This window comes from Rhinolophus sinicus, linkage group LG03 (assembly GCF_036562045.2).
Source record: "Rhinolophus sinicus isolate RSC01 linkage group LG03, ASM3656204v1, whole genome shotgun sequence".
NCBI lineage: Eukaryota > Metazoa > Chordata > Mammalia > Chiroptera > Rhinolophidae > Rhinolophus > Rhinolophus sinicus.
Genome location: NC_133753.1, coordinates 195397576 through 195458523, shown reverse-complemented (window position 1 = coordinate 195458523; position 60948 = coordinate 195397576). Strand labels below are relative to the sequence as shown.

General features: G+C 50.7%; 1 protein-coding gene across 4 annotated transcripts; it reads left to right on the top strand.

The window, feature by feature from the left end:
• Positions 1-517: 517 nt before the first annotated feature.
• TENT4A (terminal nucleotidyltransferase 4A) lies at positions 518-39335 on the top strand. 4 transcript variants are annotated; one of them, XM_074329104.1, is made up of 13 exons: positions 518-1348; positions 21895-22018; positions 23256-23302; positions 24296-24416; positions 25845-25952; positions 27022-27150; positions 29458-29671; positions 31570-31696; positions 32723-32823; positions 33498-33670; positions 34100-34279; positions 35466-35630; positions 37116-39335. In XM_074329104.1, exons 1-13 carry the CDS (start codon positions 636-638, stop codon positions 37305-37307), a joined length of 2394 nt encoding a protein of 797 aa, XP_074185205.1. In that variant the 5' UTR covers positions 518-635; the 3' UTR covers positions 37308-39335. The 4 variants fall into 4 exon arrangements, with proteins under 4 accessions (XP_074185205.1, XP_074185203.1, XP_074185207.1 ...); XM_074329102.1 differs by having other exon boundaries at positions 37113-39335; XM_074329106.1 differs by having other exon boundaries at positions 520-1348; positions 34124-34279.
• Positions 39336-60948: the final 21613 nt, after the last annotated feature.

Here is a 60948-nt window from a genome sequence, read left to right as displayed (position 1 = left end):
GAGCCCCAGGGCGCAGGCGCGGTAACCAAGGTGGCGGAGTCTAGTGAGGATTTGAAATCGGCTGCGCGTGCGCACTGGAGCCCGGCCCTGGCGAGAGAGGCCGCGCTTCCTCCGCACCTGCCCCGCCCCCTCCCCGCCCCTCATTGGAGCGGAGGCGGCGGCGCCCCCCTCCTTCCCCCTCGCCCTGTCGCCGCCGAGAGTGTCTTTTCGCCGCCGCCGCCGCTGCAGGAGCACGGAGCCAGCGGCGGGAGCGTGACTGAGGGCCCGGCGCACGGCGGCGGCCCTCCTGCGGGTCCCGGGCCGCGCGGCGCCTGGGCCCGCCCCCTCGGCCCGGCCGCCCGCCCTTCTTCCATGGCCTCTCCCGGCGGCCCGTGTGGAACGCCGCCGCGGTGCCCGCGCCCGCCCCGCACCGCCTGAAGCAGCCCAACAGGCCGGAGCCGAGCCGCGGCCTGCAGGGCCGCCCCGCGCCGCGCCGGGACCCCGACGGGAGCTGCCGCCGCCAGCCGGCCGCAGCCGCAGCGCAGGCCCGTCCGCCCGGCCGTCCGTCGGTCCGTGCGCGGCGCGGCCGGGCTCGGGGCGCGGCGGAGGCGGGGCCGCGGGGGGGCGGGCGCGCGGGCCCGCGGGGCGGCGCGTGGATGGATCCGCGCGTGGCCTGGATCCAGCCCGAGCAGAAGGGGCCGGCCAATGCCCTGTGGATGCAGATCTGGGAGACCTCGCAGGGCGTGGGCCGCGGCGGCTCGGGCTTCGCGTCCTACTTCTGCCTCAACTCGCCGGCTCTGGACACGGCGGCTGCGGCGGGGGCGGCAGGGCTGGGCGGCGGCGGCCTGGCAGGGCCCGCGCTGCCCGCCGCGTCGCCCCCGCCGCCCGCACCGGGCCCGGCCGCGTTGCCGCCCGCGCTGCTGACAGCGCTCGGGCCTGCGGCCGAGGGTGCCCGGCGCCTGCACAAGTCGCCGTCGCTGTCGTCGTCGTCGTCGTCCTCGTCCAACGCCGAGTCGGGTACCGAGAGCCCCGGCTGCTCGTCGTCGTCCTCGAGCAGCGCCTCTCTCGGCCGGGCGGGCGGCGGCCGCGGCGGCGCCTTCTTCCACTTCACCGACGGTCCGCCCAGCGCCCCCGGCTCGGCCAACGGGCACCCCGGGCCGCGCGGCCCCGCGCCCGCCGGCTCCCCGCCGCAGCACCAGTTCCACCCGGGGCGCCGGAAACGAGAGAACAAGGCCAGCACCTACGGCCTCAACTACCTGCTGTCAGGCAGCCGCGCGGCCGCGCTGAGCGGAGGGGGCGGCCCCGGGCCCCAGGCGCCGCGGCCCGGCACGCCGTGGAAGAGTCGCGCGTACAGCCCGGGCATCCAGGGGTGAGTGCGCGCGGGCGGCGGCGGGGGGGGGGGGTCCTGCGCGCGGCGCCCCGGGTGGGGTCTCCCGCCCCACCGGGTGCGCGGACACGCCGTGGACGTCGCGGGCGCTCAAACGTCCCTGTCTGGGCTCCCCTTTAATTTCAAGGATGGATGCTGGAGGCCAAGGTCCGACTCCACTGAAAGATTTTTATTTAAAAACTCCTTTTATAAACGAGTGGTCTAACAGTGCGGGAAGGGGGCCGCTGAATCCGGCTTGTGCAGATGTTTCCCTTTTCTGCCTCTTGAGACTGGAAAGGGAGATCTGATACTTTCCCTCTTTTCCTCCCCCAAGACATGTTAGGGACCCATTGTCAAAGTGGGGTGCGGATCGTGCGGATAGGCGTGGCGTTTTTTGTAATTAAGTTGCAGACGATTTAGTATTGCCAGTAATTTGAATCAAATTGAGGGTAAATGTTAACTTTTTATTTTTGGCAGAGTCTTTTTAAAAGATGATTAGTTTTTTGATTGTGATACATTTTAACCAACAGTTAATTTAGAAGTGACTTTTTTGGGAGAGGGCTTGTATGTTACAATTAATTTGGTGCTGAAATTAACATAAAAAGCATCAACTGCAGTTTTTTTAAAAAAAGAATAGCATGCAAAGAAAAAAAATGTTTGCGGCACATACTTATTTCTTTGGAAGATGCCATCTTTATTTTAAGTATTTTCACACCAGCCTAGAGGATATTAAAGGTTTTGTTTAAGTTTAGTGCAATTACAGATGGCCAGGACTGGTTAAAAATCGTGTTTGTGTTTGGGGTGGGGAATGGAGCTGTCCCAGGTAAAATTGCTCAGGTGTGACTGTTACCCAGTCCTTTTGCTTTTCTGAGCGTCTAGAAATAAAGTGTTTGTACACAGGTTTCATTTCAGTATCTCATAAAATTTTCTTGCACAATTACTTGCTCATTTAAAAGGCACCTAAGGATTTCCCAGGGTATTAGGGTTGTTACAAACATTAACGTTCTTCTAATTTCCTAATTGTTAGATATTGGTATTACTTCTTAAAGGAACTTTCTTTCTTATAGGTCTGCTTATTCTCATTTGAATTATGTTGGAAAACAAGTTGATACCACTTTAGAGCATGTGTCATAGACATTAATAGCTGCGTATTCTGCAACGTGCTTCACCTGGTCTGGTTTGGAAGGATTATTAACTTAGATTCCCTGAAGCCTGAGCACCATATCAGACCGAGTAGGAGCCCCGTCTCCTCTTCCCTCCCTCCTTCCAGCTCTTACTTGTAGAACTTTCTGAGAAGAGGTGGTGGGAGCAGTTTCATAATGTGTGACATTATACCTAAGAGCTCTTAGGGGGCGACCTTCAGGTTTCCAGCCAGTCGTGTAACTGGAAGTGGCTCTGTGTCTTAGCACTTGGAAGATAGGAAGGTATGTCGTCCTCACTTACAGAGCGTTTTGGGGCCCAGACGGTCTGGAGCCCCGCTTCTTCCTTTCATGAGCCTCTAGCAGTGGCAGACGTTCCCTTGTGCAAATCAGCCAGGCTCTGGGTGCTGTTTCCTCACCTGCAGCTATAGTCAGCCTCAGTACATCCCTGACTGTTGCTTTTCTTAGTAAATGAGCCCACTGCATGCCAGGCACTTCGCTTGGATGTGGGCAGGGGTTGGCATGGGAGACCCAACCTCAGGATCCTGATACCCAGACCTGAGCCTCCTTGGAGAGTGACACCCCTCCCCCCCCAGCACACGTGAGCACTGTCTGTCCAGGGCCCATCACTCGCTTCCATGTGTGTCTAGTCTTTCATCACTGTCTTGTGTAATCTCTCTCTACCTCATCCTCTCACCCTCACGTAGACTGATGTTACCTCTAGTGGAGATTGCTCAGGAGCTCCAGGTGCTGGGCCTTTCCCGATGCGGTGATCTACCAGCAGGTTTGATCAGGTCCCACCCCATTGGAGCCCTGTAATGGGACCCCACAGCCCCCCTTAGGTTAAAGACTAAAGCCTGAAATTCTCAGCAGGCCTCTAGGGCACTGCTGTGGCTTGGAGGTCTGCTCGCCCTCTCTGCCAGGGTCCCACACTGACACCGCTGCCTGCCTGTTAGAACTCAGCTCAGAGGCCACGTGGTGTGGGGCTAAGAGTGGGCAGGGAAACAGCCAGGAGGTCTGCATTTTAACCCACCTACTGTGTTTCCCTGAAAGTAAGACCTAGCTGGAAAATAAGCCCTCGCATGATTTTTCAGGATGACCCCCTGAACATAAGCCCTAATGGGTCTTTTGGAGCAAACCTTAATGTAAGACCCGGTCTTATTTTCGGGGGAACACGGTAGTGGGGGCCTCAACAGTAATGCTCATGGTAACGCTTTGTTTCTCTTGCTGGCCCCCCATCCTTGCCTGCTTCTGTGGGGGTGTACACGCCCCCCGTCCTGCCCTCAGCGTGTCACTTCCTGTCCTCTCTACCTAGAGGAGGAGCCTGGCGTGGTTGCCCTCGGCCCTGTGCCTGGAAGGGCGGGTGCGTGGTTGGCTGCTCCCAGCCCTTGCACGGAGCAGAAGGAGTAAAGTGGAGTGCTGGCGCTGCCCTGGGTCAGGGAAGGAAGGTGGCCCGATGAGCATGAACACGGGGCCCGCTGGGCTCATGGCAGCTAACCCTTTGGCTCTTTGGAACCTGCCCCTGGCTGCCCGCTTAGCCGGAGGGATGGAGGAAGGCCACTGAGAACTCTTCCGCTTGGGGCTTCGAAAGGGAAAGAGCGGAGGTAAGAGAGCCCCTGGTCTGGCCAGTCGGAAAGGACCTGGAGGGTGAGCAGCTGCTCAGACTGTCCATGGTCACGGTGATCGAGACAGACGCCCGACCACCTGCCCCAGTGCGAGTGTGCCTCCCGGGGGAGGTGGCGCGGGGCATCTCGGACAGTTTGGGGTTTGCACTGCAAGGTCGGTGTCTTCTCCTGAGAGTTCCGTGCTGCCCTGGTTTTCTGCGGCTGTGTAACAAATGGCAGCACAGTCAGCGCCGTCCAACAGCCCTTGCTTACTGTCTTACAGTGTCTGTGGGTCAGAAGTCGGGGAGGCCGGGTCGAAGTCAGGGTGCTGGCTCTGTGCTCTGCTCGGGGCTGGGCTCAGGCTCCTCTGCAGGCGCACGCCTGTGATGGGCAGAATTCAGCTCCTTGCAGTGAGTCGTGGGACTGAGCGCTCATTCTTTGCTGGCTGGCCGCTGGGGCCTCTCAGCTGCTTTAGGCCACTGCATTCCTTGGCTTGGGGCCCCTCCGTCTGCAAAGCTGCAGAGCTGCCTGCATCTTCCTGACATGTCTCCGCTGGCTGGAAGAAGCCCTCTGCTTTCAGGGCTTGTGGAATTGGGTTCCTCCCCCCCCAGTACCTCTCCCTTAAGGGCGTGGAATACTACAGCGGGATCACAGGGTGCTGCCGGGCTCCTCGTCACCGGTGCCAGGGATTAGGTGGAGAATCTTGGGCTTCCTGGCATCTGCATGCAGATGTCCTGCTGCAGGGAGAGCCCGTGCCGTGGGCAGATGGGTGACGCGGACGTTGGTGGTATTCTTTCCCAACTTCTGTGCCGCGACCGGGCTCCGGCCTGTTGTGATAACTCTTGCAGACTGCTGGTCCTGTCCCCTACATGTTTGTCACCAGTGAACTTGGGCAACCAAAGCGACCATAGCTGTGAATGCCTGCCTGTGCCTCTCTCATGTGGACTAAAATGTGCCGTCTAAGAAAAGTTTTGCAGAAAGCCATGTGAATGAATGCATGAGGGTAACCATGATGAACAAGTCCTGTGCGTGAGCTCGCTTACGGCGCCAGCTGCAGTGTCAGTCCTGTGCTAGGTGGAAGGGTGGCTGGTGACTCACCCAAGTCACTTCTGGGATCCAGTTCTAAGTACACAGCAGTCCGGGCTCGCTTTGCAGAAGACCCCACCTCAGGTGTCCTGCAGTCCAGGGTAATGGGAGTGGGGGCTGCTCCCAGTGGTTCCCCCTTGGTCCTTTTCTGTGGATACTGCTGCTCTTACAGAACTGACCACTGTTCCCCTGCGTCCCCTCAGGGGCCGTGTTTCAGCCTGCGTTTTCAGAGCCACGCACATGCTAGCTGCTACCTCTGAGTACCTGTGGGATAGATGAATGGATGAAGGGTAGAAGGAAAGGAGGGAAGGAGGGGCGGAGGGAGGGAGGGAGGGAGGGAGGGAGGGAGAAAGGAAGAAAGGAAAGGAAGGAAGGAAGGGGATCTGCCAGCTTAGATGAGCAAGTGAGGGGGCAATTCTGCATAGTTTAAATAAATCACATGCTAAAGATAGCTTGTTGTCTGTCTTAGAATTTCTAAAGATTTGATTGCCATCTCTGAAGTTATTCAAATACAGAAAAGTTCAGTCTTTCACAATTTATCTGCCCGTCTTCCTGAAGAGTGTGGTTAAGGCAGTTTTATGCCTTGCAATATCAAAGGCAAAAACAAAATATTCAAAAAATTCTGTCCTGTATTTGAAAGGCATTCCCACTTAGTTTTAACTGGTCTCTTTTATAGTAAAAAGTAATACTTAACATAAAAAGTTAGAAAGCCTGGGCACCTGCTCAGTGTCCTGTGACTGGCTCACTCGTGTCCTGGGCTTCGGAGGTGTGCGCTGGCATCCAGGAGGAGGCAGCAGCTGCTAAACTTGGTCCTGGACTGGGGGGGTCTGTGCAGAGATTTGTCCATCTCCACACTGACAGGTGGGCTAGATGAGATCAGCGCCGGCCTTCCCATTGCAGGGGGTGCCTTTGATTATCAGCAGCATGCCATTTTATTGTGGGTTTCTGTTCTTTCTAGTTCCCAAATAAGCCATTCTGCACAACCATTTGGAAGAAGGCTCTTCTGTGGCTTTTGATTGGAGTTTATTTCTTAAGTGATAACTTGTGGATGTAGATGGTTTATATCTTTCCATGTTTGAAAGAGATTTCAGACGATCGTCATATTTCTGGAATCCTGGGATCTGAAGGAATGGCTAGGATGCAGGGCTCTAAGGCAACGGAAAAGCAGGCTTTCTGCTTTGAGCCTTTGGCGTCTGTTCCCCAGCTTTTGGAGGCATGCATGGGGCCTGCGCTTGCTCCTCCAGCCTGCAGCGTGCTCTCACAGAGCCTGGGTCACGGTCTGGGTTTGGCGGGTTTCATCGTGGGTGCTGACTTCTGAGCCTCAGTTTCCCCACCTGTGAAGCAGGGCCTGTCATGTCCCCTTGCAGGGACATATTCAATAAAGGAAACTTGGAGCCATGTGTGAATTGTCACGTGAGGGATTAGAAAGGCCTTTGCTTTCCTTTTCTCCTCTCTGAGGAAATTGAAACCAAAAATTATGTGGTTCTTGTTGCCAACTAGACAGCAGAAGCCTTTGCCTGGTTTTTGAAAACACAGACAACTTTCCCTCTCAGGCCGAAACTTTCCTCCTAGAGAAACTGCTGAAGACCCAAAGGCCGCGGGCACTGGGGAGGCCGGCGCCGTGATGCTGCAGAAACACTCTCTCCCTTTGAATCAGGACATTCTTTGCTATTTTTAAAACCTTAAACGATGCCCAAGTAATGTGTTCTCCAGTTTTTAAATACGAACTGTACCTCCCCAGAGCTTTAAGGGGACTCCTGATGTGTTTTATCAGGTGTGTGTGTGCTGCTGTATGAGCTTGTTTCAAGTTGGTCGGGATGTTTTCGTTGCTCTGTGCACGTAATAGAAGTGCATGTTGTGTGATTTCTCTGAACTCTTTGCAGCTTCTAGCACGTTCTGTGTGCAGTGGAGAATACAGAGGTGGGTACCCAGGCCCATTAGGCTGAGATAGAGCAGCGCTGTCCAGTACGTGTCCTGTGAAGGCGGCAGAGTTCTGGTTCTGTGTGGTCCTGTAACGGGAGCCACTGGCCACATGTGCCACTGAAATGTGACTAATGCAACTGAGGAACTGAATTTCAGTTGCACTGAATTAAAATGAAAATTCAAATAGCGTTGTGTTTGGGCAGCATTGAACTGAAATAACTTTAGACTCTTCATTCAGAACACAACGTTTGATTAACTGTTGCCTGAATAAATCCAGACTCAAAACAGGAGCAAAAGCTGTGCTACTGAGCAAGTCACCACTGGAAAGCTCTAGAAACAGTGTTTCTGAGTTCGTAGTGTAAATCCTTTTCAAAGGGCTGCTGTTTCAGTCACCCGTGAAGCACAAGCTGGGTTCACAGCCGTGTGCAGCCTGGCACGTGTCCGGCTCGGCGTGTCGTGTGCGGGTGCTGGTGCCAGGTGCCGGCAGTTCTGTGCGCCTGCCTAGTGACATCGTCTGGCAGTGCCCTGGCCACGCAGCAGCAGCTCAGCGTGCGTGGGGCTCTGTGGGGCCCGCCTCTGCCTGCGGATCCTCTCTGGGTTGTCAGCAGGCTCACGAGGTGGGTAATGTTACTCCTGTCTCGTAGACAGAAAACCAACGCCGAGACAGGCTGGTGTGATTCGGGAAAAGATGCTGCACTTGGAAATGTCAGTCCGGCACTCGTGTTCGGGAGCTCCACGCAGCGTTAAGTGAAGGAGGCATCCCCAAGATACGGGGAGGGAAGACAGCAACTGCTTCGCCCTGGAAACCTGGTTTAAACGTGTCAGTGGAGACCCAGTGCAGTGGTGGTGGGGAGGGGTGGCGGTGCCAGCTCCTCCTTGCAGGACTCGGACAGTCAAGTGCTGAATGAAGAAGATAGGGGAACACGCGGGAGGATTCCAGGGGCAGGAAGCCGTCCTGCTACTGGGGTACACTGAACCTGCTGCTTTCCAAGGCCTTCCAGAACTGGCCTGGAGGGGCACTGCGGTGGAGGGAGCAGGACTCCTGCCATCGGAATGATTCTTAGAGGTTGGAGTATTCCCAAAATGGAGCATTTGCTGAGCTGCTGTTTTGTCTGAAGATAGAGAGTTGAAAGACCAAAAGTAGGACCCGGGAGGGCTCCCACCTGCCTCCTTGGTTCAGCGGCTGCTTTGGACCTGCCTTCTCTTCTCCCAGGTCTTCTTCTGGAGAGTAACTCATTTTACAGAGAGACAAGTTAAGCCTGAGCAGCTGTAAGCATCTGGCCTGAGGTGCAACCAGTAAATAAAAGACCTGGGCCAGAAGGGTGGGAGGCCTGGTACGAGAAAGCCCACGCACTTCACCAGTGCTCCCCGGGCACTTGGTCGGAGCGCGGAGCAGGGACATGGTGAGTTGGCACAGAGGGTGCAGCACAGGGAAGAGCGTCTTGGTTATAGGCGATTCTCTAACTGTAAGCAAACTGGTGTATGAGAATTGAAGGACAACTGTGAAATGATGGCCAAAAATACCCGCAAGGACAACCTGGCATGGCCTGTGACACGCAAAGAAATACTCAAGTATTGGTATAAGTTGTGGGAAAAGGCAGATGAGTCTGTCTGCAGAGCTGGTGGTTCTGGCAAAGACTGACTCACGAGAGACTGATGTACGCACCTAAGTACAGTCGTGATGGGTAGAAAGAAGAACGGAGAACCAAGACCAGATTCCGAGGAATGGGAGCTTGTGAGATTGTCACAGGGCAACGGTGGGCGTGAACTGAAGCTTGAACATTGTTAAGAGTGAAGGAGGCCCTTTAGGATGGGCTTTTAGGGGGAACTAAAAGGGCAGTGGTTGGGAAGAGGCCCACTGCTCGCTTGAAGCTTCTCTCAGCAGGCAGGTGCTCCAGCTTTGCCGTTCCTGCCATCAAACGAGTGGTCTTCAGCGCTTGTCAGTAATGATCGGGCGTCACTGGCCCGACTGAGCCCCCACCCTTTCATGCAGCGCCTCCTGCGGCCCTCCCAGGACAGGGAGAAGCTGTTGTCCTCTCACCAGGCCCAAGGGGAAGTGAGCCTTGGTGACGTGGCCAGCCCCGGCTCATGTGGCCGGTAGGTGCAGAGCCGGCGCTGGCGGCCAGGTGGTCTGGTCCACAGACCATCTCTTTAACCACTGGACCTGTAGCGCAAAGAGGGCAGTATCCAAATGGCTGTGACAATAGGACGACAGCGATTACGTTGAGTTCCAGTTCCCTAGGCCCATGTGTGACGGACACACAGACTGATCAACAGAAGTACTTCCCTGACAATTCATGTTCGCTTTAAATACAGTTTACTAAATTATTAATTGTGCCTGAAAGTGAAAGTCATGTTCAACTTTAGATAGAAATACTACTTTCTAAGAAACGCTGCTGAGACGAAGAATCTAAAAAGGATCATAAAAATCTTAAGTAGCTAAGTGCAAAAAAAATAAAAAACTCAGTAAAAGTTCTAATGAAACCATAGTGATCTGCTTGCTGCTATGTAGGGTAGAGATGTTAGCCTTTGCTATGGACTGAATTGTCTCCCCCCAAATTCCTATGTTGAAGTGCCAACCCCAGTGTGATGGCATTAGGGCTCGGCCTTTGGGAGGTGAGTGGGGGTGTTAGTGCCTTCTGCGCGCTTCCAAGCGCTCTTTCTACCAGGTGAGGACAGGTGAGAAGACGGCGTGTGCAAACCAGGGGGCGCCCTCACCACACCCGCCCTCCCGGGGCCCTGGTCCTGGACTTCAGGCTCCAGAGCTGTGAGAGATACGTGTGTGCAGCTGTGGAAGGCGCCCGCATGTGGCGTCCTGTTCCAGCCGCCCAGGCCGACTAAGACGGCCCTCCACGTATCTTGCCATCTCCTGATCAGGGTTATCTCGTCTGTCAGCATGACGTAAGCATTTTTGCTGCATTCTGTAATTGCAATCACCAGCGTATAGTGGGCTCTGACTCAGTGCCAGGCCCTGTCTGACCACTTGGTCCGGACTCATTACATGCTCATGACAGTGCCGTGTGGGGGTGCGGGGACCATTGTCGTCCTCCCTCGTGTTTCACATGAGGAAATGGAGGCACAGAGCAGCTGAGGTCCTACCGGATCTCGGAGCTGGGAAGCAGGGGCAGCCCTGAGCCCACAGGAAACCACAGTTTGCTGTTGGTTAGTCTTGGCTTGTGTTTCCATAGACTTCCTGCTCAGCAGCGGGGCTGCCGGGGACCCCTTCAGATCTGCACGTTCTGTGTGTGCCGCCATCCCTGCCGGCTTCATCCAGGCTGTGTGTCACCCAGCAGGGCCCACAGGCGAGGGCCGTCTTTGTTCCTTCTGTGCTGCACTCGGCAGACAGTGCTCCCCTGGCTCTCCCGCAGCCCCGGCCGTGGTCCTCACACGGGACCCTCCATCTGGCTCCAGCCCTTCCGCTCATCGTGTCTTTGTTGTGTGTGTTGTGGCCACGTTTCTAAAGGAGAGTTACTTGGTGCCGTAGTCCCTGAAGCCTGCTGCGTGCCTGAGGCACAGGGTTCTCTGCCTCAGCGCCTCCACACCACACGTCCTGGGTGTCTGGCTGTGAATGGAGAAACCTGAGGCACGTCCGCTTCCGCCTGAGGAGACCCGGCTGCTCAGGTCCACAGGCCACCGGCACTGGACACACTGGGGGGCAGTGATCTGCAAGGTATCCCTCCCCCAGGGGTGCTCCACGCCCGCTTTCTTGCTCTGAGGGGCTTTGGGGCGACTTGTCCCATCAGGACACAGCTCCAGCACTGGGGAGAGGCTGTGCAAGTCTCACGCTGCTGCTCAGTGGTCACGTCCGTCAGCTGGAGGGGAAGAGCAACTTCAGGTGCTGGAGGTGAAGTGGGTGCAGGTGGGGTCGGGCCAGAGGTCTGCGGAGCTGACGGCACACGAGGCGCCAGGGTGCTGTGAGCAGAGACCTGCAGGAGGTGCTGCCTGGGCTCCAGGCAGCTGTGACCTGCCAGCCGGGGACGTGATAGTGGTGCTTATCTGCTCGTGCTCCATGCGCCGGCACAGAGCAAGCAGCCGGGAAATGGCAGCTAATCCTGAGAACATTGATACGATAGTATCACTAATGAGTTTGAAGGCTTTTTAAGTCTCCCTGCAGCTTCCGAATTCTCAGCGCCGCCCTCGGCAGCAGTGCCCAGGAGGCGAGCTGGCACAGGAGGAAGCCTGTTGGCTGCACCTGGTCTGGCATGGCGGGAGAGCTGGGGGACTTCGGAGGACAGTCCCTTCCTCACACACATCTCTAGGTTTAGTGTCCCGCCTCTGCAGAGGAGCTTCTTCAGGAGCCCTGTCTTTTATGTTGCAGTGTGGGGTAGCTTCCTGAACCAGTGACCTGGGGTGGCTCTAGAACCAGAGCTTTAGCGCAGAGGGGCCTTTTAGCCTGGCTGGCCCTCGGAGCTGAGCAGTCACAGGAGTCATTCCAGGATCTCCAGGAGGCCAGGAGGGCGGCCCACTGGGGGCTGCGACAGACAGAGGCAGCAGGGAAAGCCCTTTCTCCTGGTTTGGCCTTGCTGTGAAGGTGAAGGCTGAAGGAGGCCAGCTTCGTGAAGAAGACGTCAGGCCAGCCCCTGAGGTCTGCCCTGGGACCTTCGGAGCTGAAGGCAGTGTCAGTCAGCAAAGCTGAGGTAACTTGGTTTTTTCGTTGTGATTATAAAGGCTGTAACATACTTAGGGAAGAAATCTGGAAAATACAGAGAAGAAACTACCCATAATTTTTCTCCTAACATTTGAGCATATTTCGTTCTGTTATTTTTAATGCTGCTTTAAATATGTTGCAAAAGGATCATTTTGCATTTGTTTGTTTGAATCTAGTTCTAGATAAGTGGTTCCTCCTGTCATTGGAAAGCTCTTCAAAACAGTGTTTAAATGTGTGGATGTACATGATTTCCTAATAATCAGAGAGCTTCACTCCTATAAAGGGACCACAGTGAGCTTCCGCATGTTTCTGTATGTCGGGTCACCTAAGTGTGGCTTCCCAGCTCTGGGGCTGAACACCAAGTTTGAGGGCGCACAGCTCCGGGTTTGAGTTCTGGTCGTGTGGTCCTGGCCAGTTACCATCTGTCTAGTGAACACTTACCATGTTTCCCTGAAAACAAGACCTAGCCGGACAATCAGCTCTACTGCGTCTTTTGGAGCAAAAATTAATATAAGATTGGGTCTTATTTTACTACAATGTAAGACTGAGTCTTTATACTATAAGACCGGGTCTTATATTAATTTTTGCTCCAAAAGATGCATTAGAGCTGATTGTCTGGCTAGGTCTTATTTTTGGGGAAGTAGTAGTAGGCAGTAGGCAAGGCTGGGGACCCTGGACTTTCCTCTGAGCACCTAGAAGTGGCCTGCAGTGGCCTGTAATTGTGCAGTGGCGGCCAGGCAGACCTGGGTGGTGGGCGGCTTGAGCCAGCCCAGGAGGGAGCCGGCGCCCAAGGCTCAGCAGAGGGTCTTCTTGTGCCCGGCAGCTCACCCAGCTGAGAGCTCCACTGCTTTGTGGGTTCCTGAGGGCCCCACTGTCAGGAGATGGAGGCCTGTGGGTCATTTGTGCCCCATGATGGGTTGCGGATGTGCTAAGCAAGTGGGGTGCTTCTGCTGTTTATTCCAGCAGGTGCTTGTGGCGGGGGGTGGTTCTTGGGGTTCTAATGCAGAATGGCATGGTAATGATTCTGGAACAGCCGCGTGTCACTCAGTTTGTGAAATGCTGGGGGCGGGGGGGACTTCATCCTGGTCTGTGGGAAGCTCAGGTGCCTCACCAGAGTTCTTTCTATGAAAACCATCTTGGCACATCTTTTCTTCTCTAGTAGTGGGTTCAGAAGAAATGCATTCAATTAAATACTGTTGCCATGGCTTAATCATAAGCTTCTGGTATCTGAGCTTTCTGTTCTGAGGGGGAGAGAAGATTGTTGGGGTTCTCCGGTCTCTGGTGGCCCCAGGGCCTTAGCATGTCATTTGCAGCGAGCTTGGGTTTGCTCTGTGGAAGAGTGTCATTTCCCCTGTCGTCTCAGTCTAGGTTCTGAAAGGCCCTGGGCCGTCTCCCTGCACCAGGAGTCAAAGTGATTGATCCCTAAGGAGGGGCCTTGAAGCGAGGGAAGAGGAAGGTCACTTTTGCCGAGAGCTGAATTTGTATGGACCGTAGTTACTGCAGTGATGATTGCAAAGCCGCAGCGCCTTCCTCCCTGGCTGTTCTGTGAATGCTCCTTGGTCTGAGCCTTTGGACCTTGGGTTGGCCTTGGTCTGTCCCACAGCAGCAGTGCCCTTCTCGCCCAGTTCCTGCCTGCTTCTCCTCCAAGGAGGTGCCCCCCACTCCTGTCAGTTGCTCAGCTGTCAGGCGCCTCTCCCCCCCCCCCCCCTTGCAGCGGCTTCTTTCAAGGGCCTCACTCTTCATTGACACTTGTGGAATCATGTGCACATGTAGCTTTGTTCAAAGCTCCTCTGAAGAAAGACAGGTGCCCAGGTAGGTCTCTGCCAGGTGTAGTGAGAAGCTGAGGAGCAGACTAGAGCAGGCTGAGGGGAGCCCTGGCTTGGCAGCCCCCACATTAACAACAGAAAGGAACACTCTGGAAACATGAGGTCTCGACTTTGCAGTTTCAGTTAGTTTCCTTTTGCTTTCGAACTTAGGTGAAAAATCTGACAAACCTTTGAAGTCCTGATGCACGGTTTCCTGAAAAATTGAAGCAGTTGTCAATTGTCTTGTAACGTAATTAAACATAAATAAGAATGATTTATAATCAGCTCAGTAACTGTATCAGCAAATAAGTACTTTAAAGAGGGAGAAGTGACTGGCTCGTCACCTCACGGGTGTCAGCACTTGTCCCTGCTCAGTAGCAGCCCACCTGTCTGGTACTGAGGAGGGACGGCTGCCAGCTCAGACCCGGCCCTGTGTCTGCTCCAGACCAGCGAGGGGGCTCTGGTCCAGCATGCTTCAAACTAGAGTCTAGTCGGGAACTCCAAATATTTTCACTAAGGCGTCGTTTTTGGCAAAAAAGCAGACAGTGAACTTTGTGGAGCTGAGGGGAGGGATTTCTAATTTCCGAGAAATCACTGGCTTTTTAAAGCTTTGGAAGGTTTTAAGAAGATTTGGAGAGAGGGGGAGAGGGAGAGAATAACTTAACAGTTGAAGACAGTTTCTGGTGTTTTCTGTTTCATTTTACATCGTAACGGAAAAACTTGGTTTTCCCCAAGCATTTGGAATTGACTGCATTTATGGGGGGTGAAAGGTAAACGCCACACCTGGTTAATGTGGGGACAGGACTGTGGGGCCCAGTGTGGGGGGTTCTGGGATTTCAGTGAGGAGGGAGGCTGGGCCATGTTAACACTAAGAGTGCAGCTCAGTTGTGTTTAGTGGGTTCAGGTGGTGAGACTCTTGCAAGCACCAGGGAGGAGGCTGCATTCACTCCCCTGGCTTCTCTTTACCATTAAGAAAACGACTACAGTCGCAGCTCTGATCGCCTCTGCTCTGAAGCACCCACAAGACTTACAGTCTAGGGGAGCAGGCCGGCCTGCAGCCAGAGCCTGCTGCGTGTGTCCTTCGCCCCGTTTCTTCCTGCTGTCCTTTTTTAAACATGCCGTGGTCTGTGCTTCGGGCCCCTTGTTTGTGTCCGTTACCTGCTGCAGCTCACCTGCCTGTCCATGGCCAAGTGGGAAGAGGCCACCTTGGAACAACACCCACATTGTGCTGGGGCTGCGAGCAGGGGAAGGAGCCCGCTCTGCCTCCTGGGCCTGGACACCCCGTCTCCCGTGGGGGAGGCGCTGACACGGAAGGCTGGGGCCGCCTCTCTCCCCGCGCCCCTCCAGACCAGCCAGGCCTCCCTGGCTTGGATTCCAATTTAGACAGTTGGGAACCTTGTACCCCACCAGCTCAGTTTCTAAAATAAGACATAATCCCCTGAAGTGGTCGTCTGTGCTCGTCAGTAGCTTCGTTAGCTGTGAAATTAGATAATTTAGTTCTCTAACCAAATGATCCATCTTTCACTCTTTAAAATAGCTCATTGAGGTGGGTTTTATAAATATTTGCAGCAGCCATATGCCGGATACTAAGGTGCTAAAACATCACTGATTCTGATACTTAGTACTAAAAGCAGAAATTGGGAAATGTATAAAAAATCGAGAAGTCAGTCATTACCTTTTGAATGTGTGTGGACTCTTAGAACAATTGTAGACAAGAAATGCCGTCTCGTTTTTCAAAGAACTTTATTTCCTAATATTTATTTTAAAAGTACATTAGAAAATAATGCTTCAGAAGTCTGTTCTCTGGCAGTTTCATGATAAAAACTAAAATTCACTGAACTCTGGTCTCACCATTTCTATCTTTCTCAAAATAACCAGAAAATGAATCAGTCAAGCCTTTCTCCAGGCTGGCAATGTACCGTGTTTCCCTGAAAATAAGACCTAACTGGAAAATAAGCCCTCGCATGATTTTTCGGGATGACATCCCCTGTACATAAGCCCTAATGCGTCTTTTGGAGCAAAACTTAATATAAGACCCGGTCTTATTTCCGGGGAAACACGGTATCAATCTGAGATTTCCCTGTTGAATCTCTGAGGTGCACCTGACCTGACCTGCTCTGAAAGGGCCAGCAGCCATCGCTAGTCCTCTCAGTTAAGCCGTGGGAAGCGAGCTGCATTCATACATCCCAGGCTTGCAGTGCTGCTTTTAAGCGCATGACAGCAGATCCCTCCCCCACCCCCTGTGTGCCTGCCCACGTTAATGACACAACCAAGACGAGAGAGGCTAAAGCTGCCACCACAGCAGCAGAAGTTCCACTCCCCTGCGTTTACCTCTGGACCCCACTCGCAGCTTAGGCTGAGGTCTGGCTGTAGGGAGCTTTGCAGGGTTCACTGGCGCCCAGTAGCTGCAGAGAGCAGGGCAGGCCTAGTCCCACTGGGCCTCACGGCCGCTCCTCTTCCTCCTCAACATCTCTGTTCCCATATGTGGGTGGGTCTGAGGTGCCATTGGTTGCAAAACTGGCAAATTTGAAATAGTTGTTTTTGTGGGTCAGAAATATAAATTTCATATTGATAACTTCCTGTAGATAACTGACCTTAAAAAGATGCACCAATGTGAAATGTACCATGAAGAAAGAAAAACGTTTAATTTTAAACTGATCTGACGCTCAGCCATTGATTGAAAAATGCATCCTGATTTCAGATATGTTAAAATGTTCAGGAAAAGGCGCATTTTAATGGTCATGGAGGAGGAACATGCTTTGCTCAGTCCCACAATTCCCTCAGTTACTTGGAAAATGCCCTAGTCAGGCACCTTTGTTGCTAACATCTTGTTAAGCTATTAAACCATAGTTTTGTAATTGTAGCAGTAAGTATGTGTTTAAATTTTACCAAGAAGTGTAATGCTTAGTTTTGACAGACATTGGGCTTATTTGTCCACATTTAGCCCTAATATTTAAAAATATTTATTGTAGAGAAAGTTTGGACAGAAGAGTGTGCACCTACTAGAAAGCGTGTTTCGTCACTTGACTTGGTCTCCCCCTGGATGGTGCGGGGTGGGGGGGCTCAAGTTGGGCCTGGCGCCCTGGGGCAGCCACTTCTTACTTCCTGGGCTTTTGTGCCTCCAAGGATGAAAGGAAGGAGTGACGGTCTGGGAGAGGAGATGGAGCCCATTCCTTGAGTTCTGGAAAACCTCCAGAACCGTGTTGTAGAAACGTGACGCATGTGTGCGTCAACCTTCTGGTAAGTTCGGTGTTGCTCAGCTGTCTTGGGTTTAGTTAAGGAAGAAGCAGCCAGAACTGCACTGTCGCAGAGAAGAAGCAGCCAGAACTGCCACTCGCCACGTGTGACTGTTTAGATTTAAATTAAGGAGATGAAACACCGAGGTCCTCAGTTGCACTGGCCACCTTTCAGGGTCTCTAGCTGCACTCATCGCAGAAGTCCTCTTTGTGGCGCCCGGCTGTGTTCACTTGGGCCTCGTCTGTCCCTTCCCTGTGGCAGCATGGGCCTGTCGTGCGTCCCTCGTCGTGGTGGTGGTCGGGCCCGGCCTGGTTAGCCCACACCACGCGCGGGTGGTGCTGTGTAAGCTCGCTGCCTTCTGTGAGCTGGGATGGCTCCTGGCATCGGTTACAGGCCTGACTGCTGGCGTCTTCTGTTTGCTTTCTCTTTAATTAGGGAATCTAGAGTCATTGTTAAGATTAAAAATGCACACAAGCAAAAAGAATATAAAAAACACAAGTAATCTCATCATCCGGAACTACAATGGACTGTTTTGTGTTGTATATAACGTTTTGCTGTTACCAAATGTTACATGCAAGCAGTGGTGTAATGAACATTTTCAAGGGTGGACTTCTGTGTACAGTCTTGTTCTTCGTCTAGAAAGTGTACTTATCTTTTTTCCTTTTCATTTTAAAATCTGAATGATGAGTACATTCTTGTAAAACAAATTCAAGCAGGTCCCAGTGTGTGGAGTGGACAGCAGGGCTCCCTTGCCCAGCTGATCCCAGTGTCGGGGCTGGGAAGCCTGTTGTGATCGTGGCTTCCTGCTGGTTTGGACAGGTCGCGTCTGCACAGCCGTTTAGACCTTCCGTGTACTCACGTCCATGTGCGGCTGAAGCTTCCTGTGGAAGTGGGACCATGTCTTCTTTTGTCTTGACACCGACAGTCTGTCATGAGATCTTCCCTGAGCAGTGCTCACATCTTTCTCCTCTGAATGCGGGGACAGCGTGCCGTCTTGTGGGACCATATGACCAGCAGGCCTGCAGTGAGCACGCCTAGGTTCCTGGGTATGTGTCCGTATTCGTAGCACAGGTTTCCAGAATGATGGGGCTCTGAGAGGCATGCCGTTTTCAGCCTTTGGACGAGTTGCCAGCTTCTCCCGAGCGGACACCTCGTTCCCCGATACCTGGTGAGAGGCCGACTCTCTGCGGTGTCAGCTTCATGTTTATTTCTGCCATGCACTGTTGTCATTTGCTTTGCAGTTGGTTTGCACTCAGCATGCTGTTTGATAGAATTTCTTTGTAATTATTTGGATCTGTCAGTCTTTGTATTGTGATTCTTGTTTTGGAATTGGAGTCTGGGAAGTCCTTCAGGTTTGATTTGATTGTTTTCAGGTAAAATTTTTAACCCGAATCTGTGACATTTTCAAGTGTAGAACAAGGTGGAGACCTAACTTTGATGGTTTTAGGCTGCTCTGTCAAGGTTAGGCTTGGCTGCAAAGAACATACCTAATGGGTAATGGTGATCCAATCCCATCAGGGTCTGGACGTCCTTCTCAGAGCCACAGCCATGGGTCAGAGCTCAGGACTGAGGAAGGGGAAGGCAAAGGGCTGTGGGAACGCCCCCCGTAAGAAACCTGTGAGGAGTCTCCCGGGAGCTTCCGCCTGAGGCTGCTGGACAGGAGGGTCCATGTGGCCTGTTGGCCTCGGACCCTGAGGCAGGGTTGGGACAGCGCCCCACGGCCTCCTGTGATGCAGTCGCAGTTTCCTGCTGCTTTGGAGATACCACCTCTGTGATTCATTTTAGAGACTTTTCTGTGATGGTCACAGCCTAGAAATGCCCTTGGAAGGTTTGGAGACTGCATGCTAGTGGCTGGCACTGAGCGCTGATGACAACGGCTACATTGTCTGTGGGTGAGGAAACTTAGTGCGGTGTTTTGTAGACATCTTGTCAGCTGTGGAATTCCTTTGAAGTTTTGATATGTGAGAAAAGTAAACTTCCTCATTTTTGTTTTTGAGGAGAAATGATCAAAACTTTTCATGAAGACATTCTGTGAAACTGTTTGGAGAACTGAGTGTGTGGGTATGTTCAGTATCAGACGTAACAGGCGAGTAAAACGATCTGAGTTGTATCTGATGCTGGTGGCTGGACATGTGGCTGATGGCATCTAATTGTGAAAGGCTATTGTGACCAGAATGTGCAGTTTCTTAACACTTCTTGTAGTGTTAGCATTGAGTAAGTAACCCAAACTTTCATCTAGCACTGTTTCCACTTCTAAAAGGACAGCTGGCCATTTCAATGGGCTCAGCTAACAAATCAAGGTAGCCACTACAGGGGTAAAATATTCTTTCTTGGAATGCTAATTTTTGATGTGGTTTTGTAGGAAATGTAGCTTTCAGATGACAAGGTCATAAGCAAAATGCGCGTCAGAACCTGATTGGATTCGCTCCGCACATGTGATGGATGCGGCCGTGAGCAAACACTGACGTTCCTCCTGAGGGGCGGTGGGCCACCAGCCCAGCCCCACATGGCCACGGCCTGAAGAACATGGTGGGTGGGGGAAGAGTGAGTGCCGGGTGTGGGCAGGGAGTGGGCGCCCCCTCGCCCGTCCTGACGCTTTGGTTGAGTTGCTCTAATCGTGTTGTTCCTCTTGGGCAGGACGGTGGTCTCCCCTCCCTGCCTGGCCCCCCAGACCTCACCCAGCCCTTGGTGCTGCCTTTCTGCATCAGGGTTTCCATGGAGAGCCCCAGCAGGAGGAGGCAGCCATGTTGGCTTTGAGACCTTCCTGTGTCTGCGCCGAAGGTGCCATCGCACTCCAGAGCGCCTGGGTCCTAGGGTGGTTCCCGGAGTCACGCTGTGCCTGCAAGGCCCCTGCTGGCCCCTCCTAAAATACCAGCGGGGGAATGGTGGCGACCCCTCTTATGTCATGAGCCAGTCGGGAGACATGAGGAAACTGACCCCGTCCCAGGCCAGGCAGCGGGTGGTGTCTGCAGACTGGCCGCGCTGTCTCCCTTCACGCTCGTCCCTTCCTGGTGTGTCAGGGTGAGGAGGGCAGGGTCCTGGGAAGCTAAGAGGACTGTCTTCTGTCGTGATTTCAGAGGCACCAGCTTATGAGAACACTGATAGTACGTTCCACTCCACAAGTGCAGACCTGCGTGACGTGTTGGCAAATTGTAATATCCGGTTGACAAGGTGATTCCGTGTGTCCCATCTGGGATGTGGTAGCGTTTCAGCACATGGCGTTGGTCGCCTTCTTCCGTGACGTTGGGCCAGTTGGTTGATCATTCTAGGCCTGTGTATTTTTTGTTTCTAAATTTCTATACTCCTGTTGCACCAGAACAGAACTAAGAGGGGCAGGAGGACCTGTGTCCTTACCCGGTGCAGGAGCAGCTCACCCAAGGTGACAGCTCTCCACAGTGACGTCCTGCTGACAGGGCGAGGGCCGCCTGGGGCTCTTTGCTGGGGGCCTTAACCTGCTAACCAGAGGAACCTAGTCCTGTAACAACATTGCCAGGTGGTAGGAGACTTTAGGTGACACCTCAGGCTTTGACATGCCTGCTGAGCTGCTGGAAGGGATGCGATTAAATGCTTCGTGTGTAGTTGGTGCTCAGGGCCCATTGAAATAATAGAAGCCTTACCCTTAATATCTTGGTGTTTGATAGTTTGGAAAATGTACTGATTTTAGTGTTGTGTGACATTCTACTTTGGATTTACTGAGAACTGGGTCCTGGCTGACTGAATTGGCAGCATGCTTTTTTTTTTTTTAATTAAACATGGTAGACACACATGAGGTTCCAGTGATGGCCTAAGTAGCTGATACTGCAGAGATGCCGTGGACGGGTGTTGGGGCCGTTTTTCCTGTTACACCCCAGTGTGTGCTCTCAGGGGCCTCTAGCCATTAGACCCGCTGCCACTGTCAGGAATGGTCCCTCCACAGGAATTCTGGGGAGACAGAACTTCAGCTGAGAAGTTGCAATGAGCCTTCAATGAGCCCCTGTAAGATAACGTGTAAGATAATATGATGCCCCTCACCTTTGCAGCTTGACACTAATAGGCCCTGCTGAGTATCGCCTGCTGTTATGTGGACTATTTTGCTAGCTGTTGAGCTAGCATTGTTATTATATTTTTATTGAGCTAATTTTATTTTGTCTTTGTTTGCTTTTCTAAACAAACTTGGAGTGGAAGCAGACATTGATTTGTTACCATTCCTAGGATTGGATTATTTGGCCCCACCCTCAGCCCTCCCTTTAACCCCTGGAAGTAAGCAAGGGTGACCCTCTTTCCTTCCTGTAGGAGTCTTTGGGGTGGGTCCTTGGCCCTGAAACTTAACTCCACAAGCTGTTGCCACCCCCAGGGGCCCGGCTTTTTCACTGACCGTGACACAGGGACTTGAGAGGCAGAGATGTAAGGCAGCTTTTGGAGCTTACGCCTCCCCTGAGAACCTCTCTTAGGAGAGGAAGCGAGGCCCCTCTGTGTTCTGCCTGCATGCAATAAGTTGTTGCCCATCTTGTCTCCTTAAGGAGAGAACATTTGGGTCTTGCATTAAATGGGGCTTTTCTACCTCCAGGGTAGGCATGTGTGTGAAATGAGGTTGGGGGGCCTGCACAGCAGGTGGGTGGGCAGCCTGACTGCTGAGACTTGACCATCAGGCTTCTGAGGACATGTGTCTTCCTTGTGTCACGTGTCCCTGTCCCAGACATGTGCACGCTCTTTAGTGTGGGAGCCAGAGGTGTCCACGGGGCACAGAGCACGTTGGAGCTGTGGTGGCATGCCGGGGTGACTGTTCACTGTACCACACCAACTAGGACTGCCTGCCATCTTCCAGGGGGGAATTCTGTTTCTGAATGTGAAGCCACAGAAATGATTCTTTTGGATAAGTCTTAAAATGCCAGTCGACAGCTTTGGTATGTGGTATTGACAGAATTCACCTGTGTCAATCTGTGGTGCTAAACAACACTTGTAATTGGTCCGCCAGAGTTTTCATTTCATTACATACTGTCAGAGAAAGAGAGAAACTGGATTGCCAGTGGCCAGAAATATATGGTGGTGTCATGCTGATCCAATAACAGAGGGAAAGTATGGTTAAGTTTAATTGTAACTCTAGTATGTTTTCTCTTTTGTCTTCTAGACTTCATGAGGAAATAATTGATTTTTATAACTTCATGTCCCCTTGTCCTGAAGAAGCGGCCATGAGAAGAGAGGTAGTGAAACGGATCGAGACGGTGGTGAAAGACCTCTGGCCAGCGGCTGATGTGGGTATAGTGTCTGTCCTTCTGTGTCACATGTGAGAGAACGTGAGCACTTGACTGGCCGTCTGTCGGGCCCGTGCACACCTGTGTCCCCTCACTGGCCAAGGCTGGGGCTCTCCAGGTGTAGTTCTGGCTCTGGAGCTTGTTAGCCGGGCACCTGCTGAGACAGACGCCCCCTGGCGGCGGGGCCGGCATGTGTGTTTGACACTCTGTCCTCCAGGTGGCCCTGAGGCACTCCGGTGTGAGGATACTGCCTGAGGGAAGGTTTTGTGAGGACGCTGTGATGACTTTTCTTGTTTTAAATTCACCTTAAGCCTAGAAACTTGACCCTTTCCTCTACCACTCATTGTAGCATAGATTCATTCTTTGGTGAAACTTGAAAGTGTTTCCTTACGGACCACTTTTACAGGGGTTGAACTAGTGTCCCTTTGAGGTGAGGGCCACAGGCATTTCTGGTGCTTGGTGTCCTCTGACCAAGTTCTGACCAAGTTCTGCCCACCTGCCCGCAGGCTCAGGTCCTGGCCGGTCAGCCTCCCCTACCCGGGACCGATGGCCGTGATGGGTGACCCCCAGTGGTGGAGATGAGCTGCTCCCCGGGGGCCAGGCAACAAGCTGAGTCCCCGCCTTTCATGAAGTCACCTACACATCCTTGGTTGTAAACCTTAGTGCCGGAGACAACCCCAGCTCTGTGCCTCAGCTGTGGGTTTGAAAGTTGTGGAGGGTTTGAACTGGGCCCTGAAAAGTCCTTGGTTTTGAGCATGTGGGGGCGAAGCCAGTAATTGTTTCATCTCTTAATGTTGAGTTTTTAAAAATTCCTTCTGAAAACAGATCTGTCTATATACATATAAATTAAACATTTTTTAAAATTACACTTGACACGATATTACATTAGTTTCAGCGTAGTGATTAGGCATTTCTGTAACTTAGAATGAGCCCCAGTCAGTCTAGCGCCCACCTGGTGCCTACATAGTTATTCCCATGTTATTGACTGTGTTCCCTGTGCTGTACTTTACGCCCCGTGACTTCTTGTAACTGGCAATCTGTGCTTCTTAATCTTGGGGCAGGTCTTTAACTTCAAGATTTTGTTGGAGTCTTTTTGGTATCCCCTCAACTGCAGAGCAGTTTTAATTTTATCTCGGAGTGGGAGTGAGAGAAAGCAGGCCTTTCTTTCAGTGAGTAGTGATGGAAGGAGGACCGCTAGACTTGTCACCTATTCTAAGACAATCCTTCTTTCTTTTAGGTCCAGATATTTGGCAGCTTTAGTACCGGTCTCTATCTTCCAACTAGGTGAGTGCCAGGGTTAGTGTTACGTTTACGTAGCAGGGGGTGGGGTGGGCGGTGTCTGTATCTGTGTTAAGGGCTAAAACACAGTATCATCCTTGTACTCAAATCTGAGGCTAGAAGTATAAGCTAAAGGGAAGACTGGAACACAGAGGGGAAATTGCAGGAAATGAAATGTAATTTACTGTTATGGTAATTGATTGCTTTGTGTTTTTCCTCTTGCACTTGAGTCTGGAGTACAAAAAGGCTGGATAATAGAAACATGAAGATGGGTGAAAGGGCCAGGGGAAGAAAATGCAATAAAAAATATTCTGTGATACTTTTAGATATGTGTTTGAAAAATTGATCTTATGTTTTAATGAAGATTCAAGCAAAATTCTAAACACTATTTTGTTAGGATTTTTATTTGATAGAAAAATGCCAAACAAGTTTGCATTCTAAAATTCTCCAGTGTTTACTCATCAAGGACTCTCTTAATATCCAAATCAATTTTATGTGCATCATTTCATTAAAACTTTATTTTCTGTTAAGCCGCTGTTAGCATTTGGAGATTAAAGAGGCCATAACCTCGGGATTTGGAGGTTTGAAAGTTGTTGGAGGGTTTGAACTGGGCTCTGAAAAGTCCTCGGTTTTGAGCAGGTATAGACGAGGCCAGTGGGGAACTGAACAGGTTCATGTCCAGGAGTCCCGGGTCAGTAAGAGGGGTTGGTCCAGTGCAGACGGCACAGAGGGAGGGGCCCGGAAACCTCAGAGTCAGGCCTTCATTCAGTCCCTTAAGTGCTAGTGATGCTAGAGTGGCCGCAGCTGTTTTACTTTCCGTTTGTCGCGAATCCTTGTCAGCTGCGTCTGCTCTCCCTGAGGGGGGTCTGCTTCACCGGGTGCTGTCCAGCCCTGAAGGAGCTAGATGGATGCGCCGTGCCATGGGTCTACCCAGATGCCTGGGTTACCGTATGTACAGCGAGGCGAGCAGTGGTTCATGGCTGCTTTTCTTTTGTCCAGTGACATTGACCTCGTGGTCTTTGGAAAATGGGAGCGCCCTCCTCTCCAGCTGCTGGAGCAGGCCCTGCGGAAGCACAACGTGGCTGAGCCGGGCTCCATCAAGGTCCTGGACAAAGCTACGGTGAGTGAGGGACTTCCCACGGCCGCAGGCTGCCCTCAGACCCTGTGTGGGCAGCAGGCGTGGGGTGGGTGTGTTTGCGAAGACTTCACTGTTTCCGGTAGAAACGCGCTGCTGTTCCGAGTTGTTTTATAGCTAGGTTACAGTTGAGATCGTGTTTAGTGACAGTCGGAACTGCAGGTTTGAGAGCCTCCAGCTGTTCTCGGCCCTGGAGTACATGACTGTGTCTCCTTGTGTTAGGTGTGTAAGGAAAGGGTGTTGGTATCAGAAACGAGACACGTCCAGGCACTGTCCTTGCTGGAGAATGTAACTGAGTGATGAAAACCAAGGCTTTTATTACAGAGAAAAAGATTACCATTTGCCAAGTTACACTTCAGAAAGAAAAACCTACCTGTCCCTTCATTGTTCAAAAAATACACATTTATGCAAAAGCCTCTTATCATGGGGAGAAGCTGGAAGGCGAGACTGATTGAAGCATTCCTGCCAGGGTTAGAAACAGTGCAGGAGCTGGAAGTCACTTGCCTGGTGGGTGAGGCCAGTTACTAGCTCCCCTGCGCTGCCACAGGCCTGTCACACGTGTCCTTGGCAGCGGGCCCCAGGTGAGCAGTTTAGATCAGGTTGTGCACTGAAACGTGCTTTTCCTGTACTGACTTCTAGATGTTTTAAACCTTTAATTAGATCCCGATTGTTGTGAAGGGAACATTCTTTTTATTCCTTAGAAGCTGAAGTAAACAAAACATTGCCTTCTAGAAGAATACAGTTTTGGGGCTGGTGACCTGAATGGTTGCTTGGGCAGCTTTTATGATATGAGGCGAGGTTTGGGTGCCGTTGGTGATAATTTCCGTTGATGAGAGTATTTCCAAAAGAGCCTTTTACTCTCTTGAGTTTTAGGGAATTTTTTTTTTTAGCTTGCCTTAAAGAATGAAGCCAAAAGTAGAATTGTTTGGAGAAACAATATCAGCATAAACTCTGATTTGAAAATGGCTTTGAAGTTACTCTGCATGTGTTCAGAAAGTCCAGCAAACAGCATTTGGGGACCATGAGTTGCTCCCCAGGCCCAGGCACTGGTGGCACTGGGACACAGCCGCCCGCGGAGTCTGGCCTGCTCCCCCTCTCCCTCCCTCAGGCCCCTTGGCAGCGGCAGCTAGTGGCTGGGGAGGTGCTGAGTCAGGCCAGGGGGGCTGCACAGAGGTGTTGGCGGCCGGGGGTGTGGGGGGTGCGGGGCTAGTCTTGGGTTCCAGGGACTAAGGCGGTGGACACTGGCAAAGCCCCTTTTCTTCTCATCTGTCAAATCTCGGGTTCATGATCTCTAAGCCCCTTTTGTGAGAAGTTTTTAAACAGCCCCTGTGTACAACTTTGGAAACATTCTGATGCCTGACCATGGAGAAGGTTACGTGTTGAGGCACAATTCTTCAAATTGACTCTTTGCAGGTTCCAATAATCAAGCTCACAGACCAGGAGACGGAGGTTAAAGTCGACATCAGCTTCAACATGGAGACGGGGGTCCGAGCAGCGGAGTTCATCAAGAATTACATGAAGGTGCTGCCCCCGCACGTCAGCGGCGAGTCGGCTCCCGCTGCTGTCTGCCGCTGTCGTTTCTCCGCTAGTGTTACCCCTTGAGACTGATGGGTGTCTTCGGGAGTAGAAACTGTAGAGTTGAATTACCCTACAGTGTTCGTTCTAGAGACGCTTTGAAATGACTTAGCTGTTTTTTGGATTTACTTTCCTTGGCTGAGCATTTCATAAAGTTGAGCATTATTTTAGAGAGCTTTGTCAAATGTTCTTTCTAGTTGTCACAAAGCCATCATCCCTGCAGCTCTGTGTGACTTACAAGCTAGTCCAGGGCCCCTGGAAGGCGAATCCGTCGTGATGCGCTCCACATGTACTCACGTGGTCTCCTGCCTTAGGATGGTAGAGCAGACTGTTTACTGAGAGGACCTATTTTGGTCTCTGACCAGTGAAACAGATAGTCTTACCCTCCCGTTCCAGTGGAAGTGGTGGGATCCTTGATAGAGGCCCCGAGCATCTGTGGTCCGGGTCCTGCCTCCTTCCATCTCCCTTTCCTCTGTGTCATCTCTTGTCTACAGGCTCATTGCTCCCCCAGCAGACATGAAACAAGTTTCTGCTGGCCCCACCTCTTCTCTGGCCTCTGCATTTCCCTGTGCTTTCACCCTGCTCTCCCCTGGGGGACTGGCTGCTCATCCAACTGTTGTCCCCCCACCACTCGCTTCCTCTGAGTGTCAGAAGTGCATGCATTGGTTCCAGGACCTTCTGTCACTCACTGCCGCTCCCCCTGCACCCCACACACAGCAAGCCGTGGAGAGGATTTGAAAGAACACACTCATTCACCCCAGTTCCTCTGCCCTAGACACAGGGCTCCCCACCTCACCCTGCTCAGTCGTAACCTGGGCAGTGTCTCCCTAGTGGGGTCTCAAGGAGCCCCCCCCTGTGAGTCACTCTCAGACCCCTCTGCATTGAGGGCAGTTGGTCTAGAGCTGTCGAGGGCCAGGAGGATGGAGGAAGCTTCCGCTACAGTGTGAAATTTGCTGTGAGAAGTCTCAGAAGGTGTGTGAACTAACCAAACATGTTTCTCTTTTGGAATTTACAGAAATATTCATTGCTGCCTTACTTGATTTTAGTATTGAAACAGTTCCTCCTGCAGAGGGACCTGAATGAAGTTTTTACTGGTGGAATTAGCTCGTACAGCCTAATTTTAATGGCCATTAGCTTTCTGCAGGTGAGTGTGCTTTCTTGAGAGCGGTAGACTCTTCCTTGTTCTGACCAGTTGCTTCATGGACCCAGCTGGCCTTGCCCTCCCTTTACTACTGTTTTGGTTTGGTAGACATTGACTTCTCATATTCATAGTAAAATCCTGTTTTGATTAATACTTCTTTCCTATTGGTCCTTTATAGCTTATTTTGCAGCTGATTTAACTGTTGGAGGAAGGGGAGCCTTAGGTGCTTCTGACAGTCAGTCTGTTGATCTCAACTCAAGGAAGTGCCTTCAGGTTTACAAAACTTTCAGACTTTGATAGACAATAAAAAGCGATTTTTCTTGGTGCTTGACTGATTTATACGGAAAAATCTGTTTCAGCAAAACAGTTTGGTACCATGTATGGTAAAAAACATTGAAAAGAACTTTTCTTTTCAGATAGATGAAACTTCATATTATGTCTTGAGTTATATATTGCCCTTCTTTTGTTGAGTACCGTGAGAACCTACCTGTGTTAAATGCTGTGAAGTTTTGATAAACTAGATTCATACTTTTTAAACATAAAATGGTCTCTAAGTTAATTGAAACATCTCATTTATATTTTCTTGAACGAAGGACTCTGCTCTTCGCACAATCTGGCCTGTGTATTTCAGCTGCACAGTGCTTCCTCCATGTTCGTTGCTAATTCTGTGTTTGTGATTGTGCCTGGTGAGGGTTTAACGTCCAGAATGAACAGAATGTGGTCGTTTTCTCGTTATCAGAAGAAGCTGACAGTGCACTTGCTGGTTGCAGGGCCGTTACTTCCTTTCACTCCCGTGGCCTGTGTTTGCCAAGAGATGCTCTAAGAATAGTGAAGATGGAATTCCATGCATTTTCTTCCAGTTTTCATCTCATTGCCTTGTTCCACTCTCTCCTCCACGAGGCTGCCCTGATAGCCATTCTCCTCTAGTTTTTGGACATGCTTTTCAGCTAAACACAGCCTTCTCTTCTAAGCTTGCTTCGTCATGTATTCCTGATTTGAACTATTTCTATAGCCTTGTAACAATGACCGTACTTACTCTTCTTGCACTGGGCTAAGTGCCTCCTGTCGAATTGCCCCATGGGATCCTTGCAGGTTCCTGTGACCCCACCAAAGGCTTTGCTAGCGTGGGTGGGGTCACCTTTGTCCTCTCCCCATCCCCGAGTGCCTTGCCTCCTGCCTCAGAGCTTGGACTGGTGTAGCATGTGAGTTCTTTTCATGGCTCGTTGAGGTCAGAAGGCCTGGCCTGGTCCTGGGTAGCTCTCAGGTGCTTCATTTTGACTAGAAGGCAGGGGCTAAGGAAGGCAATAAGGCCAAAACAAGAATGTTGTGTTTCTGCCTTTGCAACATGCTGAAGTTCTGAGCCCGAAAAGCACTCAGAGGCTTTCCTCGTGGAGCTCTGTTGTAAGTTGCACTTGTGTCAGGACTTGTGTGGACGTGACCGTCGCTTTCCAGCTCAGTGCTGTACAGTGCGACTGTGCAGCTGGCAGTGTTCTGTCTGCACAGTCCAGCGAGATAGCCACGGGCCACAGCTGTTTGCTGAGCACTTGCAGTGTGGCAGCAGGAGTGACAAATGGAACTTTTCATTAATGCATCTTAATGTATTTAAGTATAGAGAGTCACATGTGGCTCGTGACTTTTCTAATGGGCAGCGCAGGTCTGTATAGCTCAGATCTGTGAGTCTCTTAAATCAGTGAGTAAGGAGCATGTCAGGAGACAGTGGCCTGGGTTCAGAAGAAGCCCCATTAGCTGCAAAAAAGAAATTGTGGCGCTGAACTGAGGCTCTTGCTAATCTGTCTGACAAGCAGGATGTAAGTTTGCTCCAAATATTATGATAACGTACTAATTAGCTATATGCAGTTAAAATGAACCCTGTCACATTGTGGGTTTCTGTGACTGTTCAGTCTCATACTGCCCTCTGTCGGTCGTGTTGTGGAATAATGGAGTTAAGATCAGAATCTGGAAAAGGCACCCACTGTCCAGATGACTCCACACCACGCAGGATGTGCCCACTTGTTATCAGTACTTGGCAACTTGTGGTTAATCAGATGCCTGTGCTGGTAGGAAGCTGCTGTATAGATGACCATTTTCAAAGAAATAAACGGTAGTAAAAACGTGCACATTAGAAGGTTTCATTTCTTTTGCTCTTTATTGAGAAAGGCTCTCGAGGCTATTAGTGCCTCCTTGGGCTGCTCTGTGACAGCGTCACTCAGGGCGGTGCCTTGAGGCCACTGGACGGCAGGCCTCACCGCGTGCAGCCTTCTTTAGAAGTGTCTGGAATCGGTACAAGCTGTCGGTTTGTTGCTTTTACAGTTGCATCCAAGAATTGATGCCCGGAGAGCTGATGAAAACCTTGGGATGCTTCTTGTAGAATTTTTTGAACTCTATGGAAGAAATTTTAATTACTTGAAAACTGGTATTAGAATAAAAGAAGGAGGTGCCTATATTGCCAAAGAAGAGATCATGAAAGCCATGACCAGCGGGTACAGACCATCAATGCTGTGCATTGAGGACCCCCTGCTGCCTGGTAAGGCCCCTGGCTCTGCACCCCCAGCGATACGTGGTGCCCCTGGCCCACGGGCGGGGCGGGGTGGGGGGTGGGCGGCCTAAGGCCCTGTGGCCGGGGGCGGCTCATTAGCTGGGGGGATTCCTACTGTCCAGCCGTTCACAGCGACGTTTTAGGATCCTTTGTGAGTGCTTCTCATTACTTACTGTAAAGTCGCAATTTTGTTACATTCTGTAATCAGAAAACTAGAAGGCGAGAATTAAGAAAAATGGATTTTTTTCTGATTATAAAAGTATTATATATTCATCATCAGCCATTTAATTCCCATAAGTGTGTAACATAGGAAAACGAAGTATGCCATAGTCCACTCCCATTTTGGTGTGTTTTTTCTCCCATTTTTTCCCACTTGGTCGTTATCATTTCTTACTGCAGCCCTATTAGTTAAATGGCACCAGATCGTGCAAACAGATCTGCAGCCTGGTTTTTCACCTAACAGTATATCCGAGACCCCATCGGATTGCCACCCAAGGCAGGTCTCCAGTTGTCCAGTTGATTCCTTTTAGCATATTTAAGGGTGCTCGTGTCCCCAACCTTTGGTGACAGTCTTTTAAGTCGTTGCCAATCTGATAAAACCATGCAGTATCAATTTTCATTTAATTTACATTTCTTTAATGATAGTGAGGTTGAACACATCGTTATTTATCAATTCGACACATGTTTATGGAGCATCTGTTAGGTGAGACACTGGTCTTACGTTGCTGAGAAAGTCAGTGACGGACAGGTGACAGAAAAGGTGGTGGAGGTGGCAGCTCCAGGCACACTGCCCTTTGCGTGTCTTTCCATGTGAGTTCATGTGCTTCGTCCATGTGTCCCTTACAGATGAGGTGAGAGCCTGTGTCTGTTAGGGAGGCCTTTCTGTGTTGTACCCACCCCCCCCAAGTCTGTCATTTGCATCTGGGTTTGGGGTTTTTTATTGTTCAGTTCCAATATATATTTTTTAATATCCTCAAGTTTAATAATTTTTGTTTTGTAGTTTCTGGAGTATGAAATTTACTTCTTAAAAATCTTTTGAGAGAAAACATGCTGAGTTTTGTGTCATTGTTAGTAGATGACATGGTTTGTGCTGTGCCTTTTTAGCAGTGGGTTTCCCGGCAGCACATGCGACAGGTTTTCATCAGCTGTTTGTCTGTGTTGATCAGTGAAATTGGAGACATTTCCCTTGTTTTCAGTGTTTGCTGAAGTGTACTTGACAAACAAAAACCCACATTATCACTGGGTTATATTATTAAATCTGGAAATGATAAAATTCCAATACTTAGAATACATCGCCTAAAAAGTACTTATTACCTGACTTGTGAAGAACAAGTTTCGTGTAAACTGAATTTCCAAACAGGCTCCTTGACTGTGGTTTACTCGGTGACCTCAGTCAGTGGTGGCTTCATGTGATTTGCTACCTGTCATGTTCTCCACCCCCGGAGTGCAGGCCTGGAACATTCTATCCTCGAGGATTTGCTCTGTGCAGGTCCCATTGGTGCTGACCCATCTGTGATGAGCTTGGGTTAACGGCCCACTGCAGTGGGCTCTCGGTCAGCGAGACAGCAGTCTGATGCAGGTGACTGCTTGGCTCCTGTGTGACACTCATGAACTGTCACTGCGTCTCCATGAATGACATGTCTATTCATGGAGGTACAGACCATGATCTGATGATGAGATTGGGCCTCAGCCCATGAACGCTGTGAGATACCCACAGCGATTAGCTACGGTGTGTTTGCAAGTGCCTGGTAGGCTTTTGCTGGCAGGCTCTGGAAGTGTTTGGGTGGTGAGGGCCTGCTGCAGAATAGCTGACACAAGAAGGTCAGACACACCTGGGCACCGGCCTGCGTGCTTTGCAGAGGCTCCCAGCTGTCTTCCTGTTGCAGGAAATGACGTTGGCCGGAGCTCCTATGGGGCCATGCAGGTGAAGCAGGTCTTCGACTACGCCTACATCGTCCTCAGCCATGCCGTGTCGCCACTTGCGAGGTCCTACCCCAACAGAGATTCGGAAAGGTAACAGCCACATGTCGCCTCTGCTGGGCTCCCAGCCCTGGGGGCGTTGCACCCTCATTAGCCTCTGCAGAGCTGGCACCCCTTGCCTCTGTCATTTGCTTCCATGAAGTTTATTAATGGATGTACCATTGGGTTTTAGTAAAACTTGAAAATATTGGTACAGGAAGAGCTTTCAGGAATTCAGGATGGCCGTTGTGGCTCATCCAAGGGTAAGAGTGAAAATTTCATATTTGAGGAGTTAACTTTTTTTCCAGTGTTTTGTTTTGGGGAGGTGATTTCTGGCTCTTCAGACTTGGGAAGGTGGTGATTTTCTTCAGGTGGTTCAGTCCGCTCTGCGTGAACGTGTGTCTGAGTCCGCTGGTCTCACCCCTCCTCTCATTCTCGCTCACAGTCGGCCCTGATTCTCCAGCGTACACTTTTATTGGTAGCGAGAAATACTTATTTTTGACCCTAGATTATGCTGTTGTGGTGGAGGTGGTGGGATTGGGGGGCAGAGGGAGGCAGTGGAAGGAAGGAGAGTGTCATTGTCACAAGTGGTAGTTGGCTCTGTTTGTTGGGCAGCTTATGAAGTAAGTGGATTCTGAGGCCTGGCACTGGTGGTGACAGCTGGCCGTGGGTTTAGCGGCCTCTGTCCACACGGAGTTTTCACACAGCGCTTTAGGCCCCGTGGTGGGAGTTCGTGTGTCTTCTTTCTCACCGCGCCCTGGGAAGTGGGGTGTCAGGCCTGCGTGATCACTGTTGGTGGGGAAGGTGGGTCCCTGTTCAGGTGGCAGATTCACCGGGTCTGTTGTAGATCGGCATAGGTGCCAGGACTGCTGCCAAGTGAAACCACTTTTCTGTGCTGTGATTTCGAAGTGCATTTGAGCTCAAATGTCAGAAGTCATATGTATTTTGTAAAGCTGTTTTAGCTTTTCCCTGTATTTCAATTAGCAGAGCGATGCGTTGTATGCTGTAGCTACTGGGAAGGGTGCGTGGGCGTCACGATTCTCTTATGCTCTCTTGATTTCCCATGCTGTCCTTTTGTAGTACTTTGGGAAGAATCGTCAAAGTAACTCAGGAAGTGATTGACTACCGGAGGTGGATCAAGGAGAAATGGGGCAGCAGGGTCCACACGGCACCGGACCTTGGTGAGACAGTAATTCAGCGGATCACCCTACTGACCACTCGTGTGCGAGAAGCCCTGTCTCTTCATGTCCAAACTAAGAAAACTGCCTCACTTTTTAAATAAGAGTTTAATTTAAAACTATAAGATTTAGGCCAGTGCTGTCCAGTAGGAATATAACGCATGCCACACATGGACTTTTAAGTTTTCTATTATAGCAACTACATTAAAAATGTGAAGAGAAACAGTGAGATTAATTTTAATAATATTATGATTTAGTCAACTTAGTGTTCAAAATACTCACATTTCCAGATGTAATCCATATAAAGTCATCGAGATATTTTGCAGCCTTCTTTGGTACCACATCTTTGAACTGCAGTGTGTGTCTATACTTACAGCACATCACAGTTAGGGTGCTAAGTGTTCACCAGAAATAACTTGATCTGTATTTCATAAATTTCCTAAAATGTTGAGACAGTTGAAAACTATTTACCTATGCAACTTGTTCCAAATATATTTACATGTTTTCCAATAACTGAAACAAATATAATTTAAAAAATTAGAAGTTCAGTTTGTCAGTCTCATTAGCGACATTTTTAAGGCTCAGTCACACCTGTGGCCAGTGGCTGTCCCCCCCCCAGACCCCACATATATGCCCTCCTAGGAAGTGCCTAACCCAGACTATTTTTCTCTCCACAGACAATAGAATTAAGATAAAAGAGCGAATTAGCACGCGTGACGAGGAGCAGCCCCCGCTTCGAGACCCAGAGCCGCCCTACAGTCAGCGCCTGACCTTGTCCCTGCCCAGCCCCCAGCTTCTGTCCTCAGGCTCGTCTGCCTCTTCCGTGTCTTCGCTTTCCGGCAGTGACATTGTGAGTGTGTCTGCTGGGTGGTCTGTGTTTGTGGCGAATGTGTGGCAGGGCGTCGAGACTACCTCCCAGTTTCTGTCACTCTCTATGAGTGTCTGAGGCACCCCAGGTCTGCACCAAGTGGTCCTCACTCTGCTGTGAGCCTCCGGGGACAGTTGGGAAGCCCCCCTCCCAGTGGCCCAGGTGGCCCCTCGTGGGCAGTAGTGCCACTGACAGTAGAATGACAGCAGTCTCCCTCGCGTAGTCCTTTGAACAGTTACTTGGAGGTAACACATTGAAGACGAGGTGTCCCTCATGCCCGTCCTTTGGATTCTTCTTCAGTTGGGCAACGCGGGCAGCTTTGGGCGGCTGGTCGGGAACCGCGGGGAGGGACGGGTTGGCGCGGCCGGGGGTGAGTGTGCTGCAGGCATCACCCTGGTGACTTGGGTGCAGCCCCCCTGCTCTTTCTGCTCACAGGATTCCGACACACCGCCCTGCACGGCGCCCGGCGTGTACCAGTTCAGTCTGCAAGCACCAACCCCTCTGCTGGCCAGCCTGCCCGCCGCCTTGCCCATGCCGAGTGGCAAAGCTCAGTCCACTACGAGGACGTTGGTCGTGACAAGTAACACTCAGGTGCGTGGCTGCTGGTGCCCTTCCTCGCAGCCCGGGAAATGTGTCTGAGCTGGGACTGCGCTCGCTGTAGGAGTGGCTGACACTTGTGATTTAGCAAAACAACTTTACAAATCAGTGGAAGGTACATTTATGGTAGGAAATCCTCATCTTTTGTGGATTGGATGGAATGTATTCTTGTCACTCTACAAAGAGGCCTGCCAAGCACAGTGTTTGAAGTGAGGGGACTCGGTCTCGGCCCCGACACCGCTCTGACAGAGTCCGAGGTGGCTGCCTTTCTGCAGATTACATTGACACCCGCTGTCCTGAGGTCATGTCGGAGAGAGGGACTCATGCTGTCCCTTGGCACAAACGGACACTTGCCCTGTTTCCTCTCAGAATCTCAGTGTTTACACTCTTAAAACATTCAGGTGTAAACGCTGAGTTTTTCACAGTATTCATTACGCAGTGTATAGAAGGCTTTTCTATTGGAATATGTCTTCCATTTCGTTTTTCAATGTAGACAAAGTTAGAAAACTAAAAGAGTATCAAAAATACTGAATTTTATATTTATACATCAATTGAATTATGTATTAAAACCCCTTATATTAATTTACTTTAAAACAAAGCCAGTCTCCACAATGTGGTTATAATTTGAGCATAAAGTGACATAGACACTCCCCAGAGGTCTTGGACTGCAAGATGTGAGCAGTGCCGCTCTTGAAGGTCTGAGGAGAGGCGTTTGTGCCGCACCCTGCCTGTGGCAGAACGTGGTGCAGAAATGGAAGCAGCCCCGACCGCAGAGGCACGGGCAGGGGCCTTCCCCCGGCACCATCTGTCCGTCGCAGGCCGTTACGTCCCAGGGCGGCCTCGGGGCGCCGACCTCTGTGGGGTGGGGGCTGCGTGCGGGGTGCTTCCCAGGGATCCGAGGGCCAGCTGTTACTCTGACGAGTGCAGTGTTCTAAGTTGTTGTTTGGTCTTAATGAATGTTGAAACTCAATGACTTGGGTTACTGGGCACACTTCCCATTGTGATTGCTGTTTCTGAGTATAAACACTTCCGATTCACAAGTGTCCTGTTGGGTTATAGTCTCACCCACGCGACACTGAAGAGCCTGTTGGCAAACGGCAGCCTTCTTGGGGCTCAGTGCTAGAACTGGGGTGGGGGCCTGTGGGATCGCTGCCTTATGCTGTCTCTGCTTGTGCCCTAGACCAGGCTCACTGTCCCTCCGCCGGCCCTGGGGGTGGCCCCTGGCCCCTGCAGACAAGCTGGTGTCGAAGGCGCTCCGGCACTGAAGGCCGTGCACCACATGTCTTCCCCGGCCGTCCCGGCCGCGTCGCCTCACCCGCTCCCCAGCCCCCACCTGTATCATAAGGTACGTCCGCGCTCTGGCCCTGGCGCCCCCGACGCAGCTTCATGACAGGCGGTGCTTAGCGCTTCCTCCACGAAAGACAGACGCCACAGAGGCTTTGTGAAGGGAATTTGTTTTCTGATCATTCAGCTTCACATTTGCTTTCTCTTGTAACAAGCAAAACTTGAAAAGTGTTAAGAAATTATTTTAAAATTTAATATAGTTCCTCTCCACAAACATTTCTCTTCATTTTTCTGTGGACTTGTTAGCACAAAACTGAAGTTTGAAAGTGAAGAGTATTTTGTGTTCCCATTTATCTGTTAAATTAATTTACAAGTATGTGCTAAAAACTTAGGTTTTCAAAAAGCAAACTGTAGGATCAAGAACAAATATTGTCCTGACCCCACACAGTGTTGTCATGTTGTCATTCCCACAGTGTCACTCCCTCCCCTCCCCTTTCCCAGGGGCCGAGCAGAGGGCCAGGTGGGCTGGTGGGGCCGCCCCACAGGTCATTTGCTTTCTGGGTCCTGGGGTCTCTGCGGATGCGTTTCTCCACTTCCCTGTGGCTAAACTAAGTCCAGATCCTACACGTTAGAAACTGTCAGGTAGGAAAACAGCCCTTGTTCAGTTCCTGTGCTCGTGCAATGCCCGGATGTTTAAAAGAGCTGAGACGGGTGAAGCTGCAGTGTCTGAGGCTGGGGCCGGGGTCCCCTGGGCCCTGGTGGGGGCTGTGGGCAGCACTCACCATGTCCGTCTCCATCGCTCCTGTGAGCTCCTCTGCTGCTCGGTAACCATATTTTACCAGCAAACTTTTGACCCTTGACTCTGGGCTCTTTGGACCTGTGTCATTAAGGTCTGATTACTTTTTTATTAAGAGTTAAGTAATAGAACATTCCTTCCTGGATTTATCCATCCTGTCACAGTGGAGTTTTCATTGTATCACAGGTGCGCCTTGCTGGCCTGGTAGAAATGTCCGGATGAAAGGGGCACTTTGCAGGAGGAGGAGCAGCCTTCTTTAACTGCAGTTGGGCTTCCTCCTCAACCTCCTGCTGGTTTTGTTCTGAAACCTTTCAGGACGTGGTCGCGTGGCCTCCCAGTCTGCTTCACATGGTGCTCTGACCGCCTGCCCCGTGTCACCTGTGATACAGCGCTGGCCTGTGGCACTCACGCATGTGTTCCCAGAGTCCTGGGGGCTTGGGAGGAAGAATGTGAGGGGACCCTCTTGTTCCTGCAGGCAAATAGAACCGTTTAGAAGTGAGGTTCTAGGTACATTTGGATGTGAATGTGTGGTTTGCTACACGTCCACACCTCTTACCTTGGTGACTCACTGACTGGGAATAGTGGTTTCTCTCTGTGACATCGGAGAGTTCCGCTTTCTCTCAGATAGAGCCTTTCGATTTGCTCACTGCCCGGGACCGAGCTAGCGGGTGCTGGGACGGGTCCCCGTGGCCGTGGCGCCTGGTCCCCAGGCCTCCCTCCAGTCACTGTCTCTCTCTGTCTCTTCAGCAGCACAGTGGCATGAAGCTGTCCATGAAGGGCTCTCATAGCCACAGCCAAGGCGGCAGCTACAGCTCTGTGAGCAGTGGAGGCGTGCGGCCCCCCGTGGGGAACCGGGGGCACCACCAGTATAACCGCACTGGCTGGAGGAGGAAAAAGCACACGCACACGCGGGACAGCCTGCCTGTGAGTCTCAGCAGATAATAGCTGCTGGCGGCGCCTCGGGCCCCCACCCACCCTTGCACGGAGCTGCCGGGTGCCCGGCCGGGAGCTGAGACCCGCGCCCAGCACACCAGTCGGGCCTGCGGCCGCCCGCCGCTGAGCACTCTGCATGTCCCTTGTGTGGTGGTCACGTCCATCCTAAAGAACAGCTCCTTGTGCTCATCTGTGCAGCCTTAGTCAGCGTGGACGCTGTTTTCCGCCGTGCCAGGGTCTTTCCAGAAGCAGGTCTGGACGTGGAGCTGCTGGGAGTGAAGTCGGCCTTGGCATTTGTTTCTCAGTGGCCGTGTCTGTTCCTTTGCGGTTGGGTGTTTTCATTTTCCGTTTGAAGCCACCGAGATCAAGCTCGTCCTTGGTTCTTCCTCAGCGGGTAGGACGCCATTGTTTTACTGCCCTCACACTGTTCCAAACTTCAGAACTGTTTTTTATGTAAATATTGAAAATTTATGATTTGTGCAATAACTTAGATATTTTTTATTTAATTTCATATTTTCACATAAGTTATATTTAAGGGAGGAGGGATTTTTTTTAAATAAGCTTAGGTCCTTTCCCGAGTTGCATTTTCTAAGTTGGGTTCATCGTATGGGCTGGTTGTCGGATGAGCACCGTTGCAAACACCGGGTGAGGGGCTTGGGTTTATTTTTATGTTTATCCTTTTGGTCAGACCGGAGACCTCTCAGTCGGGGTGAAGGATCCCAGTGGCCCCTCCCCCCCAGGTTTTCCAAAGGGGTTCGGCTCCCAAGCCCTCTGACCAGCTGCCCGCTGGCTCTGCCGTCCAGCCTGTCTGTTGTCTTGCTCTGACCACAGAATTTTAATGATTTGGTTTTCCGTTCTTTTAAACTAGACAACAAATCCAGCATTTAAAGTGCCAGAAGTATAACTTTGTAAGGGAGAAGAGATTGTCACATTATAAAATCTTTAAAAAATGTGAACTTCTAAATGCTTCAGTTTTAGTAACATAGCCTGTAGCGATGGGTCTGGAGAATATCATTGCGGACAATGGTGCCCAGTTTTAGGAATGTGGAGAAAGGAGTTAGGTTGATTCCGTTGAGGAATCTGTAGCCGTATGTATCCGTTCTGTTAAGAGCACATACATGGAAGCCCTCCCGCTGCTCAGTGCATTGGGGGGAACACAGCCCAGGATGGGGCGGGGGGCCCCAGGAGCGGCTGGCGCCCGCCCTGACAAGCATACCAGTATACTATGCAAGTGTATTCTGCCATGACAACCACTGTCTTTGTTACCTTTTTTGAACAAGAATATGTCTATCCTGCCTAACCCTGAGTTTTCGGAGCACCACAGTTGTCCTGGAGTTAGCGGCATCTCGTAGGTCACCTGATGCCCCTTCTTTAAAGGGGGTTCAGGCCCTGTTGAACACTACAGTTAGGCTGCTCTTTGAAGACCGCTAGTGGAGAATGTTGACGAGAAACTTGTTGCCATGACACAGGGTGATGTGCAGACTGGGTCTCGGGCGGTCTCTGAAGTGATGGACACCTAGAAGGACAAGCTTTAAAACGTCTGAAGCAGGACTGGCCCACATTATTGTTGAGAGCTGCCAGTTGCAACAGCAGGTTCTCTAGGAGGCATTCCAGAAGAGAGTAGCACGTTTTGTCCGCAGTTCTTAATGATCGAAAGTTATCAAAAATATTTAAAGATATTTAAATTGTGAACCTATTGATAAATATTTATAAAAACTGATAGGTAGGCTGTACTAATCTTCACACGTTAGCAATATTGACTGTCACCCTACATTAAGGACGCCACTGTGGGGACCCGGCCAGTGTCCCGTGGGTGCCCATTTTAAAGCTCGAGTCATAACAGACGCCATGCTCCATCCCTGTCGTGGTGAACCGATGAATTGGCCTAGCTGCCACTGTGGCATGCGCTACAGATTCAGCAAAAGGATATCATGTTTCGATTTTATGTATGTGTGGACAACAAATGTGGAAGCTAAAATTGACATATTTTTATGTAAAGTTTTTCTATTTGATTTTTAATAAACTTTGGAAACCAGATAGTTTGTGTTTGAGTGTGTGCTTTCCTCTCAAGGGGAAGGTTACCTTCTACGCTTTCACATTGTCAAATTTTCTAAGTAAGGAGGTGAAAAATTATTTCATCCATTGGTTCCATGAATTCAGAACCCAGTTGAGGTTCTAGGCAGAGTGAGAGAAAATCAGAATTCAAAGTGTCTTTGCTCTCACATTCCATGCTCATGGGGATTGATTCAATCTGCTTAGATGGGACTGTTTATGTGTGACTTCTGACACGCTGGTACTGGGGTACTATGTGCGTCGCCTTCCCAGTGGAACATTTGTTTCTTCTACATCATTCTTAAGTCAACGTTTGTGTCACACAGAACACATTTTAAACTGCCAAACAGTCATAATGTAGCTTGAAATGTATGTTTAGATTTATAAGGAAATTTGTAAAAATTCTTGCAAACAGTGAGTGACAGAACTCCTTAATCTCAGGCCGCGCAGCCCCTTAGAGTGTGTTCTAGAATGATCTGAAGGCGGGTGTCATGGGTACAACGTGCATGCACGGTGTCGTTCCACTACAGGTTTCCGAGGGTGCCCTAGGCAGGCACACCCCTCACGGCACCCCACCCCGAAGCGTGACCTGTGCCGCTGTGTTAACCGGTGGTAGCACCGCCCAGCTCAGGAGGGATGGCCATTTCCCTTTGGACTGGGTTTCGTGGTCAGTGTTCGGAGTTGAAAGCTACTGGCCCTCATAAAGACGAATCCTGGAAAAGTGTGCTGTGATTGTCTGAAACATGCACCAACCCCAACCTCCGGGCGTTTTAAGAAATTTTTTAAATGACTTTTTGGTCATTGTGGCTCGCTCCTCACTTACCCGCATCACACGGTTGGGTCTCCGTTCTTCCTGTTCCTTCCTGCCTTCCGCATGCATCCCTGGGGCCTGCTCTGGACTACATGCTCACGGCCAAATCCCTGGCCTGCTCCTCGGAGTCTGAGAAGATCGGGGGTAGGTCTGGTGCTGGGAGGGGCTCCGACCTGAGTGTGGGGCCCAGTGTGAGTGGTGGCTGGTATCGGGGAGGACCCCTCTTCTTCCTGTCCACCCTTTCTGGGGCCGGCTCCTTTGCCCTCATCCGCGGGGTCCCTCCTCCCTTGGGGGTCACTTGGAGAGGTCCAGAGGATTGTTCTGTCTTTTCTGGTGTCGGGCCCAGAATCGTCAGTGGCCAAACTAATCACCTGTTCTTTTTGGCAGTCACTTTGTCATGTTAAGAAAGTAGCATTTCTTCTGTTACTTTTTCAAGTATGTCTTTACTAGATTGTGAGCTTTCTGCGGCATGTGTGTGATTATGTGGGCGTGAGGGTCCCTCACAGGCTGAGCAGCAGGCTGGATACTGGAAGCGGCTGGATATAAGGTTCATGGCAGGCCTCGATTCCTTTGCGCCTGTGATCATGTGCCAGAGGAATCTGGAGTAAATAAACAGCAAAGCTTCAGTGAATAAAAAAACGGGAGGCGGGGAAAAGCTGCAGGAAATAGAGTCCAGAGTCCAGGTTTCATGTCTTAGGGAAACTGGAATCTAGATACGTACGAGAATTCTAAAAAGTGTTCTGTCCTGTTAGATGAAACGGTCCATTCGATGTTACCCACCCTGGAGGGTTTTGTTAACAGGGTGCCTGCTAGCCCAGCAGCACAGGAGGAAGGACGATGGAGCCACAATGAAGCCAGAGGATTCCAATGTTTTGTTTTGCTTTGTTTCATGCATTTTATTTCATCCTGAGTTCCTGGCTGGGTGTGGTCCTCCAGGCCGCCATCCATTCCTGCTGCTGCCTGCTCAGTGCGGGGTCTCTGCCTGGACCCAGGGTCTGGGGTGGGTATCACTCTCCATCCCCCCAAACCTGGCCCAGTGGGGTCAGGCTGAGGGCCCCCTCCTGAGTCCAGGGGACCCTTCTTTTTGGGCCCTTTAGGAATTGCTGGCTGTGCCAGCATCTCACCAAGAGGAGAGGTAAGACTCACAGGTGGGTTTTCTCAGCCTCCCCTGGTCAGTCCCTCTCTCCCCCAGGGGTCACAGGCCTGCATGTCACTGCAGGGCAAGAGGGTGTCTTCCTCATGGTGAGGGGTGGAAGGTGGGGTGGCCCACAGAAGTAGGCCGAGAGTTAATATTTGAAACACCATGTGCTCACGTTTTAAGAATAGTACAGGGAAACCAGGCTGCATTTTTTTCTATTGAAAAAAAGGATAATATAAAATACCAACAGTGACAATTAGGGTGAGGCTGCCTGGAGAAGGGGGCTGGGGCACTCCTGCCACCCCAGGGGGTTCCTGTCAGGTCTCACGGGGGTCCACCCAGAATTGCTGAAATCAGGTTTCCACCCTCCTACAGAACCTGCAGCCTTTCTGTCCTGGACAGGGGATTGGTGGCTGCTCTGTCATCAGGGTATCCATGTTCTGGGAAGGTTGGGCGGGGGGACTGTTCCTGGGAGGGGGTCTGGTGGGAAGCAGAGCGGGGGCTGTTTCTGGTTGAGGACCTTTCCTGTCCTGTGTCCCTTCGTTTAGCCTGTGAGCTCCCACAAGGCACGTGACCTGTCTCGGCCCCTCCACCTGTGGACAGGGATATGGAAACCCACCCCCGGAACTGTGGGGGTGCCACATGCAGGCCTCTGTGCCAATGTACTTTGTGAACTGCCAGCTGCTCCCCCGAACCCGCAAGCTCTGGGGCCCAGGCTTCCCGACCTTTGCTTCTTTCTCTGCCCGTTTCCTCCCCAGGACTCTGTCCAGCTGCCTTGGCACCAGCTGTCTGGACAGGCCTTGGCTTCTGGTAACTGCACACTAGTAGTTGGGTGGGTGAGGGGCCTCAGGGATGGGTCAGGGAGAGAAAACTCTCAGTTCCCCGGGAGCAGAGGAGCCATAACCTCCCTGAGGAGGACAGACTCCACACTGCGGGGCAGGGTGAGTGCACAAGGCTGGGAAGCCAGGGCCTCGGGAGATGGCAGCACCGTGTGGTAACAGAGGGACACGGCCGCTTGGCAGGCCCACCTGCCAGGGGTCCTGGGGGCTGCTAATCTGGTTGTTGGGTTTATGGCCATGTTATGAGAACAATAATTTTGGCAAGCACTCTACAAATAGACACTCAGAACCTAAGTTTGTGGTGAATAAATCTTCCTTTATCAGGAGAAAAACCCAAAGCATGCTTCTTTCTTCCTCTCCACTTTCCCCTCCAGTAATGTCACCCTCCTCTGCCTGGTCAAGTCCTGGCAGGTGCTGGAGCTGCCCCTCTTCCCACAGGCCAGCTGCCTGCATCCGCCCTGACGTCCCTCCTGCCCTCCCCTCAGGTGACTCATGGGGATTGAAGCCACATAGCTCAGCCACCTCCCCGCTGCAGGGGACACACTCCCCAAGTCCCTGAGGCATATTTTGTAAAGTCCTGCTTTTTTCTCAGAAACTCAGATTGTCCCAGGATTGTTGTTTGTGTATCTGACAGTTTGGACCAAACGACCAAACAAGTGATTTTACTTCATAAATGTTTGACTTCTTGCTCTTGGTGATGTTCACAATGTCAGATCAGGTGGGGGTCCCCCTGCCCCCACCGGCCCCCATTTCAGGCAAAAGCTGGAGGCAGCACCTAAGCCCCGAGGAAATAGCAGGTGGACCTCCAGCCTTCAGAACCCTAGGAAAATAAAGTCGTGTTGTTTTACACCATTGAGTTTGTGGTCACTAGACGTGGCACCGCGTTACCTTCCAGAGGCCCAGGGAAGGCCCTGGGGTCGCATGTCTGCTCCTTTAAATTGGCTTTTCTGTGCGGTGGCTCGAACGGGGCATGGGAGACTGCAGTAAAGAAAGGGCAGCAAGGGGCTTCCATAAGAAGAAAATGTCACCGACACTAGAGCCACAGCCTCTGAGCGTATCTTCCTGCCTCAGAAAGCACTGATTCCTTGTCACGGTCCTGACTTACCGTCTAGCCTGCCTGGTCCTACACAGCAGTTCAGGGGCGTCAGGCCAGCGTGCATCCTACTTGAGGCACGGACAGGGCGGCCTTGGCCTTCTCAGCACTTGCCAGCCCGGGGCGGGCGTGCTCAGAGTTCCCAGCGTTGCCCAGGGCCCCACAGAGAGAGGGGGCAGGTGAAGCCCCGGCTGTGGCCCTGCGGTGAGAATTGGTGCCGTGAGTGGCCCATGCATAGGCTGGTCTGGGCAGGGATGTGGGGAGAGCTCATGCTGGGCTCCCCCTGAGGCCACGGTGGGACTCCTCCGTTTCTCTGGGCAGCTCTGCTGAATCTCCAAGGCCCGCCCGGTGCCCCTCCTCTGTGAAGCCAGCCCCCAGCCTGACTCTCACAGGCAGAATCGGTGACTTTTGAAAGAACTGCACACTCACCCCACCTTCCTGGGACAGCATCTTGCTGCTCTGACTCAACCTGGGAAAGACTTGGGTGGTGTGATCTGATGGAGTGGTTGTTAGATGCTCTGGGCTGTGTGTGTGTGTGCACGTGCCTGTGTACACACGCATAGGTGGTTGTATTTATGAGCACATGCACAGGAAAATTCGAGATTGAACATAATGGCAAACGTGTACGCAATCACCCAGGGGCTTGTGATGGGGCCTGTTGATTCTATCTTCTTATAATTACACTTTTCCTGAAACAATTTTCAGTTAAATTTCTGTTTGACAAGGTACCAAGTGCAACCCATCTGACCTAGAAAGTGACAGGGACACGTTTAAATCCTTCCAACTTAACCTTTCCCTTCTGGATGTAAATGAAGCAATGACAGCTCTTGATTGTTACTGATTTGAGGCGACCACAGAGCCACCCACTGGGAGAAGTGAGGAAAGTTTCTCGCCATCAGCAGCTGAGAAAAGATGCTCCGTGTCTGGGGCTCCCACCTCTGAGCAGAGGCTGTGTAGCCCCCAGCGCAGCCCCATAGAGAGCACGTTGACTCCACAAGCTGGCCTGACCGCGCAGCCAGCTGGGACCAGGCAAACCTGGATGCTGGGCTCACAGTGCTCCAGGCCCCGCTCTGTGCCCCGGGTACTAGGTGGTGCTTTGTTATGGGGGCCCTGGGACAGGCAAACAGCCCCTAGTGAGGGGTGCTGCCCGACGTCCTTGTTCATCCAGACCGGTCACTCGCCTGGTCTTCAACACCGATGGACACCAGCTTGGGTGGTCAGCGTCCCTCACCTGCCCACGGCGGTGCTGCTGTGCTGCTGTGCTGAGGGAACAGAGGGCATTCCAGCTGCTGTGGGAGCAGGAGCCTGGGCCGCGGACCCGGGACCCTAGCCTGGCCCTGCTGGCCTATCCTGCCCCTTCTCCTCACCCACAGCTGCTGGTACTCTCAGGGCCCACCTCCGGGGGTCCCGGTGAACATGGACTAGAGTAATGCGTTAGTCAGTGCTGCGTGCAAGAGCACAGACCATGGAGAGAGAAAACACCTTGCCGCTTGTCTCATTTTCCCATTCCTACTGAGTATGAAATGTAAGAAATAAAAGTGTTTTCTCTGACTTATACACTGCCAACAGGATGAGGAAGACATCTGAGGAAAATGTACTGGAAAAGAGAATTTCATCTAGTTCCCCAAGAAAATCACTCTGTGTGTGTGTGTGTGTGTGTGTGTGTGTGTGTGTGTGTGTGTGTGTGTGTGTACGTGCACCCGAGGACAAGAAGTGAAATAAGTGAAAATATTTCTGTTGGAGCCTCAAACAAGCCCAGTAGTAACTGTTTAATTCCAGGCTTCTTGTACACAAGGCTTCCCCAAGGATCGTTCTTTACACTGGGGAGCAGACCTCGATCAACAGAGCTGGTCAAGGCATCAGCCACTAATGACTGACATGAACTTAAACCCTTCCGCTGATTATAAATATGACACATGTGTCCATAACAGCACACTTAGAAAATAGAGAATGGTGTAAGGAGTATTAAAGCCACCTAGAATTCCAACATGCATAGATAACCACTGAGAACCATTGCCGTATTTTCGGGCATGGCTCAGTAAACCATAGCCCGCTGGTCAAATCTATCCTTATGCCTATTTTTACAAGTTCTGCAAAGTTTTATTAGAATGCAGCCAATTCATTTGTTTACATATTTTCTCGGGCCATTTTCCAGCTACAGTGGTGGAATTGAGTAGTTGTGACAGGTATGGAATGGCCTGTATACCTTAACATATTTACTACTTGGCCCTTTATATAAAAACAGTATGGCAACCCCTGCTTTGGGCTGTCTTTATTGTGCGTGTGTGTGTGTGTGCACACACATATGGCAGATCCATTGACTTGATAGATTCAGTGGGTCTTAGCAAGGCGACTCTAAGAAGAACCAGTTTCAGAATTTCTGGGGACACAGTGAGCTTAGTTTGGCCATGCCGAGTGTGAGGTAAGAGCCTGGGAGAGAGTGGAGGGGTGTCCCGAGGGGAGAGGAGAGGAGGGTGCTGTGGATGGAGGGTCATGGTGGTGGGGAAGCAGACCTGGGGCCTGCGGACTCTGATAGTTCTCCTGCAGTGTGGGCGGGGCTGGCTGCGGGGGGAGAAAGTGCCTGCAGCAGTGCACACGTGGACCAGCAGAGCTCACCAGGCCAATCAGATTCAGATTTGGCCGGAAGTGTCGGGGGCGGGCTCAACACAGGAAAGATGGCGCCCAACTGCCGGCTGCACAGGAGCAGGTCACCTCACAGGGAAAATGGGGACAGTGCTCCACTCCTCCCCCCACAGCCACACGTCAGTCAGCTCCCCGGACGTCTCTGAGGCCCTGAGTCGCCGTCCCTCCACCGGAGCTCAAGGTGAGTACCTGTGAGTGAATGAATCTGTGCGCGGGCCGTTCCCACAGCCTCTGCCCCACCTGTATGGTCGGAATCCCCAGGGCTTTTCACAGCCAGGTGTTGTGGGGGCTCCTGTTCCAGGCTCCAGTGCTCTGGGCTGGGGAGCCTGGTGTGGGGCTGGGGTCTCTTGCTTCTCTGGGGGGAACCAATGTGGCCAAGATATTCCTCCTGATTCTCAACTGCCATCCATACTCATGGCAGTTGGGGCCCGTTCCGTGTCTCTATTCTTACCCATCTTGATGTGGCTTGTTCTTTAAATTTTCAGTTATAGGACTTCTGTTTGGCTAGACTTCAGATGGTTCTCCAGGTAGATTGTCCTATAATTTAGTTGTAATTTTAATGTGTTCGTGGAAGGATGCAAACACAGTGTTTATTTATTCCGCCATAGTGGATCTCTCCTGGAATAGTAGCTGTTTATTAATCACGCCCAACCCCACCTAGTCAAGTAGACTGGTCTCAGGGGTGACTCTGAGATGGAGGGGTGTGTGTGAGGGGTCAAATGTCTCTACTTGGGGAAAGCTTTGTGAGGGAGTGGGAGATGGAGGAAGGGTGGGGGATGAGAAGTGGGGGAGGTTTGGAAGAAGACGCCTGAGGAGGTGTGTACCAGGAATCGCCAATAAGAGAGCGCGTCCTTTTGCTCACACAGTCAACAGGCCTTAATTATTCTAGTTGCACCCTCCCCCTGCCACGGGATGGGGTTTGCTGGGACAGAGCCAGGAGAACCACCCAGCCTTCCTTCCCTGATGACTTCAAGGGCATAGGGCCGCAGAGAAATGACAGTATTACTGACCAGCATTGGTGGATGGTGGGTCCTTTGTCCATTGCATACAGAGAATCCAGACTCTGAGGCAACAGGAGCTTTGCAGAGAAAAGTGGATTTTATTCATTAGGCAGCCAGACAAGGAAACTGGAGAAGAATCTCAAATTAGTCTCTCTGAATAAAGACTTGAAACAAATGTAAACAATCAGGTGAGGCAGAGCTACACGTACTCATTAATTCTAATTCAGGGGATCTGACTGGATAGTCTTTGAACTAAGCCATCTAAGGTAATGGACGTGAAGTAAGGCAGGATGAAACGAAACTCCTATCTGGCGGTTTGATTGGTCCGAAGGGTGTGCACATTTGACCTGGGCACGGCGTCTTCCTTCTTGGTGAACCGCTTGCTTCTTAATGGGCTCCAGGTGGAAAAAAGCGGCACCTCTATTATTGAGTTCCATGCATCTTGGCTCTGCTCTGCTCTCAAGGTCAGCTTAGCATCACTGGGCTGCTAGCTGCACCTGCTCAAGCCTCTGGCACCAATTCATCCGGCTGGTCTGGTCAGGGAGCAAGGGTGAGCTGGAGGGCACTGGGCAGCTCTGCCATGTCTTGCTCCCTTCTGGCCCCACAGAAGGGCCTTGTGAGGACTTCGGGCCACCTGCCAGAGGTGGGGTCCTTGGAGCAGTGGGGGTGCTCTCAGGACCCCAAGCGCAAGGAGGTTGTGCAGGAATGGGACCCCACGGGGTCTCCAGCCCAGCCCAGTAACCAGACTCTGCAGGGTGTCAGGACAGAATCCCCACTACCATCTGGGGTGAGGATCCTGGACCTGCCAAGAGATGACCCCGGTCCAGTCTGCTGGCTCCTCCCACGATTTCCAGCCCTGGGGACTCTCTAAAGGTAGAGAAAACCCAAAGATAGTGTGTGGTGACAACTCCAGCCCTTTCCTTCCTGGGAGTGAAGGAAATGGCCCAGACTCTGACTAACTTGCCTTTGGCTGAAGTCAGATATCTGGGTGTGAATCTCCAGCTGGGGTATCCGTGTGCTGGGAAGCACAGCACAAGCCAGTTGGAGCTGTGCCTCTGCCGGGACAGCTGTGATCTCAGCTAAGTTTATCCTGAATTTCCTGCTGTGCCAGATCCATCTTCATTTTGAACTTTAAGAACCCAGCTCCTTGGGTTATGTAACTGCACCACACCAGACGTGAGTTTGAAGGAAGTGACAGAAAATCGTGTATGTGGAACAGAAAAGCTTTCTTTCTGCTCCAGGAAAGCTGGTGTCCAGGGCTGCAGGCAAGGCGGGGCAAGGGTGGGGGCAGGGCCTACACATAGGGCTTTTCCTCTTCCTACGTCCCCTGGTCCCCCGAAAATTTACCCCTCGGGCCCATTGATTCAGGGCTCTGTGAGTTTCTGGGCAGACCGAGCAAAGGAATTTCAGTTAAGACATGAGTGCTGTGAGAAAGCCAGTGGTCGTTGGTCCACCCCGGCCACACATCGCACTCACCTGGGCAGCTCGGAAACTGGCTGCTGGGCCTCATCCCGCAGATTAGGGTTTAGCTGGGGCGGGTGCAGCCGGGATGCCAACGTCTGAAGGCTCTTTTAGCATTTTCCATGTGCAACCAGGGCTAAGCTCCACCGATGGAAGGCGTTACTTCCCCAGGTAATGTGTGTCCATCCACAGATGCCTCGGAGACCTCACTTCTGATGTTTGTAAACTGAGGAGCATGGTTAAATGATCTCCCTGATCTCCTCAGCCCAATGTTTTATGATCCTGGGGATCAGATGCTGTGGGATTCCTAACAGAGCTTAAGGCCAGAAAATCTGCCCCAGCGACATAATTTTGGCTGTGTTATGCCTGCATCCCGCAAGACGCCTAAGGGAAACTTCTGAATTCCTTCTGGGCACATTTATTTATTGTTTCTGATTTCCCTGGCCATCAAGTGTGCAGCCCCATAAAATTTCATGTACTGTAACTTACCACCAGCCAGTGCAAGACACAGAGCTTGCCAGCCCGCCCCTGGGATTCTTCCTCATACGGTGAGTCCTCACTTGCCATCATCGTTGGTTCTCAAAACTGTGGCAAATGATGGCTAAGGAAACCAGTTTTACCGTAGGCTAACTGCTGTTAGCAAGAGCTCAGTTCCTATGGTCCTCACAATGTTAAGACAAAATGATTGTGGACAAATTGATGTCATTTGAAAACTTGCTGTATTTCGTCTTTTTCTGTTTATTAGTCTCAGGTGTACAAAACAATGTAATAGACATTTACACCCCTCACAAAGTGATAACCGCCCTCCCCAATCTACTACCCCTCTGACCTCATGTACAGCTGTTACAATCCCACTGACTCTATTTCCTATGCTGTACTCCACATGCCGTGACTATATATCTATATGAAATGATAGTTGACGTTCACTCTTATTCAGCTCCAGCCGTGCAGTGCAGCGGCGTCTTACTAGGAGACCACTTCCTGGATGGTGCAGACTACCGGCCACTGTGCTGCACTGCTTTTAAGTGACTGCTCCCACCCCCCAAGAGTAAGGTCTATGCTGGCCTCTGTCACAAAAGATTGGCTTTGCCTGGTCTTGAACTTGACATGGCATCACACAGTACCTTCTCTTTTCTGTGTGGCTTCTTTCACTTAACCATGTCTTTGAAATTCACCCATGTTGTTACAGCCATCAGATTATTTTTTCCCATCACTGTGCACGATACACAGAATGTTCGTGTCCTCCCAGTATTCACATTGGACCCTAAATTTCTAATGTGGTGGTATTAGGAGGAGAGGCCTTTGGGAGGTAATTTGGTTGTGAGGGTGGAGCCCCCACGAATGAGCGGAGCGCCTTGCGAAGGCGATGAAGAAACCAGCGCTCTTTCTCTGCTCTCTGCCATGTGCGGACACAGCAGGAAGTCGCCTGTCCGCAAACCAGGAGATGGGTCCTCACCACACACCGGAGCTGCTGGAGACTTGCTCTGGACGTCCAGCCTCAGGAGCTGTGAGAAATAAATGTTGGAGCCACCAGACTGCTGTTCCCTGATAGCGGTCCCTAAGACGCTGTCTTATTCCATTGTCCAAATCAAGCAGAATAGGATTATCCTTTCTTTTGATGTACATTTGGGTTTCCAGTTTGGGGCTATTTTAAAGCTGCCAGAAAGATTCTTGTATTTATCTCTAATTTTTAGCAAATTCATTTCGATGTGTTTCATCAGACCTTTGAAATAGTGACCTGGACAGTCAGGAAGAAGATTGTACAGGCAATGGGCCCACAAGAAAGCTTTGGTTTTGATGCAATGTGCAGAGTGAATCATGATCGTGGCATTCAGACTTAATCGAGCTGTCTGGTTTTAAAGACACGCGTGGCCATCGTTGTATTACCTGAGAAACGGGCCGGTGGAGTTTGTATGGGGCTTTGTCGTGGCTCGTTCCCAATCTTCCTGTCCTGGGGGGTGAATGGCATGGAGCCAGAAGGGACAAGTAAGATGGGGTCAAAGTAGAAGATAAATTACACCGTCGGGACTTACATAGTTTAGGGCTGTGTATCCCACAATAGACAAGGGCAGCCCCTCAAACTCTGAGTCATGTTTCCTGCTCAAGCTTAGTCTTGCCCTTTGAAAAAAATAACATGAGTGTTTACAGATGATTCTTGGAAACCATCGTTAAGGCTTATTTTCTAAAGTTCCTCGAGGCCTGTGGCTGCGTTGGGAAAAGTGGAGTGGCCTTGACCTATAACCCTCAGTCACTTATTTAAGGCAAGAAATGTGTGGAAATCTCGCTAAATGCAAGAAAGGAGCTGAAGTTGGCGATGCTCCTCCAGCGTCTCACTGGCTCCATCACCACCCCCGGGGGCACCCACTTCTCTGAGAGAAGGGAAGACGCGAGGACGTGCTGGTGGATACTGTGCGAGAGGCACTGAAGGTGGGAGTGGGACGCTGGGGACGTCCCAGGGGCCGGGAGGCTGGCTCCATCCCTTTGCACCTTTCACCCAACTGGATGGAAATTAGTCCTCTACTTCTGTCACATTCAGCTTGGTACAATGGACACTGCATCTTAAAATCTCCCTATTATTTCAGTTGGAAGTGATTCATCCCACTGTTTCACTCCAAAAGCACAGGCAATCGTGTATGTGTCACACTAGCTGTTGCTGTGCTCACGGGTGGAAGTCTCCTCTCTTTGTTGGTGGTACAGCTTCAGGAAGACAGCCTGGTCTCGTCGTAACTGGAACCCCAGCATCTGCTCTCACAAGCTGTATCCAGGCAAGTTAGCTTTCCCATGTGGGAAATGGGCCAGACCTTGGTGACACCGCGGAGGTTTAAAGGGTTAAAAAATTACATGTCGCTTAATTAATGCGTACAAAATATGTAGAGGACACCGAGTGCTCAGCAATGCGAGCTGCTACTTTTATTACTAGTTTAATGGATCAGCACACACAGCATTTAGGATGCATTACCCTTGAAATACGTGCTCTTCTTCCACTGCCACCCCTGTGGTGATGGAGAGTGTCTCTTACCTGCCGTGGAAGGCATCGCGGGGCCTCTCTTATGCAGGGTGTTGGGAGGCCAGCATTTGTGGTGGGAGGCTGTGCAGGTCCCCAGGGGACTTTGGAGACGCCGGTTGTGCTTCCAGACCCACGGGGATCCTACTCATGAGCTGTGACAGCCCAAGGCCTGAGGGTCTGCAGGGGCGCGCGTGGGGGCCAACAGGCTCGCCTGCTTAGTTTCCTGAAAGGAATGCAAGAACTCTGCCGCCCGTGGAGGGGGACCATGAAGAAGGAGGGGAGGGTGGGAGCTGGCAGTCACAGCAGGACATGGGATGGGAACCGGAAACTCACTGCCACGGCCATGATGCCCTGTGCCTGAACCACCCTCTGAGGCTGGTAGGTGGAGGGGGCACAGTCTGCCGTTTCCCTCCCATAGGACCCACCACTGATGCTCAAAACATATTTGCTGAATAAATGAGTTCCGTGACCTGAGAGTGTAGCCAGGCCAGGCTCTTAGCAGTTGGCCCTTTCCTGACTCTTGTAGATACCGACAGGGCTTGTGTGTTGCTTGTCCTCCATCCAGGGTGGTCTCAGGCGGAAACCTGAGGGTGGTGGCAGCACCAGGCCAGATGGCAGAGCCTGGCTGTGACATTTACACTCTGCCAAATGCAGTGACAGCCACAGGACAGCCGTCTTCGTGCCAAGGAGCCGTGTGTAAAGAGAGGTGAACCAACTTATGGAGAGCAGTGTGATCAGAGGAAGGAAGTCACTCATCTGGCAGCCCCAGGACATGATATAGTCGTGGGTTAGGGCTTTTTTTTTTCTCTTTTTTTTAAGGAGGGCGCAGCTCACAGTGGCCCATGTGGGGATTGAACCAGCAACCTTGGTGTTATTAGCACGGTGCTCTAACCAACTGAGCTAACCGGCCACCCCAAGGATTAGGACTTTATTGAAAAAAGAAATAATAATAAAAAAATCTTTAATAAGAACAAATAAACTAGAAAATGTTTATAAAATAGTTATAAGATGCAGGGCCTTTTTATATGCAAGAATTTAGTAACTAATTTTTTATCCCAGGAAGGGCTATTTTTGGAACCAATGAAATTGTTCTGGAGGATTGAAAAAACACAAGAAATCCAAGACTTTAATTATTGTGACTTAATTATATAGTTTTTTTGGGGGGAACGTAACGTTATTTGCACTGCTAATCTTTTAGTAACATATTTTTTTTTTCACATTTACAACAAGGGTGACCTTATCCAATTTAACAGATAAAGAAAAAGAAAATGGGAAAAAATTCTGGCTAAGCTAAAATCACTTGGTTTTTGATTTTTTTTATGATGTGAAACCTCAGTAATTCAGATTTGTTATATTAGTGAATGAGTAAAATACGGGTTTGTAGATCATTTAAAAAGAATGGTGTTCGTTTTCCTCTGTGCCGTGTTCTTGATCAGAGACGTTGGCACAGGGCGCCAACGTTGGCAGGGTAGTGGGTGGTTATAAGCCCCTGTGCAGAAAGGACAGTTGAATAAATGGGGCTCTTCCCATAAAGAGCGGAACACTGGGGTGGGGCTCACGGGTCCCCAGTGCATGAGGGTGTCAGCGTCTCCTTTTCTCTGTGTTTTTCCTGGGAGGGGCTCTTGGCCAGATGGTTGAGAGAATGTGCAGACAAGTCATGCTGTGGAGTGTGGTCAAAAGTTCTCCCTTTTGGGCCTTCACAGTTTCTTTCCCTCTGGGGTATTGGCTACTCCGCCAGCCCAGTTTTGGAGGAAGGCCCAGGGAGCTGAGGGCACGGGGGTAGAGGACCTGCACCAGAAAATGCAGGCACCCCACCCCCACCCCACCCGACTCCGCCTCAGCGGGGCCTGCACCCACTAACCTGCTGGAAGAAGCAGCCCTGGGGGAGACGTTCTGAGCCTGGAACCCCCAGCCTGGACAGCTGTGGCCTGAAGCTTGTCAGTCTCCCCATAGGTTTCTCACCTACTCGCAGCACAGAGCGTTTGCAGCTCCCAGAGTTTCTCCTGTGGCCGTCTGGACCAGGGGTGTGATTGCCCAGTTCTGGGGCAGACACTCTCTCAATGTAATAGCTGGGAGATACAAGCTGAACCCCACAGCTGCCCTTCCACTGTATCCTCCCCTGGCCCAGCCCCAGCTGCCACCCCCTGAGTTCAAAACAGGTCTGTCCCCACCTGCACGTCTTGGTGTTTCTCTCCAGCTTCATCTTGGGCAAGGGAGGCCAGGCTCACGCTAGCTCAGCATTTGGGAGGCACCAGAATCCTTCTATACACAGGAAGGTTTAAACATGTCTTTAATTAGAGCCCCACTTGTTTGTATATACTTAAGTGTTACAAAGACTTTGTTCCTAGACAGATAAATATATCAGGCACCAACCCAGACTCAACCCTAATTCAAAACTGGTAACAATTTGGACAGTGTTTGAGATGTTTTACATGTATTATACCTTCAAATGTTTATTTTTAATAAAACAAAATGGCATATTGGCTGTGGTGGTTCTCAAGGCGATTTATATGGAAGAGTGTGAACTAAATTTGCCTTCAGATAAAGTTAGTGGGAAAATGTCCCCCCTAGGACTCCGACAGTTAAGTTTATGGAAGAGACTTTGAAATGCAATTAGATCGCTTGGGTGTGGTTTTAGCTCCTGTTGCCTTTAGATAGAGCCTAAGTTTGGTCTCAAGCAAATAACTCCTGTGCCTCTGACAAAATTACCCAAACACGAACTTTGCAGGGCAGGAAGCAAGGTCAGATTTGTGCTTCTAAATTTAAGCCTCGAGACAGTGAACTCAAAGGAATGATGAGGAACGTGTGTAAGACAACTTGAGACAATTCTGTGAGCTCATTAAAGAAATTTACCACTAACTGGAGATCATAATTTTTACATTTTGAAGGATTTAAAAGCAAAGTATGGAGGCACAGCAGACATCCATGGTTTAGCGAACGTTAACACTTGGGTACTTTCCTTCATATTGCTTCTATATTGTTTTGCACTTTTCTGTATTTGATGGGTTTAAAAAAACCAGATACAAAGAAAATTATGAAAGTAGTTGTGATCGTGCATTTGGTGACTATTCTTCAGCATCGCGGAGACAGACAGAATAATGGAAAGACAAGGAAGCAAAGAGCTAGGGATCTGTCCACTTGTGGATGGATGGACGTGTGTCCATCCACTCATCCTGAGACTGGACTGGTCTCCATAACCACCTCTATGCATCAGGTAACACAGAATTGTATAATCGTCGTGTTTGAAGGGCTTTGGGATCACTTAGTCTGACACTGGGGTTTCTAGATGGGGAAACTGAGGCTCAGAGGTGACAGGATGTTGACAGAGTCATATTGTTCTAATGACACACATTTGCTCCCCCAAAGTCACCATCTGGATAAATTGAAAATGATGGTTATGGGTCAGGAGAAGTTCTGAGATGTGAGAACTGCTGGAGGATCTTCGAAACAGTTTGTTTTCTAAACAACAGCATTGAAATGGCTCAGCTGCAGCCTTGCAAATGCCGATGCCAGAGACTCACATCATTCTTGGCTTGTGCCTCTCGAAATCCTCCCCGTGGAACTTTAGGGACATAAATTACTAGTAAGTGACAGCATTTCTTCCAGCAGAAAGGGCGTGGCATACAGTTGGTAGTCAGGTTTTGTACCCACTTAGTTCGGAAAGCGACTTTTTTTAAATTGTGGGGCTTTGAGATTCTTTAGTATGCCAGTGTGCAGTGTCACCAACCTTGTTTAATCAGGGTCCCCCTTCCGGAGTGTGTTACATGGCAGTGCCCCACAGAACGTAGGTTAGGAAACGGTGGCCGAAGGCAGGGAGGTGTCAGGAGAGGGGCAGTATAGGCTTTAAATGAAAACGATCACGTTTCATATAAAGTATGCATATAACAGAACACTGAATCTTGGCAGCAACTTTGTAAGGGGAGGAAACTGAGGCACAGAGGTCTCTTAGGGGCGTGTCACCAGGGGCTGCTACTAAGTGTCACCATGCTCAGCTCTAGAGGCCAAGCTAAGTCCTGGCCTCTGTGGGTCCATCGGCTCCCAGTCTGGGGCTCGCGCTCCCTCCCCTCCCGTCTCTGCACCTTCGTTCTGTGTGCCTGACGGTTGGACTCATCCAGTGAATCACACAGCCTCCACCTCAGGACCTTTGAACGTGGTGGTCCCGCCTCCCTTGCTCCCGTTGACACCTACTCACCCTTCAGATGGCAGCTCAGGGTCACTTCCTCAGGAGGCCTTTCCTGAGCCGTCAGACTAAGTCACATTCTTCTGTTGTTCAAACGCCACGTATCACAGGTCTGACAGCCCTCCCTCCACTGCAGGCTGGCAGGCCTGGTTTGGCCTCTGTCTGTTCACCGTGTCAAGGGCAGGGCAGTTAATAGGCAGAGATGAGTTCCCCTGCCTCCTCGTGAGTCTCTCAGATTGACATGCACAGAAGCCTGGGACGCTCACTTGTAGGGCGACGCTCACGTGGGGCATCTTGTCTGAGCACCAGAGGAGGTTGCTGTCACAGGCTCTTCTTCGTCCGCAGGTCCAGCTGTACCACGCCAACCTTGGTGACATTTGGAACACATAAATAGGTATTATCTTGTGTTTTCTAGCTCCTTTTCAGACCCTGAATGACAGTGTCAGAGCAAACATGTTTTAGTACCAGGTGAAAAGACAGTGTTGCAAATAAGCCTCACTGATAACCCTACGTGCCCCTTTGACCATCACCTGGGCTGTGCCACGTCAGCTTCCCATCTCACTCTGTGGCTGAGTCGCTGGCACAGGCACAAGCTGTCCGATGAATGAATGGAGTAGACGCCCCCTCTATAGCCACAGCCCTGGGGTGCAAGGCTACCTTGGGAATGGACTTGCCGATAGACATTTCCACGCTCCTGTGACGTCTGAATTTAGAGATGTAGATGAGAACGTGGAGGTGGAGCCTCCAGTAAATCCTAAAAGCTTTTTATAATGCACCCGACTGCATGACCATTGTTGGTAGGGTTGTTTTGTTTTTGTTTTTTTACAGCTTTATGGAATTATAATTTACGTAACATGCAATTCATTCACTGTTAAGAATGTAAGTGTGTGAGTTTAATGATTTTTAAGTAACATACACTGTGCAACCATCACCACACTCCCGTTTTAAGCGTTTCCATCACCCCAAAAGCTCCCCCCTGGTCATTTGCAGTGAACCTGCTTCCACTCCAGCCACAGGCAACTTCTGCTCTTCTTTTGGTTTCTATGCTCTTTGTCTTTTCTGGAAAAGTTCACACCAATGGAATCACACACAAGGTGCTCTTGTGCGCTTGGCGTCTTCCACTTAGATAACAGTCTGAGATTCCTCCACGCGTCAGTGGCCTGTTTCTTCCAGACGCTCAGTACAATTCCATCACACAGATACACTGCATTTACTAATTTGCCTCTGGGGGGCCTGTCGAGGGCTTCCAGTTTGGGGCTATTGTCAGTGCTGCTGCTGTGAACATTGGTGCAAACGTCTCTGTGTGGACACGTGTTTTCATTTTTCTTGGGAAGGTACCGAGGAGTGGAATGGCTGGGTTGTGCGATAAGTATAAGTGTAACTAGGAAACTATCCAACTGCTTCCCAAAGTGGTTGTGCCATTTTCCATTCCCCCTGGCAAGGGGTGAGTGTTCCAAATTCTCCCGGTTCTTGCCGGCGCCGGTGCTTTCAGTCTTCTGATGATTGCCATTCCAGTGGGCATATTGCCTTCTCGCCACCTGGGATGGTTTCATTCCTGTGTCATGCCCTCCAGCCCAGGGCCACCAGGAGTGTGCCTGAAAGTTCACAAGCTGGATTTATTACTCATGACGGTGAGGGAGAATACACTCCACAAAGAATGATGGGCAGAGAGGGCGCTAGAAAGAACTAGGTACAGGATTCAGGTTTGGGGTGGGGGATTTGGGTGGGGAGGCAAGGAAGCAGGTATACTCCAGGTTGGATGCTGTTGGAAAGAGGGGGCATCTATGGGTGGATGTCCCCATACAGCTCATCTAAGGGGAGGGTCGACCAGAGAGAAGGTGAAGTTGTAATGGCTAAACTGTCACTCACTCATTGTGGCTGTGGGGGTATATTAGGTATTCTGGGGCTGGCACAGTGATCACATTTTTGTCTGTTTAGACAGAACTATGAAGAGGGCTTGCTTGGTCTCACGTTATCATGGTCTCCGAGTAACCTTGTCTGAGGTGGTTGTGCTGTGAGGTCCATCCCCATAGGAAAACAGCACGCCTGGCTGTGAGGGCCAGGCCACTTCTGGATGTCAGGGGGTGTTGTTTCCTTTCTCACCTGGTCACCTCCTGAGTGAACCCAGCGGTTAGTCATGTCAGGTGTCCGTCCTGACTCCACGTGTGTACTTGTGTGTGTGTGTGTGCATATGTGTGTGTACACACGTCTACAGGGGCTGCAAGAGGGAAACAAAGTAGAACTTATCTCATGTCTCAGTAAACTACCAGAAGATAAAACTTCACATCTCACCCCATTCCACATACATTTGATCACTGTTTTATGCCGTCAGCTCTGGACATCGGCAGTTTTCTTCTGAGCCATCCGCACACATCATGTTTTCTCTATTTACTCATCGCCTACCCTCTCTCTTCTGCCCTATTTTGCCGCCTGCCTTCTGCACTATCTCAACGGTAAGGACTATTGTGCAGCTTCACTGTATCTTTTTTAGTGGCACTGATTAGCTCTGAAAGCGACGTGAAAAAAACCGCGGTGATAGACAGTTATATAAGATCGCGCTTCACCAACTCTTCTGGAAGCGATTTCAAGTGCCCAGCAAAGTATTAGAATTCAACCAAGGCAATAAACCCTCTGTGCCTGCGAGGGAACTGCAAGTTCCACGCAACTGCCACTGGGGGGTGCTCTTCCTCCACCGAGGCCCAAAGTGGCACAGCCGCCAGACTCTGGGCTCCATTGAATTCTTCTCCTCTCTGTTCATACATGTGTGACATTGTTTACAGTCCATGAAGAATCGTTGCAACGCTTGCCTGGTGCCTTATCGCTGTCTGTTACTTTCCTTTTCTTCATCGTCACACCTGCTCTAGATGTCTCAGCCTGTCTCTTTATGTCAGCAGTGGGACCTCACTAAAGTTTTCCTCCAGGAGTTTATTTTGAAGGAAACTGCTTTTCCCTTCTCTCTCTCTATTTTTTTGTATTTATTAAAGTAATACAGGAGTTTACAACTGATTACGATTGCATTTGCTCATGGAGAGTGGTACAAGAAAGGGTAGAAATTCTGGTTACACCCATTCCTTCCTCAACAACATCCAACTGAAAATTCTCTTGAAATATATTGTATGGTGGGACATTTAGTGCTCAGTGAATATGCCTATGACATGTGCATTTCCCAGCCCTTGGAGTTAGGTAGGGCTGTGTGACAAGCTCTGGACAGTGATAATAAACAAGAGCATAAACAGCACTTCTGGACTTTTAAAACGCTGCAGAGAGGATACGTGACTCTATACTTCTCTGTCCCTCTGAGGCAGCGAGCTGGGAACCAGGGGATGCAGACAGTATCGCTGTAAGAAGCAATTCATCTGGCCCTCTGATCCTCTGTTCGGAAGTAAGAGTTCCTAGAAAGTGGATGAAATCACAGAAGATTTTGCAAAAGAGACAAATGACCCCTTATGTACAAAGCGACTGAGATTTCTAGATTAGTTTTTTACTGAACCATTAACTACCCTATCTGAATAACACACAAAGCATTCAAATTAGAAAATGCTATGTCTGCGATAACTAATTAGGAGAGATTCTTAAAAAGCTGGAATCCTGGTGCTTAGAAAGTGGGATTTGTGACGTTTCTGGGAAGGGCCCTTTTAGATAGAATCAGTGAATGATGTTTGATTTCATGTCATAAGTCTCCATTTTTGTCACCTTGATACAAGTCTCAAGCATAATTAGAGTAGTTTTTATATTTTCTCTCATAAGTAGAAATGAAAGGAAAAAATTCTTCTCCTTAGACAAGAATACTAAAAAAAGGAAAAAGGAGGCATTTTTCCACTGTAGTGGGAGAAGATAATTGCCTTGGGCAGAAATACCTTGGGTGTGAGCAGTCCCGGAAGAGAAAGGAAAATCTCTGTCCAATCAGGATTCTAACTACTATTCCTGATTCTTCTAAGAGCCTGGAGACGTTGAAGGGAATTTAAATTAGACAGTTCCCTTTCTTAGCCTCAAGGGGTCGCCACCATTCCACTGCAGCTTGGTTATGGAGCCTGGTGACAGGTGATGACAGCAGGCTGGCTGTTCCGTACTTCCTTTATATTCTGTAATGTTTACAGGTAGTCATATGCTTCTTGCACATTTCTTGTTAGATGCATACCTAAGTTTATTCCCCCCTGTTATTGTGACTGGGACCTTCTTTTCCCTATGCTATGCTTTCTAATTGCTTGTAGCTAGAAAATTGTCTTAGGGGAATTTATGCTAGTTGTTGTAACAAACAGCCCCAACATTTCAGTGCTTTAACACCAGGGAGTTTCATTGCTTGTTGATGAACAGTTGATGTCCCCTTCATCTGAGCACTGATTTATGAGGCACGCTCTTTCCATTCCAACCATGCAAGGCTGAGAATGTCTGAACTCCATTCCCTATAATTACTGCTTTCACACTAGCCTCTCCTTTTCTGAACTCATCTCTTTCTTGTAATTGCTTTCCAAGAGAAGCTATTGCCACACTCCACTAACGTTCTCTGTTCATCTTCTGTAGAACTACAAGACCTAGTGCATGTGGCCTGGCTTCCAAGAAACAGAGGCAAGAGTTTTACCAACTATCTTGCCACCAGATAACATTGATCCATTTTACCAGTCTTAAACATCAATTTTCTTGCCACCCAATTGCTAACATAATGCCATATATTTTAGGTTTTAATTACTTATTTTATTTATAACTCTCTCAGGTTACGAACTTTTGTCTTAGCGTAAAGTGAGCTGATGTAACAACCTAAAAATGTCAGTGGCCTCATCATTAAAGCTGTATTTCTTTCTCATGTCATAGGCTAAATAGATTTCTTCTGTTTTTAAACGTGTTTTTCCTTTGTCATTTCTAAGAATTTGGAGCAAGGGCAAGGGGAGAGAGTTGTGTCTTGTTCTGTCTGCCACCATGATCCAGGACTCTCTTGCTGGATTTCATCACATTTAACGTGTGACGCCCAGAAGGGAAGTCGTGCTCCTGGCCCCACTGGCTTTGGAGTCCTTGGACATTAGTTCTCAGGTGAGCAGTGTGTCAGTAGCTCCACCCTAGCTTACCACTGTGAGCCTGGAATCACCACCATACTGGATGCCCATGCCCTTGGCTGCTGGTGCCCCAGCTTGAAGGGGAAGCCCAGAAGACTGGACGTTCTAAGTTTCCTCTTCTCTCTGTCTTTCTCCCAACCAGCATCGTTCCAATTGGGTGAACTAGGCTACTCTTATCATCTTCACTTCCCAGTCCAGTTCTGAGGGGGAGAAGAGCCTGAGTCTGAGCCCAACCCCCTTAGCCTCTGCCAGCTTCTCCCACTGGGGGCTTGGCCATGGCCTTGCCTCCTAGACGGAAGCAGTGCCTGACCCGGGCACCTGCCAGCCTCCAGTATGGGTGCTTGTGGGGACAGAGCCAGGAGTGCAGTTTCCAGGCT

Bases quoted from the DNA above. Each gene is read 5' to 3' on its own strand.
- TENT4A (XM_074329102.1), top strand. From the start codon at position 636: ATGGATCCGCGCGTGGCCTGGATCCAGCCCGAGCAGAAGGGGCCGGCC. The intron at 23,303-24,295 runs GTGAGTGCCAGG...TCTTTTGTCCAG, and splicing joins GGTCTCTATCTTCCAACTAG to TGACATTGACCTCGTGGTCT. The intron at 34,280-35,465 runs GTGCGTGGCTGC...CTTGTGCCCTAG, and splicing joins TCGTGACAAGTAACACTCAG to ACCAGGCTCACTGTCCCTCC.